General features: G+C 41.1%; 1 protein-coding gene across 2 annotated transcripts; it reads right to left on the bottom strand.

Moving 5' to 3' along the window:
* Positions 1-19482: 19482 nt before the first annotated feature.
* Positions 19483-68182, bottom strand: LOC119661290. Of its 2 annotated transcripts, XM_038070567.1 has the most exons (9): positions 67825-68182; positions 35116-35266; positions 34948-35046; positions 20863-20997; positions 20609-20799; positions 20410-20556; positions 20213-20315; positions 19709-20011; positions 19483-19649 (listed from the first exon to the last, which is right to left on the bottom strand). In XM_038070567.1, the coding sequence occupies exons 1-9, from the start codon at positions 68145-68147 to the stop codon at positions 19533-19535; spliced, it is 1569 nt and encodes a 522-aa protein (XP_037926495.1). In that variant the 5' UTR covers positions 68148-68182; the 3' UTR covers positions 19483-19532. The 2 variants fall into 2 exon arrangements, with proteins under 2 accessions (XP_037926495.1, XP_037926496.1); XM_038070568.1 differs by lacking the exon at positions 34948-35046.
* Between the last annotated feature and the right edge of the window lie 3907 nt (positions 68183-72089).

The raw sequence follows: 72089 nt of genomic DNA, 5'->3' as shown, positions 1-72089 counted from the left end.
TATTGGCCTATTCGTTAGGGTAAATTAGTATTAGAGACGTTTGACTGGGGTGGGTGAAATGTGAAGAGAAAATATTTTGATTCAATGATTGAAAATTTGCAGTCCAACGTGGACATGCATGTTGGCGTATTTGTGCTCGGGGGAGAGTGTGTTTATAGCACATTCTGTGCCAGATATGAGAGATAACATGAAGTGATAGACATTGTGGGGTACTTTTGACAGAATGTGTGGGTTTGGCTGAGCCTCTTGAAACCACGTGAAAGTTGAATAGTCCTCGTGCTATCAGCAGATTCTATGAAATGGAAACTCTCAGAAAACGTTGGCAACTAATATAGAAAATATTATGATTTTATTGGAAAATACAATCAATGGAAGAATCCAAATTCAAATTAGGTTATCGGTAATCTGACAATCGAAACATATATATATATGTATATACTTAGTTTTTCAGTTTTTTGGATTTGCGGCTTAGTAACAGGTCGTTTTATTTAATTAGGAACTAGTTTTTTTTTATTTGATTCCCTGCCCTATGCCACTGGCTCTTCCGATTTTGGAGATAACTTTAGAGCTACTTTTGGTTTAGCATTTTGTTCCTCATCGATTTAATTTCTATTTCTTCAATAGTGGCAAAATGTCGACGTTTTCTGATCTTCAGCGTTTGGTGGGGTTTTGACACCTTTGAAAAACGAATGCATCAAAAATATTTGAATATGAGAAAGAATAGAAAAGAGCTTTGCTACTTTGAATTCCAAAGCTCAGTCTGCAGAGATTTCATTCTGGCGCCGATACTATTCCTTCTCGTTAAAGATGATATCGTGTATTTTTTTTAAGGTTTTGTTTGCAAGTATTGCGTCGCGGGGCTTGATCAGCTTTTAACTGCGGCTCATTATGGTTCTCTCCCTTCCTTGTTTTCGTCGTAGTTCTTCCTGCCTAAGTTGTTGGTGAATAGCTTGTAGTTCCCTTACAATCTGATTCCAGGCATTCGTTGACTCCAGCATGAACTCCACAATGTTTTCGGGTGTTAAATGTCTGTCTGCGACCGCTTCCATTCTTGTTCGGTGCGCGTTGAACCTGTGGCAATCAAATATGACATGCTCCGCATGGTAATTCTTCGGGACCAAATCGATGTAAATAAGCACGATAACCTCCATGCCCACTTAAGAATTGTGTTACCTCGTGGCTTAATTCCCCATGGCTTGGTTCAAATCATCTCCGAATATCCGGAATGATGCGGTATGTCCAAAGATCAATTTATGACTCGTCCCATCGCTTTTGCCACCCTTCGATAGATTTCCATCGTGTCAGTTGCCATAGAAATGCGCTACACTCTCTAGCTGCATACGTTTTGTCGTAGAGTCGCCGGCCTTCAATCGCCAAGATGTCTTTGGGGAGCATCCCTGCTAGTACATATGCTACTTCTCCTGATGTAGTCTCCTGATGTTTTTCGCTTACTTTGATTTTCACAGTTGTGTTGTTTCTTCTCTTGCTAATGAGAACTATTTCTGTTTTATGTTCAGAAAGTGAAAGGCCAGAATTTCTCAACCAGGAATTGATTTCCCATAACGCTTCATTTGCATAGATCTCGATCTCGTCTTGGTGCTTTCCAACCACTGTTACTCCGATATCATCGGCGAAGCCAATAGTTGTCACGTTGTCCGGTAGGCTTAGGGTCAACACTCTATCATACATAACTAACCACAGCAAGGGCCCAGGACAGAACCCTGTGGCACTCCGCGAGTTGTCGGGAATATTTTTAGTCCATCGTCCGATTCGCAGTAAAGTCTTCTGCCAAGGAGAAACTCAGCCACAATGCGTACAATGTACTTCGGGGTCTGTATCTTGTCGAGTACTTCGATGATTTTTTCCATTTTGCACTATTGAACGCATTTTTTACGTCGAGGGTTATCACTGCGCAGCATTTTCCTTCTTCTATTACAGCCTAAGCCAAGCCCGTCAGCATGCTGATTGCGTCGACAGTTGATTTCGCCTTACGAAATCCGAATTGTTTGTCGGAAAGGCCTCCTTCCTTTTCCGCAACAGCGAGCAGTCTTTTATATATTACTCGTTCAAAAAGTTTGCCAATGGTATTGACCAGACATATCAGTCTATACGAGGAGGGGTCACCCAATGGTTTACCTACCTTCGGAATGAGTATTAGCTTTTGTAGCTTCTATTGCTCGGGGAATTCTCCTTTCCTAAGGCATGCCGTAAAAACTTGGGCAAACATACCTGGCGCTGTCCTGGCGGCTACTTTCAGGGCAATGTTAGGGATTCCATCCGGTCCTGCAGTCTTTTTTCAGTCAATATTTTTCCTCCGTCTAGAACCTCCTCATTTACCACTATCGGAACTTCGTCGGGGTTTAAATGTACTGCAGGCAGACTTGTACAATTCACATCCACTGGGAATAGAGTGTTCACTATATTCCGCAACAACTCTGGACAAGTAATCGGTGTCTGTCTCTCTGTCTGTCACAGGCACTTTTCTCAGAAGCGACTATACCGATTGACACGAAATCTGGTGAGAAAGTGGGAACTGTAGACCCCCAGACATGCAGTGATTGATATGCTTCTAAGTTGAGATTTAGGGGGGTCCTCATACATGTAAAAGCGGGGTGTAACATTTTTTTTACCAAATATAGTCATGTGGGGTATCAAATGAAAGGTCTTAATTAGTACTTTTCGAAACCCGCTCTAGTTTTGAGATTTGTTAAAAAGGCGGGGAGTGGGAGGGGTGCAAAGTGATGATTTCTTGAACAGACCCATACTCAGAAACTGCCGAACCGAAAAATCTGAAAAAAATCATGAAGCTACCTCTATATGGTGCCCAGGCCTCAAAATACTCTCCATATCGATATCTGTTCAAATTAAGTTAATAATAGCATATTACCATATTTTTGGGAAAATTGAGTAAAACCCCCTTAAGTTTATCTCGGAGTTAGAAAAGTTGGTAGTAGTATAAAATATAATATGAAACAACATATTATCTCCAAGTTTGATCAAAATCATACTATTAAACAAAATCATACTATTAGTAACAAAGTTACAGTAGCTCAAAGTTGTCTTTACCGTGTAAATTTACACCCCGAAGTACTAAATCTGACATGCTAGATGCATATTCTTAAGGGGCTACGTACAAATGGGATAGTCCTACACTCAAATATACTTACACAAGAAGCAAACAAAACCTTTCATACCTGAAGCGCGCAGCTTCCGGTTTCCCGACTTGTTTTATGATGATGCCAAAGCTCAGGGGATGCCCCTGATGCTATAAAGCTATAACACAGGATTAGCGAGTAGGAACGAAGTTGGGGTTGGGATTGGGAAGGGCTTGGGCGAGAAGGAAGCGGCGGTACACTAAACACCTGTATGTTGTAGTCAGACGGGAAAACAGAAGATGGTAGCCTGTTCCAAATTCGTATAGTTCGAGATAAGAAGGATTCGTGGTATGAATAAGATCAATGGCCGTTATAATAAAGATAGATGAGAGGAAGACAACCAATATTGCGTCTGTGCTCAAGGGGCACAATTTGTGATGTAATGCTCACATCACCGATGAGTTGAAAAACTCTTCGTTGAACTTTATCAAGAGCAGACTGTGCAGTTATACCTGCGTCCAACCAAATGTTAGAGTTGTATTCGAGTCTAGGCCTAATATGAGTCTTGTAGATTTTCGCTAGATCGAACAGTGCAAAATATGCAACGATTCAAAAACCCCGAACATTTCATCACATTTTTCGCAATGCCGAAGATATGGCCGGTCCAGCTGAGCTCACCAGAGATATTAATACCCATTATGCTGACAAGAATTAATTATAAGGAGGGGGAGCACATAGTTTATTCGAATTGAGACAGCATTGCGTTTAAAAGCATTAAACTGAACACGATTTGCTTTGCCCCAGCAATAATGGACGATATGTCCTCATTCAATGACTCAAACATGCTCTCCCGGTTGACACGCAATGTACTACCACGAGAGCCAGCCAGCGAATCAAACAAATTCGCGAAGTCAAGGGTGCTGTCATCAGCAAACCTGTGGATTGGATTAAAAGTGCTAATTAAGAGGTTATTAATAAAGATGAGAAAGAGGGTAGGTACCAGGACAGTATCTTGAGGTACCCCCGCATTTTGAGTATGAAGTTCTAATTCAACACCGTCCAATACAACTCGAATAGATCGGCCATTGAGAAAACTTTCAATCCATTTGACAAACTTGTCATCCAGACCAAATGCGCGAAGTTTGGCTAGGAGTGCAGGGTGCCATACTCTGTCAAAATCCTTCGAAATATCAAAGACAACAACTTTGGTCTCGCAATGATTATGAAGGCAGTAATTCCATTATTTCGTGAGAAGTGTCATCAAGTCACCGGTTCAGCGTATAGAAGGAAATCCGTATTGCTTGTAATCGATGAGTCAATATGAGTAGTTAATTTAAAGTTGATAAGTTTTTCACAAACTTTTGATAGAATTGTAGTTAATGCTATTGGTTGGTAGTTAGAGGGCTAGACATGATCAAATTTCCAATTCTATGGAAAGATACCCTGAGCGAGAAAAAGTTTGCGCTGAGGTCTAGCCAGAGAAGAGGCGCAGGTTTTTAGGTAGGTAGGTAGGTATCAGTAGCCGCTCCGTTTTGATGCTACAAACAAGACCGTGACTGCTGTTATTAGAGCAGGGAAGCAGAGCCTAGGCAGAGTCTAGCCAGCTTGGATCTTCAGCGCCAGCCCGTAGTATTCACGAAGGAAAGTAGCTCTTCCACCCTGCAGCTAGAAATCTCTCTAAGGTCCGCAAAGAATGGTTTACCCAGTGTCCGTAGCCTGACTCTAGCTAGGGCTGGACAATCGCAGTGAAAGTGCATCAGCACATGGTCTCCTATGGGCCAGTACCACCTTGTCCAAAACTGGAGTGATCGCCCCATGCAACATTTCCTAAGACTTAATCTGAACAAAACAGAGTATTTGACTAGCGACCCAAATGAATACTCTCAATACTCTGAATCATAGGGGGTGAAGGGGCAGATGACCCTGTATTAAATTTTGGATTTGAAAATTTCATTAGTTGAAAGCATGGATTTGCGATATTTAAATTGCTTAGCTTTGGGCAGGTTTCTGCCACTGACAACGATAGTGATTGTTTCATTGGGGTTGGTCGTCAAAGATTCTGTTTTATTCTTATTCAATCTCAGATTATCTTGTAAGAGGGGGCCGTTCGATTTTCGAACAAGCTACTCGGGATTAGCTTTACTATGAGACGATAGGAAAGCAATATCTACATAGGGCAGTGTATAGGGCGCTGGACGTTGGAAGACCCATTTGACAGTGTTCATAGCAAGAACAAAGAGAAGTGGTAAGAGGAAACTTCCTTGACAAACACCGACAGAGGTATGAAGCGGCTTTGATACACCAGCTGCAATTCGGACCTTACTTTGCTGATCGTTTTAGAACCATTTAACCCAGCGCATGAATTATGCTTGCCACAGAGCGTATAGAGCAGACGGTCAAACGAATTCTCCAGAGAGAGCGGAGAAATCTGTAGAAGGCATGGTCTCCGACTCAACGGGAAGCATACATTTAATACCTATGGCGAAGCTAGCCTGTGTTGGACAACGCTTTATCATGCCCTGGTACTCCACCAGGGCCTACATCCGCGCATCCGCGGTGATGTGCTGGGAGGAGGTCAAATTAGCCAGAGAAATCTCTGAGTGGGAGTTTCCTCCAAGGATGGCAAAATGTCTGAGCGACTAATTACCATCTTCCGAGAATGCTAGAAGCATGCATGCTGGAGCCTGGAATGAAGCCAAGATTTAACAATTAAGGTTCCTCCATTTGGAGTGTACTGATGAGGCTGCCTTAAAGTGACTCCAGCAGGTAATCCCGTTTTAATGTTCTGGCGGTCGGCCCAAGCTCACTACTGTGAGAACGGTTGTTACAAATGAAAAGAGGGTATGCTGCTATAATATTATTTGATACACTTCAAAGCATCTGGAATGGATGACATCTACCCAGCGCTGCTAAAGGAGGGTATAGAGACTTGGAACGATCGCTAAAAAATATTTTTCCAGCTTGTCTTGGTTTGGGCTCCGTGCCTACCCCTTGGCAGACGGTGAAGGTAGTCTTTATACCGAAGCTTTGCACAATTCTTGCTGAAAGATTTGGAGACACTGGCTGGGTGTCACATTCGTGTGAAGACGCTTACGTCGCACCCACTTAGTGAAACCAGCAGAAGGAAGGAATGCTCCAAAGGAGATGTGCTATCGCCACTTCTGTGATGTATACTGATTGACTCATTATAGTACGAATTGCAAAACTTGTCAATACACGCTGAAACTTACATATACTGATTACGTGGCTATGCTTGCTATTGATTGAAATGTTAGAATATCCAAAGTGCCGTTGATATGCCGTTTGTGCCTCAGGCATGGACTTTCAGTTAATCCAAATAAAACCACAATGATATCATTTACAAAAAGGAGAAAACTGAATGGACTTTGCTTCCCAGAGGCGAGGGATACAACCCTTCAACTCTCCGAAGAAGTAAAATATCTGAAAGTCGCTCTAGATAAAATGCTTCTTTGTAACAAACATGTAGAGGTAAGGTTGAAACGAGCTCTCACAGCCTATGCACTGTGCAGACGGACCATTGGGGTTTCAGGTCTCGTGTGATAATGTGGATATATGTTGTTATCATTAGGCCGATGTTCGCTTATGCATCCGTACTGTGGTAGTAGCTGCACTAAGAGGTTAAATATTATCTTCTATTTGTAGTCTAGCCTAAAATTGATAGACCAGTAACTTACTCTAAACTACAATTTTATTTTTCAGTGTAGATATCTATTATATTTCGGGAGCAACTTACCCCCTTAATCAGCACAGAGCTATTAAAATAGCCGCACTTCAAAGAACTGTGTATCTGGGTACTGCCTCTGGACAAAGGACATCGGACGTGAGGGGTACGAAGCATTGAAAGAGTTTTGGGAGTACTGTACTACTCCAGTTCTTACAATCCCTTCTGATTCCCGGGTTCCCATGCATCTGTTTGGCGGAAGATATGAAATTAGCCTCAAACGTGGAGAGAACTGGGAAGTCCCAATGGAATGAGTGGCGGGATATACAGAAGTCTTATACACAGATGTCTCAAAAACTGGAGAAACAATAAGTAGGGTTTTCCTTTGCGATAATATGCAACGGTCTTGAATGAAGTGCTCTAACACACTTCAAGGTCCTGATCCAATATGGATTGTTGCGCCAACGATTATTATTATTATTATTATAATATGCAACGGTTTTTCAAGCTGAAGTATATGCGATCCTTAGGGCGACAAACTGGGTGATTGACAAGCGGTTATAAGGCAGGCCAAACGCAATCTGCAATGACAGACAGGACGGGTAGACGGCGTTGAGTAATTCTTTGATCATCTCAAAAACCATTCTGGAATGTAGAAACCGTTCAAATCTATTTCTAGATTCAATACGGTGGAACTACTCTGGGTACGTGGTTACTGTGGTGTAAAAGGAAATGAAATCTCGGATGCTTTAACAAAAGTAGGTTGAATCTCCCGTTCTGTTTGGCCATAATTCACTGGCTGGACATATGATACGTTCAGAATAGGAATTATTCAAGATGATAAGTGTCGCTCTTGTAATGAGGATGCGCTATCCGGTATATTATCCTAGATGGGGGAGTCGAGTACTATGGGCACCAACGGTCTGAGTGCTCAGAAGCTATAGCTTTTCACCCACCACATGTGTTGTCTTTGAATTCCTTCACACATTTCAAATGGAGGCATTTTCAATTGAGCGAGGGGCGGGGCTACCAATACGTGGGAAAAGGTGCAAAATTTTTCTCTCAGGATATGGGGTACCAAATAAAAAGGCTCAATTAGTACTTTTTGAAACCGGTCCTATTTTTGATTTTACGTGAAACAGGGGAGTGAAGGCTCAAAATATGAACCCTAAAAAAGTCAAGTAGGTCTCAAAAAATCGCTTTAGAAATTTGTCCGAAAACCCTTCATAAATTCATTCTCGAAGTTCAAAAAGGAAATTCAACTATTATTAAAAATGTTATGGAAGGTGAATTTATTTATTTTCATATGAATTTATTGAACCCCATCATATCAATCAATTACTCGCGGCAGAATATGTATATGCTAATGAAATTTGTGGACCTTCCATAATTTAGATGGCTATCTATGAATATACGTTTTTACCAGCAACATGCAATTTACGTACAGATACTTCCGATTTACTTAGATGCGTCATATGTATATACATGAGCATGCACAACTGTACGTTAATGGGCAATTTTAAGCATAGAGGATAATATTTCGTATATACCTGCTAAATTTCATGAAAATCTGGTCATTAACGCCAAAGTTGTAGCAGTTCAAACTTAACAATTTCGTGCGAATTAACTGCTTCCTAAGCCATGCAAATAAGATGCTGACATCATGATTAACGGGCATATTTGACATTGGCATGGAATATCAGAGTCGAATTTATGAAGAATCTACTTCTCTGCGGCCCTTTTTAAGGTTTTGTGTAAAACACTTATATGAAATCTAATCCTCGAGAGATGTCCCATTCCGCTCAAATAAATTTACTATTAGGTTTTTACATATGAAATGGCGATTTGGCAATCAACTGAAGTTAGTTGCGATTTTGCTGTATCAAACTACCCCCAGTTGCCGGTGTTGGTGCCGGATAATAAAGTATAAATACTCCTACATTTCATCAAGGAGTCATTTCAGTTTTGACCATCCTTGTGATAACAGTGAATTCAAAGGAAAAAAGGATGGAAAGGAGTCAAGAACGTATAATTTTTCTGTATGAGTTCAAACTCGGTCATAAAGCAGCGGAGGTGACCAGGAACATTAACAGCGCATTTGGAGCTGATACGGTAAGCGAACGAACCACCGGCGGTGGTTTGAAAAATTCCGGTCAGGCAACGTAAACCTTCAAAGTGAGCCACGTAGACATCCAGGACCATCGATTTACGACGACACCCTGCATCGAATTCGACATACGTCAATCTGTGAAAGACATTGCAGAGAAACTGGGCGTACAGTATTCGACAGTTTCCCGGCACTTGCAACAACTTCAAAAGGTGAAAAAGCTCGACAAATGGGTTCCGCATGCACTTACGAAGCAAAGCATGGCACTTCGAGTGGAAATTTGCAGTTACTCTCCTGAAACAGAAGCGATCCGTTTTTGGGCAGAATAGTGACATGTGATGAAAACTGGATATTATACGACAATCGTCGCCGATCAGCACAATGGCTAGATGCTGATGAGCCACCGAAGCATATGCCGAAACCGAGCCTCCATTAGGCGAAGGTATTGGTGACTGTTCGGTGGTCTACAGCTGGAATTATCCACTATTCTTTTTTGGCACTTGGAGAAACAGTAAATGCACAGAAATACTGTGCCCAACTCGAGGAAATGCACCAAAAATTAAGTATTCAACGGCCGAGATTGGTCAACAGAGGTGGTGTGATACTCTTTCACGACAATGTACGACTTCATGTACCCAGAACAACGGTTTAAAAATTGAACGAATTGCAGTATGAGACTCTGTCTCATCCACCATATTCACTGGACCTTTCGCCCAACGATTACCACTTTTTTAAACATTTGGATAATTTTTTTGCGGAAAAACAATTTAGAAACGAAGAGGCTGTCAAAATTGCCTTCGACGAATTTATCAACACCCGACAGTTGGACTTCTACGAAACTGGCATACATGCTCTTGGATGTCGCTGGGAGAAGTGCTTTAAATCGACTGGCACCTATTTTGATTAAATAAATAAATTTTTGTAAGCTTTACAGTCGTTTCGAATTTTAGTACCAAAACGGACATTTCATTTGCAACAATCTAATAATAGTAGATTACCGCTTTCTAAGAAATAGAGGGCATGGAATTTTTAGCTATGTGACACGGAGTTGCCGTGCACTCGTCACTCCTCACATCTTCTTCTTTTTCTTTAGCCTTTGTCCCGTCCGCAATGGGTTTGATCGGTTTCGGCATTTTATTTTATCAAATGCCTGATCAGAATGTAATGGCGAGACCTTTAAATCACCATCCAGCGTATCAAGCCACCGTTGTTTCGGCCGGCTTTTTGGTTGCTATACCTGAAGCGTTAAGCTTCCGGTTTCCGGACTTGTTTTGTTCACAATGGGCATAATATTTATGTCTTAGTTATGCATATATGTACATCTGGGTGTCTGGAAATATATGAAGGAATATTTTGAAGTTTTTGATATATACGAATGAAAAAAGCGAATAGAAAGTTTCTCACATAAGATGAACACAAAACCTTTACACCCGAAGCATCCAGCTTAATCTTCATTATTTTATTTGGAAAGTACAGCAATGAACTAGGCTGTGAAACTGTAACTTGGATAAAGTAGCTTTGTCTCTTATCAGCGTATCAATGAACATCTCAAATACAAAATTCAATCACAGTGTCGTCCACTCTGTCCACTCTCTATGGTTCCCAACCCTGGCCGGCTACCAAAGGTGATGAAGGCCAGCTCACGAAATGAGGACGAAGACGTTGCGTTGGATCAGTGGCATAGCTTGCTATGATCAGAATCGAAATACGAACATCCGTGAACAATGGAGGGTTGCACCTATCTTACAAAAATGTGGAGAGCGGGGTCTTTGACAGTATGGGCATGTAATTCGCCTCCTTGTGGGAACTCGCTAGCTAACGTTGCCTGAAGATTGAAGCGAATGAAAAACGACTGAAAGCACGATCGATATAGCGATGGCTTAATGCGCTAGATGGTGGCTCCAGCCGGACTAAACATCTAACCGCGCAAAATGGCGATTCCGATCAAAACAAACAGACTCCCTTATGTCGTATAAACCTTAATGATCTCCAACGCCTAAGTCACTCGTAGAGAAAACATTCTCACTTGTTAAAGCTTTCTAAAAAAATTATAAGATGGATCATATACCGGATAATATATCTTCTGGGTTTCCAACACATATAATGCCTTCTCCATTTAGTTCAACAAGAATCTTTGGAGGTAAATTTTAATCCTATTGAGAGAGAATTTCTTGCAACGCTGACCCAACCATCTCGACTTCATTGAGATTAGCAGTAAATTGGTGAGTCCATCATGAGTGTACTACGGTATGTATATTAGTGCTTGTTGAATGACAGATGTCGGATCAATTCCGAGAAAATTGTATTTAATTAGACCTTGTTTATTGGGATGGTTCTACTTATAACACTTTTGTATCGATTTGAGTATATACTTAACGGCTCTAGCAGGTTGCAATTATAACATGCATATTCCATATAAATTACATCACTTTCATCCTTATTTTCCGTTAGTCTATCCGATTTGCAATCGAGTAGATTTGCACCCAACCCATGACTTTCATTTTCGAACTTGTTTATGGGGCAGAATATCAAAAATTGTTAATAACGTTAATAACGTTATCAACCTATCTTTTTTCTGATTTTCATAAGTACATAGAATTGCAGCAATAGAAACAATAACCAAATTGACTCATATTCGCCATATGGTGGATATATTGTCGTAAGCCGCGATAGTCCGAAAGCCAGGTGAAACTATAGCAGGAAATTATGAGAGGGTTAGTCTGCTGGTGTCAGCTACAACTTTTATTCAGTTTTCTGCTCATAACAATGTGATAAATTCAATAATGTTTTCCCTTTCGTGATAGAAGAGGGGGGGAGGGAGGCACCAGAGTGAATATATTTTTAGTTTTTTAGGAAGCTTTTTTTAGTTGCCACTAACACGAAATTTGTACATAATATTTACAATATAATTTACAGATATGGCATGGCCGATGTGAAACACCAATAAATATTGGTGTATAATCCAAGCTGGTGTCATTAGAAAACTGCAGGGCAACAGAAAATATGCACTTAACGATAATTCCCTGCCGAAAACAATAACATTTAATCAATAAATCAACACTATATACTCTCCGCGTAATGGTAGGAGTTGTCCCATGAGTTATCTTATCTGCCCAAAGCCGCCCAATTAAATTACTCCAAGTAATCAAGTAAAAGCGTGTTTAATTGGTGTTGATAGTAAAAATTATTTGTGGGATTACTTTCTTTTAATGATAATATTAATATCCCGATATGCTGGGGATGAAATTGATGGCTCTGATTATTGCCAGCAATTGAAGAGTAATTTACAGCAACTTGTGTTTTATTAGACAATAATTGATTGAGATGATGCTTGCTAGCTTCATGTATAGTTGAAACTATATGAGGAATTAAAAGCAAAAGTTTTGTCTGCACGAGTATTGTGATATCAGTAATATCAATTATGAACTTTTAACTTGGTTGTAATTGGACATAATATTTGCTGCTTTCTTTGTTAGTAAGCTGGGAGATGGCTCTCTGCCTCTGTCCACTCCTGCTTCCGAGCTGTTACTCTTTTATATTTCTAAGATATATCAGATGTTATAAGCACAAAATGTCGACAACGCATAAGAAAGGTTACGTCGAGGAAACTAATATTAACTATAGTCAAGTCAAAGGCAATATTCAGTAGTAGATAACTACAAGATCTATCCAATTATCTAGAGGTTAACTCCAAAAAACCATAGAGAAGCAAGCTATGTTATCGTAATCATTATCAAAAAATATAAATATGCCGTTTATTCGGAGAAACAGAGATTCATCCACTCTGTGATGATGTTCGATTGGCCGTCTTCCGATTCCGAGGATTTGGTATATTTCTAGTGCATTTTTAACGCCTCCTCGACAACGGAATGGTTCTCAACGTTGAAAGTGATGATTTCTCCTACAACAGGTGAAATTTCTAGGCTATTCCATCACCCCCTGACGGCGTACAACCCAAATCAGATATGGCGCAAGCAATAGTAAGTTTTCCGTTTCCTACTGCAGTTAAGGACCTTAGAAGGTTCCTAAGCACTACTACCGTCGTATTTTAGTATTCTCTTAGCGGAATGCACCCCTGGTCGCGTTCCTTGTTGTCTCAGACATCGCAGTAGGCGCTCGTCATCAGGTGGTAAATCAAAGCTGGCAACCGTTGCATTTGTCTTCAAAGCACTTGGATCCTGCTCAAAGAAATTTCAGTGTCTATGATTGTGAACTTTTAGTTGAGTATTTGAGCATTAAATACTTTCTTTTTTTCCTTGAAGGCAGGTCTTTCATCTTGCTCAAGGAACATAAGCCTTACGGCAGAAGGGTCCATTCGCCAAATTCGGCACCTAACTTTCATAAGCCAGTTTACTTCGGGCATTCAACGTGTGTCTGGTAAAAACAACTTAGTCGCCGACGCTGTATCACGGATTTGTTCCGGTCGGTCCACAATTTTGCTAACCTCTTTATTCGGACAACGAACCGGCTAGTAAGGCTCTAGTAACCAGTTCTGACTGTTCGCGAACAAGGACGTCAACTGTTGGACAAAATACTGCAATCTCATGTCAGAAGCGGAAGGCGCTTGACAAAATGCTTCCACTTCATACCTCTCGACATTGTAGACCCTTTGTAAAATTCGTACGCCTGTAAGAACTGACTCACGATCATTGATCAGTTTCCGTGGCGATCTGAGCCAATATCTCTCAAGGACATTAAAGCACAGTAATGCGCCTTGGCCACCTTCCGAGAGTGGATTCCGCACTTTGGTTGTAGTTGTAAGCGAGGGAATGTAGCTCGGAAAGCTGCTGGGCTTCGAACGTCAGCGAATAATTGCATAACATCTGCAGTCCAATTGGATGCTGGACCGTGAGTAGATATTGAAGTCGCTATTATCATCGGTCAAGGTCGTAGGTCTAGTCGTTTGTTTTGGTAGGTGAACTTATCGATCCATGGCGATCTACTCTTCGACAAGATAGTTGGCCTTGGTGAGGCCGAATTATGCGCCTGCGGGAGGCGGTGGTCAATTGGATCCACTTCCGCCAATTCGTCAAGCGCAGCCGGTGGCCACATCACTAGGGAGTTCAAAGTCTGCACCCACGTTCTGGTGAGGACTGATGCCACCCAAAAGTCGGGGCAGCCGCCATGCAAAGGTGCATATAAGGTCCACCAGCTTGGGGAGTACACGTCCAGTCAGAACGTCAAAGGAAAACCCTAGACAGTTTGTGTAGAAAAGCGTACGAGTGGCCAAAGGCTGGTGAAGAAGCAGAACACTGCTTTGTCAGAAGGAATAACTCGTGTAAGTATGTTGTTCCAGGCTCTCATTCCAGTAATTTTCAATTTATACAGTTTAAGTGGCGCCACACATTAAAATCAATGCGTCTGATAGAAGTTCACTCTTGAAAATTGTTCTGTGCACAGAAAAGTGTTGAGTTTCTAGTTCGGTTTGATTCAAACCGATATGATTATCGCTTCAGCATGGAAGCCCACTAATCACGTGCAAGTACCCTGCATAAGAGTCTAAATGAAATAGCCAATAGTTTTTCAAACTAACATGGACCGAAGCTGAATTGCAGATATGCAAATCGAGCACTTTCAACAGAGATTATAATGATCGAATAACACGGCAATTAGGATTAAGGTCAAAACTGGTACCCCGGCAAATTAACCAGCCGATAAAAGCAAATTGGCTTTTGGTACCTCAAAACCAAGGAATTCACACTGATGTGCCAGTATCTGACACCCGGTGATCGCACTAAAAAATTTTAATGAAAACTTGATCTCATCGAAGGCAGAGCAGCGGAATCGAGAGCACCTTTACTAGTACGGCAGATTTTAACTTTGCAGCAATTTTTTATGTCACCTTGGTTTATCCTCTGTTTACTCCTTGGTGAGGCATATGGTATCCGCATATTGGGGCTGTGCTTCAGAGGTATTATCATCATACTTAATGCTGTGCAGGCTTACTTAGACTGTTCAAAACTTAGTCTTATCTGCGTTCAATGCGGATGACGCTTTGCGAAAGTAGAATCAGGAGATGCCAGGGACTCGGTTATGGCTGAACCTTACCACAACGTTGAACGTATGCTTTTAATGAAGCGAGGCATACCGTTAGGGGTTGAGATAAATAAAATTTTCATTGATTGATAGCCATAATGATTAATACCAGGTTAAATTTCTAAATTGTTAGCATGCCAAGCAAGCTGATGGCAAATGTCGAGGATTCTGCGTACAGCGTCCGTAAGATTCATGTAGTAAATATAAATTCCATACTGTTCTATAGTAGTTAAACATAAAGTGATTCAATTCTAATGGCCGTGCAATATACATCCGCACATAGAGCAAGAAGGCTAAAAAACAAAAGTTTGAAGAATTCGGGAGTTTGAACCGTGAAAGGCGACCTTCCTGAGGTGAGAGAATGGCAGACCGATAGCATACACGACGCCTCAAGTCATCAATTTGAAAAAACTAGTTGAAAGAGATTTTGTGGTGGTGGATGATATTGTAATCATCAGGGATGATCTAATGTGCCACATCGCGAAAGAGTTTGCAAACAGTCGTGACTATGCAATACGCAGATCCTTCCAAGTGTAGAGATTGCTATCGAGGAAGATTACCATCAACGTGATACCAAAGGAAACCTGGTTTTTTTAGATAAGAACAATTCAGAATTGGACTTACTAAAGGGAAGCCCAAAAAATCGGAGAGGAACTAAAGGAAATAATGAGCAAATCTTGCAAAGTAATTATAATTTAAATCGGAAACTACTAAAAGGTATTCAGAGGCAGCACGAAACAGCAACCAAAGAAAGTTCGGGGCTATATCGATTTTGAATGCAGAAAGCTACATGGCTATCAAACAGAAATGGAAAATTGAAAAGAGTCCTTGACTAGATGTCATATTTATCTACGGAAAACTAACCACTGGTCAAGGGACATCCGCTAGAAAAATCAGAATACATAGCGTACAGAGGCTCAACATTCCTGCTCAGACGGATTGAAGAATAGCGGGCATTGCTTATGGGAAGCAGTGTCAGAAATGCTCTGGGTCAAGACGCAACGGTAAAGAATGTTTCTACAAACAATGAAAACATTGTGAAAAGGCCACCAGTGATCAGAATACTAGCACAGGTTGAGAGTGGTAGGGTCCAATGCAGTCGACACGATCATAAACCTTGCAAATAATGTTATCGAAGGGCCACGTTGAAGTTTGGAAATATTACACAGCCGTTCCCCTACATTAAAAATGCCTTTAATTCAACTAATTCGAGCATTTTCTTCTTTTTATTTAGCATTTGTCCCATTGATAAGCGGGCTCGGCTCGTCGTGATCTACTGCACCATTTAGTATTACTAAAGGCTTGATCTTGATGAAGTGGCGAGATTTTCAAACCACCCTCTAACGTATCAAGCCACCATTGCTTCGGCCAGCTTTTTTACCGTTTTCCATCGACTTCGATGTTCAGACCAAACATGGCGTGTGACTTCTCATTAGCATAAATTATATGACCATTCTATCAAAGACACCTGTCTTGTAGTTTTTCCACCATCGGGACAACGCCATATCCATCGCAGATAGCCTCATATCGGATGTGGTCAAAGTATGTCACGCCACTAGTCTAACGCAACATCTTCGTTTTCATTCCCGCGTTCATTGCTTTTTATATCAGCCAATACTCAGAACCATAAAGAGCAACATGGCGGGTGCCCAGTGGTAAATTTTAGATATGAAACGTTCGTTGATACATCGATAGCAAAGATCGCTCAATGTGGAATGCCAATCCATCCAGGTCACGCTAATGTTTAAGCAATTGGGCAACGCAGTCCTCATTGGCTGATAGCATTGACACGACTGACAGTGATGGCACCAAAATTCTGTTTTATTCTGATTCAATCTGAGACAGTGTTGCATGAGACGACCATTCCAAATCTGTAGAAATTGCTCGAGACCAGTTTTGCTATGAGAAACCAGAAAAACATCATCTGCTCAAAGCAGTGTATAGAGAGCTGGACGTTGCATATCTCGTGTGACGGTGTCGATAACAAGAACAAAGAGAAGTGGTGAGAGGGCGCTTCCTTGATGAACACCGACAGAGGCAGGATGGTGATTCGACATCCCTGCCACACTTCGCACTTTACTTTTCGAACCTTGGTGGAGTAATTTAACCCAGCGCATAAGCTCTTCTGGAACTGGGTTGACCTCCTGAACTGTGTTAAATACAACGAGACTTGCGTTTTCCAATTTAAATTGTTATCAGTCTTTCTAAGTTTTCCAATAGTTCCTCATTGGTTATTTTCCATGCACAGAGTATTCTAACAATAGCTTTCAAGCAGTTGTGGACGAACACCTCTAAATTTTTTCCATAATGGTCTTCTTAGTGAACCATGTTACACAATCTTGTGGCACCAGTCGCCCCGTCCTCTCTAGGCCTGGGTGTAAATTTGCCTTTCTGTATTGCTTTCCTTCCGATCTTGAATGATTCTAGGTATAGTTTCTGGCTTTGAAGGGCTGTTTCTCCTGCATGAAACTATTTATCTGGATATTCTATACTACTGGATCCAAAAGTCAAACTTACAATTTTATTAACGACTTAGGTACTTCAGAACATTAGTCTAGAGTAAGCTATCTTTAAACATCGTCCTGACCTTTACTGGCTATTACCTAGTGATACATATATGCGTTATGGACGAGCAGTCTGGTGTCAACATACCCCCACCATCGCAAAAAAATTCACAATTTGCTTTTAAATATTTGTTATTTCGGAGAATTTTCCGTCCCATGCAGAAAAAGGGAGATATAACGCAGTGCAGCAATTATGGAGGTATCACGTTTCTAAGTACCTTCTATAAGATATTCTCCACTATCTTGCCAGGCCAAATAGCCCCATATGCCCCGAACACCATCGGCCCATAGCAAAGAGGCTTCACTCCAGGCAATTCAGCGGCAGATGAGATTTTCTCTCCACGGCAAGCGAAGGAAAAACGTTTGATATAGAACCATCCGTTGCTCCATTTTCTCATCGACTCTAAGGCCACCTATGATAGCATAGCCAAGGTAAACTGTACACAGTCTTGACAGAATTCGGTATACCGACGGAATTGATAAGACTGATTAGACTGACCCTGGCCAATGTGCGAGACTAAACGAAAGCAGTAGGATCACTCCCGAGACCTTTCGACATGAACAACGGTTTAAGAAAAGGGGATGCCCCTTCATGCGTCCCCTAAAACCTGGCCCTAGAAAAAGTGGTCCGTGATGCAGATGTTAATGCATGAGGCACCACCCCCTTCAACTTCACCCTATTACTGGCCTATACTGACGATATTGACATTATGGGAAGAACAACCCAAGGTGTAAAGTCGACGTTCATCCAGATCTAGCAAGCGGCGCGAGATCTTGGGGTGCACATTAATGAAGGTAAGACAAAGTATGTGGTGGCAACCTCAGTGCCAAAACCAACAAAAATAGACAACATTGAATCGCTCTGATCAAACGAAAACAATAAAGACATGAGACTACAACTTTGAGATCGTTAAAAATTTCTCCTATCTATGGTCGATAATCACAACCGATATTAGCTATGATTATGATATCCGCGCGCGGTTGCCAACAAAGCCTATTTCAGCTTACAAAAACTTTTTCTCTCAAAATTCAAACCTCTTACTATACAAGACGAGTACTCATGTATTCCTCAGAGATATGGGTTCTTAACAAGAAAAATTGCGAAATCCTGGCCGCATTCGAGAGAAGATTCTTCCGAAGAATTTTTGGCCCCCTACATGAGGGGTTGTTCTGCGCTAAGTGTAATGTACAATCGACCATCATTCTAATAGAGCATGCGGAAATATCAGCATCAAAAACTAAAGAAGCAACACTGGTTAAATGACAGCAATAAGGATGGGAGACTACAACTTTGAGACCGTTGATAATTTCTCCCCTCTAGGATTTAAAATCACAACCGATAACAGCTACGACGATGAAATCCGCGAACGGTTGTTGCCAGCCAATAGAGCCTATTTCAAACAAAACAAAAACTATTCCGCTCGAAACTTCCCACCATCGGGTCAAAGGTCTTACTGTACAAGACAATGATCTTGCGAATCATCATGGATTCGTTCGAGAGTTTTTGATTTTTACAGGAAAAATTGCGAACTCTTGGCCGCGTTGAAGAGAAAAATCCTCTGAAGAAGTTTTGACCCCCTACACGAGGATGGACGATTCCACAGCCTTCATAACTACGAAATTTATGAGCGATACCCCGCGACCGTCTAGTTGTGGATGAAATCCGACTCATTAGGTTGGCGGGGGCGGCTCACTTAATCTGTATAGGTGAGGGTGATGCTGCCCGGAAAGTCTATAGCGGCAATATCTATGGTAGAAAAAGACCAAGAAACCGTGGCGGACCTTGCCTGAGATGAAGCGTCAGCATAGACCAAGATGCCAGACAGCCTTTCAGGATATCGAATTGGTGGACCTCGGCGCGAAATCAGGATATTTGAAGTTTTTATTAAGGTAGGCCTCGATTGGATACCGTTTCTTGTGCCATTAATGATGATGGTAATCTACAACGTATTTTTTGCAAAATTTCACTATATTTAACAGGTGTATTATGTAGCAACAAAAATTTATTAAAATATATGCGATTGTATATAATATGATATCATTGATTACTACTGCGATGCTACTGTAAGTGGAGTAACTGATCCTCCATCTATTACTGTCTCAACAACTTGATTAGAATCCTGAAGAATTATATCCTTGGCTATCCTGTACAGATCATGAACGTTCTGAAATTGTAGAAAAATAAAAGCATAACTGTTCTAAAATGCAATAGTTTCGTAATTACATCTGTGGCTTTTAACAAAGCTATCAGTGGATCTTCGTAATGCAATGCGTCAAATGCCTCCTTCGTCATTATCAAGTCATTCTTCACATCATTCTCCATTTTCTTCTGGAAGATGGCCTTGTAGTTGACATCCGTTTCATGTTGGCTATCTAATTCCTTCGCACTTAAATTCTCATTGCTTTGTAAACCGACATCACTTGGAAGGAACGCATCCCTTTCCTTCTCGTATGCAGCTACCGATAACGTCATTGCAGACTGCTTTGTTGCTGTCTCCAGAGCCTTTCGGGAAAGTGAACTGACGGGCTATGAGGGGTGATTTTGGAATATTTTATTTTCATATTACTGCTAAATGTTGATAAATTTTTATGGCAAGCTTTGTGACAGGAAAGTCGAGAATCTAGCTACACTTGATAATTAAGGAGAACTACAGTAAGTATCAGGAGCGGATGTACTTCTTTCTTTTCTCCAGGTGCCATGCAAATTCATTCGCAACAGAAAACTTACCTGCACCAAATGTGGTTTAGTAATCGAGCCATTAATGGTATTAGCTGCTAGTTGTTCTTCCAGGCGTTTACGTATTCTCTCTTCAGTTTCGCGGAATTTTTTCCTGAAGGAATAAAACGTTTCTCTCATTTCTCAGAAACACACCCTCTCCTATCTATTAACATTCTGAGACACACATCCATATCAAAACTGATTACCTTGCCTTTGCAACGTTTCGAACATCTTTCGGATCGCTGTTATATTGAACAGGCTTTCGTATGAATCGTTGCTTCATCAAAGCTTCTTCTGTTTCCAGGAATTTCTTCAAATCGAGCTCACATGGTTTCCATTTTTTATCGTGAATCCTACAAAGATACAGTTCCATTGCAGGGGGATGCTTTTGTCGGTTAACCATACCTCAGCAGATCCAATCCACGTAGAGCATCTTCACTTCGATACTGCTCCTCTAGCCCGGTTTGCTGAATCTTTCGTGCTTGGAGTTCTAGTTCTTTCTTTTTCTCGAGATCTTCAAACACGAGGCGATTGCGTTCCCATTTCATCCCTTGACGAATTAAACGCTCTGCATTTTTCTCCCGATTGGTTTTTAGCTAATTAAAGATTGATCTCATAAAAGTTACAGAAAAATTTAACAATTTTATAGATTATAATACCTTTGATCTCCTTTTAGCAATAATTTCGTTAGTCTTCTGGTTTATTTTGAAAACGGGATGATTTCGCATGTCTTCTGGAATTCTCGTTTCTTTCCCTTGCATCACTAATTTCCTTTCGCGTTCCATCTCTTGAGCCTACAATCAAAATACAATATTTTATTTTTGTTGTTCTTCTTTTCAGAATTTTCAAAAGACAAAAATTGGTCTGTAGGAACATTCATAATGCACCGAACATTTCTCCTTGTGAATATTTTTGTAACGAAAGACCTTTTGACCTATCTAAGGTAATGGCAGAGGAATTAATATCGCAGGTTGAATGTCGGATGTTAGTCGACTTAGGTTCGGATTATAGCCTTTCAGAAAAGTGATCAGTAGATTTTTTCAACATACTATAAGAGATAAATTTGACCATGTATGCTTTGCTAGATATGAGTCAAAATATGTCGATTTTGGTCAAAGAACTTTCCAAACCAATCTATAGTAATCGTAAGACAAACGGTTTCGTCCAGGGCAGAGGCAACTCTTCAGACGCTGCCTCAACCTCTGCCCTGGGAGCAGCGTGACCGTGAGTGGCATCGGATGGAAAACGCTCCATTTATATGTTAAGGAAAACACGCCAAGGGTGCGAATTATATCCAGTGGAAACCGATAGTTTGAGCCTGAGCTGGCTAAAGCTAAATTAATTGTTTAGGATAAGTGAGGGATCCTAAGTCCACAACCACTTGTTGTTGGACCGGACCAAATGGAGAGCAACTTACTCCCACGTTTATTTGGTCCGCGGATCCCTCGTTTGGGGCATGGCACCCAAGCATTAAAAATCCACTGGATCCAATTCCATTTCCACTGGATATAATTCGCACCCTTGGCGTGTTTTCCTTAACATATAAATGGAGCGTTTTCCATCCGATGCCACTCACGGTCACGCTGCTCCCAGGGCAGAGGTTGAGGCAGCGTCTGAAGAGTTGCCTCTGCCCTGGACGAAACCGTTTGTCTTACGATTTTTAATGCTTGGGTGCCATGCCCCAAACGAGGGATCCGCGGACCAAATAAACGTGGGAGTAAGTTGCTCTCCATTTGGTCCGGTCCAACAACAAGTGGTTGTGGACTTAGGATCCCTCACTTATCCTAAACAATCAATCTATAGTAGTCTAATAGACCCATTTTAGTTTTTCCCTGAAGGGAAAATGGTTTTCTGGTCAGGGAAAAATTAAAATAGGTGTCTTTTATTATTATTACTTCCAGAGTTATCACAATCTCGGCAGATGCCGGATTTTACCTAATATTAGCACTAAGTGCCAAGCATTTAGGCTCGGGCTCTCTCCTACCTACTTAAAAACTAAAAGGGGCACTGGTGGTGGTGGCCGGTGGTAGGTCAGTGGGAGAATCCGTCGAGTACTCCCCGCAACATCGAGCACGCATGCAGAATGGTGTACTTCTGCATGGTTTGAACCAGACTGTGCTTACTATTATTGTTTTCCAAAATATTTGAAAGCTTCTTTATTTTGCTTCATATCTAACAAGACATATTTGATAATCACCTACTTCCCCTTTCTCATTACATCGTCCACGAGTAGCAGGCTTGTGCGCCGAAGAAGTACTTTGTTCAAAATTGTATGACACGTCGCAGGCAAGTGTTCATCAAGGTTTGGAGCTTTCTATAATAATAACAGTGGTGTTCACTCATATGCTACTCTCATTATAGTAACAAAGAAAGAATATTAGCAAAGAACAGTCTCAGCTTGATGTCCGTGTTGGGACAACTGTATTTCTAGATTTGAGAAAAGGCATCGAAGGCGAATCTAGTGCGAACGATCTCGAGTTTGGTGCCACCGTTTGTAGATGTATAAATTGATGAACGCCTTCAATTCTCCGCCCATTAAAGCAGAGAGGAAAAGTGCCATGACCCGTTAGAGCGAGAACCTTAGTTTCGCTGTTGTTGGGAAGATGTCATGGTCTATTGAAGATTTCCATGTCCTTCGGACAAGACAAGAGTCAAGACGTTTGAGGCTGGATGTCATCGTCAATTGAAGTACTTCATGTCGTCTGGAGAAGGCGGTATAAAATCGTCACCGATAGCAATTTGGTAAATGATCAAAACGTCTACCAAATTAGCTTGGAATTAAGAGATTTCTTTGTGTAGTAATAAATGCAAAACTGGAAGTGGTAATCATTTGGAAAAGAACACTCAAATCATATTATATTGCACTACTGACACACGTCTAAAAACATTTCAAAGGATTTTATTTATTTGTACCGAAAGGTTTCAATAAAAAACTACTAATTATAATAACAACGTTAATCCAACAAAATTCGCATGTTTTTATTTCTGATATTTATATGGACGCCATGCAACTGAGCGCTTGTAATACAAACTTTGCAGAACTTCCACGAGCTTGTGATCCGTGCCGCGGTTGGATACAGAAGAGACCGACTTATTTCCATGCGGTCCTTACTGTCCCAACCAACGGCATTTTTTTTACCGCTGGTTCTCCACTCCCCTGGTGCGTTCTGAAAACGAGTGAGTGGAGAGTTTCTGAGTTCAGCGCCATCTACCCGTCCGCATCCGCAACATCCGAAATAAATTTCGAATGCTGCAGATCCTGCCGCGCCACAGCAACAAGAAATCGTATTGGTGACAAAGTGCAATCCTAAAGGATTTCGCTTTGGACCTCAATTTCTTCTGAGATTTAGCTCGATGCAGCATGTGATATTTTGTGCCATATATGGTTCTGATAATAGCATATTAGTTTCTGCAAAATGCCTCTTTTGCGTAGAGTATTCTAGATAAACTTCATTTTGGCGCTATCGAAAGCCTCGAAATTGGTGAAGAGCGGATGAGTAATCATTGCGAGAGAACTCAAAGCAGAAACCAGCCCAGCCTGCATCGATCAAGCTTTTCAGCTGTTTCTTGGTGAGTTCAAATGGTCAAAGGCTAGTACAGATCCCAGGGCGAAACGTGGATTGGTACCCACGATGCAGCATAAAACCTGGAAAACGCCTACTGGACCAACACCAACAGCTCTACTACCAACCCCTACCTCCACTTCCACGTGGTGATCGCTGGGAGTTCTTTCTTTATGAACAACTAGGGCTGATGTAACAGCGTTACAAGAGATGCGATGGGCAGGGATCGGTACCCTGGAGAAGAGCCGCTACATCATATATTATAACGGCCATCCAGTAAACCATGTGCTCGGAGTAGGTTCCTTAGTCAGCCAAAAAATAAAACCTGCTGTTATTGGCTTTGAAAATATAAGCGAAAGGCTATCCACTCTGCGTTTGCGAGGCAAGTTTAGAAATATAAGCCACAGAGGAGACTTCAGAGTCGGGGAAGGATACTTTCTACGATGCAGTTAAGCAGACCCTCGAAACCTGTCCCAAGTATTATATCAAAATTATAATTGGGGATTTTAACAGTCAAGTAGGGACGGACCCCGTATTCAGGCGATACGTCGGCTCCCATAGCTTACGTAGGGATACCAATAATTACGGACTGCAGATTATTCAGTTAGCAGTACCGCATGCAATGGTTGTTGGAAGTACCAGTGTGGAAAGCAGTCCATAAACAAATGTGCGCCTCTCAAGAAGGGAACACTTTCAAACAAATTGACCATGTGCTGATTGAACGCCGCCATTTCTCAGCCTTGATGAATGCCAGAACATATTGGGGGGCCACTATCTCGTTGGCATGGGGCTCCGAGCTCGAATTACGACATCACACACCACGACAATCCCCTCTAATAATCAGGTGAGAGTGAATACTGAAGCCATTCACAACACAGCCCCCCGCAACACATATACGAGGGAAATGGATGCCGTAGTTAACAGAGGTCCTGAAGATGAATCAACAACAAATGATCTTCACAACCACCTGAAGAACGTTATCATTGATACGGACACAAAGATACTTGGCCCCAGCCGGAAAAAAAGTCGGAACGGCTGGTTTGATGATGAATGTAAGCTAGCAACGGAACGGAAGAATGCTGCATATCGAATCCTCATGTATCCCTCAGAGACTTGGGCTCTTAGCAAGAAAAATTGCGAACTCTTGGCCGCGTTCGAGAGAAGAATCCTCCGAAGAATTTTTGGCCCCCTACATAAGGATGGACGATTTCGTAGCCTATATAACGACGAAATCTATGAGCGATACCATGACCGTCCAGTTGTGGATAAAATCCGGCTCAATAGGTTACGGTGGACGAATCACTTAATCTGTATGGATGAGGATGATCCCACCCGGAAAGTCTATAAGGACAATATTTATGGTAAAAAAAGAAGATGAGGGAGACCCTGCCTAAAACGGAACGATGACGTAGGTCAGGACGCCAGACAGCTTTTAGGGATATCGAATTGGTGGACCTCGGCACAAAACCGGGATGTCTGAAGTTCTTTATTAAGGCAGGCCTAGACCGGATACCGGTTGTTGTGCTGTTGATGGTGAGTTCTAGGATTACTTTAGCTTATGCCTCTGCAAAAGCAGAGAACAGGCGAATTCCCCTCAAAGTATCATACCCAAGACAAGCGCCCTTTTAACGACTATTCCCTTCTTCCACTGGGTATGGTCTCGGACTCCTAGAATTTCCGTATAAGTGGCAGTAGCAGAAACTGCAGGAGCAGCGATGAATAATTTTGGGGTACATATACGTTTCATCCACATTTGGCGGAACTTCATCAGGTGAAATGTTCTTTTACTTCTTCAGCTGCTCGCCGCCGTAAATGAGGAGTCGACGGTTGACGTTCCTCACTGGACCATCAAAGGATTTGCAAACTCATGAAAGTTTTTTATGATACGGTATACGATTCTGAAATCAGAGCTATGTTTGCCAGGCTCTACATCCTTGACCAGCGCACTAACAAATTGCCTTTTGTTATGGTACGCACCACGCAAACTTATCGCGATTTTGCAGTGTATTGAAGTTCCAGGGCGGCATGCTTGCCATCTTTAGCAGTGATCAGCAGAGAATTGAAATCCTTTCGTTCGTCGACCCGGATCCATAGTTCTCAGGTGAGCCAGATCTTGTGATGCCCCTTCCTGACGTAGTCGACCACTTGAGTAGCGAAGGTAAGTAAGGAATTTTTGATAGCCACTCAATGTTAATCAATATTTCCGGGCGAATTATTCAAGGTATCTACGATCCGATCAATAAGATAATTCTCCCACTGTTGAGTGACATCTAAACCATCTAAGCGGTCCATGTTCAACTCACCAACCCAAGCAAGCACAGGTAAATCACCATTAGATGATCTTCCCTTTCGAGATCGAAAGAAAGCTTCTGAATATACTGCTGATCAAAAAGTGATAAATGTCATTGCACGCAAGGAGTTGCTCAGGTGAAACTGCATTAACCTTATGGCCATATCTATGCTCAAACAGGATGCCAACAATGACCAGGCGGTGGAATGTGCCAACATCATGTCTCCTCATCATATGTCCGAGCAAGGTTTTGTCAGAACTCACCTTGGCAATCAGATCATGATTGCACAGCAGATTAACAATTCGAAGCCTGCGGGTTACTACGGTCGGGTCTGGCATTTTCATTGCGCACTTGTTTGCCTCTTTGCTGTCTATCTTCTTATTTGTTTGTCTGTCGGTTTGTCATACGCCTATTGACATGAAATTTGGTAGAAAGGTTGGAACTGCAAATACACGGGTGCAAATTGTTTTCAACGAATATGGTCATGTGGGATATCAAATCTTCTTTTTCTTCAGCCTTTGTCCCGTTCACAAGCCGGGTCGGCTCGTCGTGATCGGCTTCGCCATTTGGCTCTATCGAATGCCTGATCTGGGTGCAATCTCGAGGCTTTCAAATCCCCATCCAGCGTATCAAGCCACCGTTGCTTAGGTCGGCCTTTTGGTCGTTTACCATGGACTTCGATGTTCAGACCAATCTTTGCAAGTGAATTCTCGTTTGCACGAGTTGCGTGACCATACCATCGAAGACGCCTCTCTCGCAACTTTTCCACTATGCAACCCCATAACGATCGCGAATATCCTCATTTACATGTGATCTAAACGTGTGACGCCACTAGTCCAACGTAGCATCTTCGTCTCCATTACCGCGAGACGCCGTTCATTGTCTTTTATGGTCGGCCAACACTCAAAACCATAGAGAGCGACTGGACGGACGACATTGCGGTAAATTTTAGATTTGAGACGTTCGTTGATACGTCGATCACAAAGGACACCAGTTGTGGAACGCCACTTCATCCAGGTTGCGTTAATGCGTGAAGCAATTTGATAACGCAGCTCTCCATTGGCTGATAGCGTTGACCCGAGGTATTTAAATCGCTCAGTTCTGGTCAGATCACTGCCGCTGACAGTGATTGTGCCTGTTTCATGGGGATCGGTCGTCAAAAATTCAGTTTTGTTTAAATTAAATCTGAGACCGTGTTGCATGAGGCGATCATTCCATTTTTGAACAAGTTGCTCGAGATCATTTTTGCTATCAGATGCTAGGAAAACATCATCTGCATAAAGCAGTGTGTAGGGCGCTGGACGTTGGATATCCCGTGTGACGGTGTCCATAACAAGGACAAAGAGGAGTGGTGAGAGGGCACTTCCTTGATGAACTCCAACAGAGACACGAAGCGGTTTTGATACACCCACCATACTTCGAACTTTACTTTTTGGATCGTGGTTGAGCAATTGAACCCAGCGCATGAGTTCTTCTGGCACGAAGTGTTGTCATAAAGCATACCAGATGAGTTCGTGTGGTACACGGTCAAACGCTTTCTCTAGATCCAGAAAGGCAATGTAAAGAGGGCGATGCTTCTCACGGTGTTTCTCCATGAGTAACCGCGCAGCGTGTATTGCGTCAGTAGTTCCGCAGTTCTTGACAAATCCGGCTTGATTCACGGTTATTTCAACGATTTCGCGAATACGGTTGTCAAGAATGCGTTCAAAAATCTTCATGGTATGGGAAAGTAACCGGATCGGACGGTAATTTGAACATTCTGCTGGGCTACCTTTCTTTTTCCATATTGGAACAGTGGTACTTTCTTGCCAGTCAGATGGTGTTCTTCCTTCCTGAATAACCCGGTTAAAGAATTCACTGAGCCACAGTGTTGGATCTCAGCTCTTCGCTTTCCAGAGCTCAGATGCGATGTCGTCAGGTCCTGTTGCTTTCCCCAATTTCATTTGTTTTATTGCCTCCTCGACTTCAGTTGCGCTGACTGGTGGAACTGCTCCAAATGTCGCCAATGATTGTGGAAGTGGAGGATGAGCAAATTCTTCAGTTGAAATCTGCTCGAAGTATTCTCGCCATCAATCCGTTGCGGCTCGACGGTTGGTAAGCAAAGTACCGTTCTTGTCATTAACACAACAGAAGTGTTCGATATCCTGTGTGCGTTCGTCACGGCTTTTAGCAAGTCGATACAGGTCTCTCTCGCCATCCCGAGTGTCCAGTTTATCGTAAAGATTTTTGAAATGGTTCGCTCGGGTAACAGCGACCGCTTTCTTTGCTTCCCGGTTGGCATTCTTATATGTTTGCCAATTAGCAGGCGTTTTATCGTCGAGAAATTTGTGGTAGAGGCGTTTCTTTTCACGGACCTTCATTTCAACATCGTTATTCCAAAGCCAAGTGCTGCGGTTGATGTACCGATTACCCGGCTTGGTAACCCCGAGGGTTGCAGAGGCCGCTTTGTGGATCGTGTCTTTCATTTGGTTCCATGATTCTTCCACATTCGTAATGGTTGGCAATCGTATGAGTGAGACGGTTTCTTCCTTCTTCTCATCAAATCGCCACCATTTAATGCGCGGCGGGCCAGTGCGTTCCTCACGCTGTTTTATCGGTGGCTTAATTCGCAGGACAGCAATCAACGGCCGATGTTGAGGTGCGATGGTCTCATAGGGAACGACTTTGCAATCAGTGACAGTGGTAAAATGTTGACGTCTTATGAGAATATAGTCGATTTGCGTTTTATTGTTCCCACTATAAAATGTGGGAAGATGAGACAATCGTTTGATGAACCATGTATTCATAAGTACAAGGTCATGGGTGTCCGCAAAATCGATTATATGCTCGCCACCTTCATTGCGCGCTCCGAACCCCTTTCCCCCATGGCACCTGTTACCGTCTGCCTTTTCACCCACATGACCATTAAGGTCGCCGGCAATGATTATGTAATCGTCAGCAGGCACGTGACGAGTTTTTCATCGAGAAGTTGCCAGAAGGCATCTTTCTCGGCATCAGGTCGGCCTGTCTGTGGTGCATACGCGGTGAAGAAGTGAATAGTGCGATCAGCTGATGTAATGGTGAGCTTCATCAGCCGATCATCAAATCGTTCGACTTCTTTAATGGCATCACGGAAACCCTCTGAGATGGCAATGCCAACACCATATTGAGTGTGTGGGTTACCAAAATAGAGAAGTTTGTAACCATTTTTACCGCGTTCGCGTTCAATGTCGCAGCTTTTGGAACCAGACCATCGGATTTCTTGCAGAGCGCAGATGTCAATGCACCTTTTCCGAAGGGCTCTTGCGAGTTCCTCCGTCTTTCCAGTTAGGGTACCAACATTTAGCGTGCAGACACGTATTTGTTTTGTTCGTTGTGTGCGGACTAACTTGCTTACGTCCTGACGCCGTCCATGCGTCAAGAACCCTTGCCCATTTCACGACAGGACCGGGGCCCGTCCTGCCGCGTCGACTGAGGTGGACACCCTAGCATTTCTCCGAGGCCTGTGACTTAATCCGATCATCATGTTTGTAACGACATTCTATGCATTTTCTTGGTCGACCTGTCGCGGGGCCTGTCACCAAGAGAGATCAGGTAGGATTTAGCATAGTAGAATAACTCGAACTATACTCTATTTATCTCTTTCCCTGATCTCAGCATTTTATTTTTGTTTTACTGAGGATAGTACAGAGTACGTTGCCTCAAACCCTCCTCCTTTACCTGGGAGGAGCAATGGTATTAAAGAGGTGTCAATTACTTCAAAAACCAGTATCAGAAATTACTCATCTCAAAAATGTGTTGAAAATTAGGCTGGTCCCAGCACATAGTATCTAGGCCTCACTATACCCGACGCTACGATATCTGCTTAAACGAAGTTAATAATATAATAATAATATTCTCCCCCTTACGAGGACTTTACACAGTCAGCATGGGGGCATTGTTTCACAGAATGTGACCATGTAGGGAATTAAATGAAAGGACTAAATTAGTACTTTTCGAAACTGGTCTCATATTTGATATTGGGTGAAACGTAGGTTAGTTAGGGCTCAAAAGATGACCCTCAAAAAGTATAACAGGGCTCGTTTTCAGAAGCTATTCAACCGAAAAAAAATCACAGTTGTGTATCTAAACATCCCGTTCCTATATATGTACAAATAAAGTTAATAATTATATATTCGCATATTTTCGAAATTTTGGCAGACACTACTCTCAAGTTCATGCTTGAACTACAACACTTGCATAAGTGATAACATCAGGCATAACTTTAGGAAGTTTGAAGGAAATCCAATTATAATTACAAAGTTATAGAAGGATAAACTTTTACATTCTGTGTGAATTTCTTGCATTATAAAACGTGTATGGCGTCATCATAACACATCAATTCGTTAATACGACAACAAAGTGAGCTCACGTGAATGGGAGTTCCCAGGGAAACATTTCGTTTTAGTTTTTTAATAATTTATATATCAATATCAATTACTCCAGACAGACATATGTATGTAAGTGGGGAAGTGCCTAATTCCGATAGATATACTTATACATTGAACAAGCGGTATTCAATACACTTTATATCTATATGTGTAGCCTTTATGCACGAAGTCATCAAAAATAGATGTACGATCAATTTATATACATGCATATAGTATTCGGTAATAAGCAATATTTGCTTGTTTAAGGTGAACATAACATGTGCGTCAGTAATATTTACGTTTGTTTTTCTTGTAGCTTGAAAAAAATATGAAGACATATTTTGGGTTTTTAGCTATAATACGAATGGAAAAATGTGCGCAGAAAGTTTCGCACGTTTGGGATTGCTCAGCCATTTATTATCCGATTTGCCCAATTTTTCTTGTTTTATTCTTTAGGCTTGTTTTTAGGAAGCTGCGTTTAAGCTTAGTAAGATGGTTAATGGTTAAAATCACCGTCTGAAACTTTGAACGTGTTTATCTTGAAAACATGTTTTTCAACGTTTTTATTTTTCTAAGAAATACTGAATCGATAGTAATAATTTCTTTATTAAAATGATACCAACACTCGTCGTTATGGCCCGAACTAGAATTTCAAGAATCGTTGACATTAAGCACCTTTTTCGATACTTTGCACTAATTGCGCTCTGAGTGTGAAAATTGATTTTTCAGTGGGTGACTCCCCGTGAAGTCCATTTTGTGATTTTTTGGGAGTTTTTTTTAAGAACTGAAATGCAAAGTTCTCACCATATTTCTCCAGTTCACAAGCCGCCGTTTGGTTCTATTAAATGCCTGATCTGGATGCAATCGCGAGGCTTTCAAATCACCATCCAGCGTATCAAATCACCGTTGTTTCGGCCGGCCTTTTGGTCGTTTACCATCGACTTCGATGTTCAGATCAATCTGTGAAGTGAAGTGAATTCTCGTTAGCGCGAATTATGTAACCATACCATCCAAGACACCTCTCTTGTAGTTTTTTCACGATCGATGCAAATTCATATCGATCGCAGATATCCTCTTTCGGATGTGATCAAAACGTGTCACGTCACTAGTCCAACGCAACATCTTCGCCTCTATTACCGGAAGACGCTGTTCATTGTGTTTAATGATCGGCCAACGCTCAGAACCATAGAGAGCGACAAGACGGACGACATTGCGATAGATTTTAGATTTGAGACGTTCGTTAGCTTAGCTATTCCAGAATGTGATTCAGAAATTTCAAAGCGAAATTCATGTTTCTCTAAATTTTATGAATCTGGAACCAAGCGATTAGCCGGGACAGGCTCAGAGTATACCGCCCAGGAAGTAGTCGCTTTATGTCCTTACGAAATCTTGTTATGTAAATAATCCATTTATAAATATTTAGCGTCAGTCCCTTATACAAGTGCATTTGTATTTGTTGTAATTGCTTTTGTTTGTAATTAAAAGTGGTAATTGCCTTTTTTTTCGAAGGCATTTTTCTCAAAGTGACTTTTTTCTTAATTGCGGGAGTTCTAACCTAAAAAGTAATAAACCCATTATTATAAAATTAGGAGATATGATTCTTTACAAAATTATGAAGACCAACCCTTAGGACGATATCATATTTTGAAGAGCAGGTTTTTACGTACGTACGGGGGGGGGGGGGTTTCTAGTGAAATTCCCCCAAACATAGTAATATACTGAACTTAATTTGAGTGGATATATAACGAGAGGCCTGGAAACCGTTTATTAACATCTCCATGATTTTTTCCAATTTTTCGGTTGAGTATTTTCTGAGAATGGGTCCGTTAAAGAAATCAGCACTTTCGGCCTCCCGTCTATTGATATAGTCGTTTCTGAGAAAAGTGTGTGTGACAGACAGACAGGGACAGACAAAGTGGTTAAGACCTTCAGCGGAATAATGTCACGTTACTTGTTTATTTTTGGCTTCAATTCTTCCAATAAATTACTCGGAATATGGCTAATATAATCTCCAAATTTGATTGAATTCCAATTAATTTTTCACACTAAAAAATATCGAAAAACACGTGAAAATAATGTTGTTTCCCCCCTTAATACAATCGATGCACTTTCTTTTTATTCTGGCTTACTTTGAGTTCATAATATCTAGCACGTGTAAACAAATTAAACGAAACACATTTTGTTAATAAAGCGAAATAAAGTTATAACAAGTCAGGAAACCGAAAGCTTCAGGTATGAAAGGTTTGGTGTATTTCTTTTATAAAGAGATTTGAGTGTGCATGTGTCCCATTAGTATGTAGCACGTAATATATGCACATATTATGTGAAAAGATCCACTTTCAAGTGATATTGACATTCAAAGTCCTGAATTTGCACAGAAGCGACAGCTTTGACCTATTATAACTTTGTCAGTAACAGTACGATTTGATAGGATCATGCTCTCTATGATGCAACCTATATTGCTGCAAAATTTCGCGATTCTATTATAAACTTGAGGGGGGTTTCCTGCCAAATACTAAAAATTATAGTAATTTCCTATTATTAACTTTATTTGAACAGTTATTGGCGTGTATGGTATTTCGGAGCCTAGGCGCCAGACAATGGCAGCCTCCTGATTTTTTTTTAGATTTTTCGGTCGGGTAGTTTCTGAGAATGGGTCCTTTAAAAAATGGTCACTATCAACCCCCCGCACTACCCACCTTTCCAACAAATGTCAAAACTGACCGGCTTCGAAAAGTACTAATCGAGACCTTTAATTTGATACCCCACATTACTACATTTGTTGCACTCTCTTTTTCATGTATGGGGACCCCCCCCCCTTAAATTCAACGTAAAAGGATGTTACTCACTATATGCGTGACCGTTCACAATTACCACCTTTTTACCAAATTTGGAGTCAATCGCTATAACCGTCTCCGAGAAAAATGCGTGTGTCGGACAGACAGACAGTAAACCGATTTAAATAAGGTTTTGTGTTTATACAAGACCCGTCATCCCGTGTAAAGGCCGTCTTTTTTCGCTTTTTTTAGAAATTTTTTCTGAATAACTGGATAAAGATACAAATGCGAATTTTTCACCATAGATTCATTGATATGAGCGTGCATAGCAATTTTTCCAACCCGATCGCATAGTTCGTTATTGAAATACAGAGCAATTTATACACCCATCTCCAAAAAAAGGTATTTTTCTGCTGCCGCGCTAGAGGGCGCTACGATCATCTTAAAGAAAAACAGTAAACGGCATTTTAATGTGCAGACTTAACTACAGTCCGCAAACTAGGATTATTAAAAAATATTAAAAGTTAAATTTTTGGTGTTTTTTAAGGCTTCTTTATTGAATAAAAACAAACTACTAAATGAATCGCAATTATCCTAGTTTGCAGACCATAGAAATATGTTCTGAATAAGTCGTGAAAATTTCAAATAATTTGGTTGGATAGATTTTGGGCTATGGTGGCAGCCGATTTTCAATACACAGTTTCGAGAAAAACGCATTTAAAAAGTAGAATGCGATTTTTAGCCATAAAACCTTAACTGATCATTAATCTGCTATACCTAGTCCATAAACCTTAGGTTTCTTGAAGAAACACATGTACAGCATTGCCTTCAACTTTTTTCCTTTTAGCGAAGTAATTCGAATTCCATTCGGAGTGATAAATACGAGCTTTATTACGGGGATCGACATAGATCTGGCATGTGACTTATTACGTGTTTAACACTATAATTTCCGAACGACGCCGAATATCAAAAACTCACTTTGCCTATATATTCTACACTATATCTGACCCCCTTAAAAATGTGTGCAGACAGTGAAAGAAAGCTTTTTGCAGCTTTATTACATAAATTTATTTTATATTCACAGTTCTTAATTCTCTTTTTTTACTCCTTGGAAGGACGCAACAGCCGCCGATAATAATTATATTTCCTCTAAGGAATAGAAAACGAGTTGGTTGGGAACAAAATCATTATGAGCAAATATTTGCAAAGCCTATTCTGGATAAGGAATAGGATATGATAGGGAATTCGTCACAACCATACAAGCCTGTTAAGAGGGGTGGTTCCCTCTGAGGAAGAGAGAGAAGGGGTTCAGCATTAGTTTTTAAAAAAATTAGGCTGATTATGAAATTTCGAGGGGTCTGCAAAACGAGAAAATTGCATGATTGTCTTGTTATGCCAATTTCTTCTTCTTGAACAGATGTTGTAGCGACACAGACTCACTTTCTTTCCAATAACTAGTTCTTTAGGTAATTCAGTGACACTGTACTGTTATCTATATCCTCATTTCGAAAGTTAGAATACATTTTAATGATAACATATTGATTCAGTCAATAAGCTTCGTTGATGGGTTTTAAACTCAATTATTCAGTGTGGACCATTCAGCGGCTTTCTTTAGATAAAAGTGGCTATCTAAATACACAATTGCGAAATAATTTTAAATAAATTAACTTCGAAATACGAAAGGGCGGAAATTAAAAACCAAACAAATAACGAACACAATATTACCAGGGCCACACTATGTGCAAGCTTGAAAGAATGCGGACAATTTTCCGAACTGTAATTTCCTCGAAAAATTAAGAAATACTGTCTTTCTTTCTCTTGTTTCTGGAAATTAAATTGGAAATAATTGAAGCGAAAAAATCCGAATATTTTATTTAAAATATGAGCAATTACCTCTCTTTTGTCAATACGTTCTTGTAGTTTAGCCTGACAGTCGGCCTCGTGGCTTTTCCGCAATTGGTGCATGTAAGCTCTGTCAGTTAATCGAACAACATTGGTTCCCATCAAGCCTTCCAAGCGGGCCGTAATCCGAGGGATGTTATAGCTGGAATAAAAGATGGAAGTTCTAGTATTTTTGCTGAAGAAATTATATTCTTATATTATAAGAATATATGTAAGTTTGCCCATATACGCATCTACATATGTATGTACCTATGCATCGATATCACTGAAATTGCGCGAGTAGGTAAAAGGAAGATGGAAATCTTTTGATCTCTTGAATCAATCTGTTTGAACGCCGAACTTAAATAATGATTTCAAAAGTAGTACACTCTGAAAAGATATGAAGCCACAATGTAACTATTCAAATTCCTTAACATCATGCAAAACCTTGGTAACTTACAAATTTTCCTATTTATTAAAGAAAAGCGTTCACGGATACGATTATTGAATTATTTTCAATTTTAGATCTTTTATCTCACGAAAGACAAAATTGGCTGCTTACAGTTCGCTTGCGGTTTATTTAAGTATAACCAAATGGCGAAATTTAGATAAAAGTTTTCGTGTTTCTTATCAGATGCAATCCGTACAACTTCGAAAACAAAACTGTCTTATGAAAATAAATGGATTTGCTCCACAAACTTTCCGCTCCCCATATGTGAATACCAACACCAGTCATTGTAGATTCCGTTTGGTAAATAACTATTAATTTTCTTTGCTTCCAGGGTTTTAACGACTTCCCTGCCGACACAAGATTTCTACTAGGAATTTCAGTTACGTGAAATCGATTTTCTTGCACCTTGCCCATATTAGATACCTAGAATAGTTTGCAGATAGTTTCGGCCGTTGTTAAATAAATCTTAATAAAACTTTTGGCTCACTTCACAATAATTCCATAAAAACCAATTTAAAAAGAAGTTCAGTCTTAGATCCTAGAAATCAGGTGAAGCTTTTATCGCAGTAAAAGGGTTAGCTGTTAACTTTCCACAAACAGCACTTCACAACATGTTAAATCGTTGGGTGGTAGGTTAGAGTGAACACGATAGAAGCCCATAAAGCTGAGAACCGACCAAATGCAAGCCGATTTCACGTGACACGAAATGAATACCCTCACTATCTGTCACCATCCTATTTCGTCTTCCCTGGCACACATTCGTGACATGTTCAACAAAGCTGCCTGCAAACAGTCATGTACACAAACGTATAGATATAGGAACGAAACTCCTTGTAGTCATTCCTTTTGGGGACTGAAATTTACGTGAAAATTTGATATGAAATCAGTCACCGATTTTCAAGGGAATCCATTCGCCGTATTTGTCAATAGGTAATATTGGCTAAACAAGATTCAAATAAAGAAAATCGGTTTTGGGGATAGCGAAATGTGAATACTGTTCAGAGGTTTCTGATCCCAAAGTCAACATTGCCTGCTTCAGGAAGGGAAATTTTCGAACAATAAGATGACAATGATTGAATGAGATTATGGCCACTGGTGTTAGGGATAAGTGCACATAATAGAATAAATTTTAGCTCACCTTAGAAGGTTCTAGTCAGGAAAATGTTTGCTTTAGAGTAATTTTAATATTTTACAGCATTTTCGGATCGGAACCGTAAATGCTTACAATTATCAATAGTCGTTTGCGTATGATTTTTTTAGGTTAAAAATCTTTGCCTTCCTTTTTGTGGATTCGTATTTTACTCACTTTTTTATCCCAAATGCTTTCATAGCCAACAAATTTCAAATTTCAAAGTTAATGTAATTCTCCCGAAACCCTGGCGGTTACGTCATTTGTAAAATCTGCCTAACTCGCAGATTCATTGTTCCTAATTAGTTTATATTAGTGGAGAGTATACAAAGTTTATCTCTATGACTTTTTTTGTTGTTCACAAATGTTTCAATTGAGTTTGCGGTTGGTTGTTGCCAGCAATTACCCATGACGGTGTAAGTTGAGGGAAAAGTTTGACTGCGTTCGTTGACCTTATCTACTGACAGCGAAAAAACTAATATAAGTTGCAGCCACAAAGAGGTGGCGACCAGATAAATATGTTTGGGTAGGTGGTAGGTTAATTATAGTTGCTGTGATGATTTTTATTTCTCGTGAAATGGCAATCCAAAATGACTTGTCAGAATGAAAGGTTACTACATGATTACCAAAAAACAAAAACCTTTCACCCCCTCCAGCAGTAGTGCCGAGAATAGAAGGAACTTTAAGAGAATCGTGTTTGCCTATTAGTAAGTTTTGACAAAGATACTCGGCACAGCTCATGCAAAATTAGGTCAAATGTAAAAGATTGAAATTCCATTTTCAACGAAAATTGTTTCGTATGCATCACACTCATTTAGTCTAGGGTGAATGCATTTGATCAGATGCTGTTTCACTTCCCCCCCAGCTAAATTTTGAAAGTAGTTCCCTCGGACACAACCTTGATATAGTGGGGCAGCCTGTGGTAGTTTACTACTACACTAAGGGTGTACAAAAACACATGAAGATGGAAACAAAGGATTGTAATTTCCCAAGTGGTGAGAAGTCCCAGACTTCAAATCCGCTCGCGACTTTGAGTAATCAGGTCGTAGTCGAGACACGAAGAAATCTGCGGAAGACAGATGATCCACTTCAGTGGAAAACCTACACCCAGTGTCTTTGACGTGGTCAGCCGGAAAGGATAGTACAGTTGCTCCTTAATGAGAGAAACTGGAAACCTGACTACGGGCAGCCTGTCGGTGACACTGTTGCCTAACTCCTCTAAAAAAAAACGGGAGAGGAAGGCTTGGCAAAAGGAAACTTCTGCCGCAAAAGAGACGGGACTACAGGTTTGTTTTTAGAACCTTTTCGTCTTCCTCTACCAAGAAATGCCGAAAAAAGGGGAGCTGGTAGTGTTGACGCAACTCGTCTAATTTTTGTATGTGCAGACAGATCCATACATAAGAGTTAGTAAAACTAGTCTGCATTATGCCAAACCTTCTCCTACCTACTGGTAGCAAGGCTGGCGCAGTTGCAGAACTGTCCTTATATATTTCTGGTTCAAGGGCGAAGTCAAGGGGACTAGGAAATTCCTGGATGAAAGATCCTCGAGATGGATGCCGTGCGTTCAGATGTCAAAATTGTTAGAGGCAACCATGCTAAGACAATTCTTTTCCCAGGACCTTGTTCCCTTCAACTTTAAATACCTGGTTAGTTGTTAGGGGAGAAACATCATAGTCGCCTCTGCTTACTTACCCTATGATTCTTTGTGTCCTCCACCGACGCAAGAACTAGGGGATCTGGTAGTGTATGTAGAATTAAGTGGCTTTGAATTCTTAATAATTTGTGATGCGAACGTTCAGCATATTTGTTGGAGCAGTAGCAAATGCGTGTTCGGTATACCGTCGGATACCAGTCGACGCAGCTGTGAATGCGTACCAGAGTCAAATCAGGGTAATAATTTCGGGCGGGTGCATTACCTCCTACAGGGTACTGTAAACTTGTAGTGTACCGTTACGGTCTTAAATGAAGTGCTTTAACGTAGTTGAAGACCCTGATCCAATTGGATTGTTGTGTCAACGATTATTATTATTATTAATAGTAGCAAATGTAATCCTAGAGAAGAGAAGCTATTTGTTTTTATTACTTCAGCTGATCTGAAAACCGCGAACCTAGGGCACGCCGTGAGCCCAAGAAGATGTGAAGTAATTGAGCTAACAATCTGCATTTGAAAGTGATTAGGGTTGATTAGGGACTGACGACTGCTAGATGAAATCTTACTCTCAGATTAACGTTAGTTAGAATTTATAGTCTGGCTAGTGCAGGCGAACAGTCTGTAATACAAAGACGGAATTCTAGGAAAATTGTTTGAACAAAGTTCAATGAACTTTTTGGCAACAAAGCGGAGATCCTCAGGAGAGTAAGGACTCCTTTGTCGATAGAAGATAAATTGGAAACTCTGAATCGCACACTTTGAAGAGGCTTGTCCTATTTCTAGAGGAAACGCGGTTGAACGTTCTAGGGTACAACCGAGAACTGCAAAGGACTCAAGAAATCAATCAGACTTCAACTTCTAAATCGTGCTTGCAAAAGCAGTAAGGACGAAAACTGATTAAACTTCCGGAACTCACAACGTGAATATAAGAGGCTCGAAAAAACGTTCGAAACAAGACTATTTTAAAGCATAATGTGAGGAACTGGAAGTTGAAAGGTTTCCTTAATGAGAATGAGTCGGCCAAGTTGAACTCTTCTAGAAAACCCGATGGTACTTTCGCGGACTCTAGAGTTAAGTCTATGCAGACTCTCTTGGAAGTTGCCTACCCTCCATCCAGGAGAACGAAGTGGAACGAAGGGAATTGGTGGTTTCTGCAAACCTTTCAACACGAAGGTGTTGTAAGCTAAATTGGGATACGAGAGTGAATGTAATCATTGAAGAGATGAGAGCTGCTATACTATCATTTGAACACTTCAAAGCACCTGGCATGGATGTTGTCTAGCCAGCAATGCTAAGGAGGGTATAAAGCACTTCGAGCGACTTTTAAAAAATATTTTTCGAGGATGTCTTGCTCTGGGCTAGGTGCTTCCGGTATGAAAGGTTTCGTTTATTTCTTATCTAAGTATATTTGAGTCTGGAACTGTTTCACATGAATGTATCTCATAATGTTTATGTATTTTACCATGCCAAACTACTCACTTTAGTCGTATGTTGATATGTAGTATTTCGGGGTGTAGTAAGTTAACATGGAAAAGACAATTTTGAGCTGCTGTAACTTTATTAGCAGTGTACGATTTTAATCAAACTTGGGCATAGTACACTCTAGAGCTTCAGGAGAGCTTCCAATCAATTTTCTAAAAAAAAAGTAATATACTATTACAGTGGAATCCCGATAATTCGCACATCGATTATTAGTATTTCCAGATAATTGGTAATCTCGATGTTTCGTATCAAATTCTTAGTCCGTTGAACATTCGAGCTATCGAGATTTTACTGTATTAACTTAATTTGAGTTGATATCAATATGGGGAGTATTCGGAGATGTGGACACCGTATAGAGGCAGCTCGTGATTTTCAGATTTTTCGATTGAGTAGTTTATGAAAATGGGCCCTTAATGGGATCAATACTTTTGATCCGCCTTACTCCCCGCATTCCCTTTTTGTCAACACTAAGTCTAAACCTTAAAAAAGTACTAATCGAGACTTTTCAGTGTATGTGACCGACAGACAGAAATTAAACCGACTTAAATAAGGTTTTGTTTGACCAACAAACAAAAACCATAAAAATCAATAAAACCAACATACCTGCTGTCGGCTTCCGGTATTCGATTTAATTTGTTTTCTAGTTGGAAAGAATCTGAAACTACAGTATATCTACTACTTGGTCATGACTTCATCAATGCCTTTCCATTGTATAACAATCTCCTACTTTCTGGCCCGTTTTCGACCGTTTTGCCCGGAGACTTCTTCAACTCCACCATCAAATCTCCTTTTTGGGAGCGTCTGATTTAGTTGACGTTTTCTCCAAGGTCCATCAGCTCAGGAGCGGATTTGATCTTCCTGACTATATCGGCATAAGTCATATCACATCTCGAAAAACGAGATGATAATCAATTCGGATTGTAATCTTCTTTTATGTATCGCATTTCTCTTTCCGCCAACCTTGGTGATTTTTGGACATTTACCTACCTTGGTTCGATTGGAGCCAGCGCCGCTGTTTTCGCGTTTTAGGTCACTGTGTTTACCTTCTCCTTTGCTGGTGAGAGGCATTTTTGCTTTTTCGCTTGCTGCGAAGATCCTAAATAATCTTCCGAGCCCTCTCTTCTCCTCTTTTCAAGCTTACCGCCCTTTGTATTTTGAGGAGGGGTGACTTCTGTTGCCTGGGTAACGCTCGATTTCTTCGAGGTATTTTTTTCGTTCTTGGTACTATTACCTTACAAGAATGGTTCGGATCATGTTTTTGATGGCCTGGCGAACATTGTGTATTATCTTTCCTCCAAGTAGGGAAAACGATGATTCGTCCGTATTCTAGCACTGCTCTTCTGCTTGGTTTTCCCACTGGGAAATTCCGTATTTATTAGCCTTTCGGGAGCTTCCCTGATGTCTTTCCTTCACCAATGTTAACTCCGGAGGAAAACCGCAGGATCGTCAAGTTACTCCTAAATGAATCAAATACTAAGTCCAGCGACATCTCCCAGGTCTAGTCATCCCATTGTGGGCATGACCAGTTTGTGAGGCATCCTTTCGTGTTTTTGGAATAGGCGTTCTCGGGAGTGATGTACTCCTTTTAAATGCCTCTTTTTCCAGGCTACTTGTAGAATATTACATACACCGGTGGTCAAGTACTCCAGCACCGAGGCAATGCAGTCGAGGAATATCAACGGCCGGGGGCCGGTTGCCCACTCCTAAATGCCGCCAGTGCGGAGGTTGCGAGTCACTGCACCGTAAATTTTTCTGCCCTATCTCCTTCTATATTGGTTTCCAGTTCTGGGCGTCCTTTCCATAGCCATTTTTGACTACAGGTTTGTGGGGTTCTCCTACCTACCCGACTTGCGCATAAACATGTCCATTCATGCACACCTCCAAATGTGTACAAGTGCACAATGCTAGGCATCCGCCGAGCATTCTCTTATCCGCACGAAGAGACGCGCTTGATGGGAGATCTGGGAACTCTACACAGGTCTGTCTATCTGTCTGTCACACCCAATTTATTCAGAAATGGCTGGCCCGATTGTCAAAAAATTTGGTAAGAGCGTGTGGTCTGTGAATCCCTTTACATATAGGAAGTGAAATAAATTAAATAAGGAATGAATCAATATTAGTTGATAAGGATGGGTATTATCCTGGAACTCCTCTATGCCACAGAGCCCAGAGGGAGGAGAGGCTCCACTCTGTCTCTTCGATTTACGGGACCTTAAACGGAATTCCCTTTTATATTTCGTCCTCTCTCGTACGATATCAATATATAAGTACATATACCTATACAAATACGTACGAAATGTAGTGACAATATTAAGACCATGTAATTTTCACATAGAAATTACTGTTAAGTTGAAGTTTTAAGAAAGTCACTTCCTTAATAGTAGCCAAATTAGATTTCAACGACCATAAGGCATTCACCAAATTTTTACGTTTTCGTCGTTACAAGTTTTTACAAATGCTCAGCATTCATCAATCTTTCTTATAGTGGCGATAATGCTAAATGACACCGTCTTATAAACGTTGAAAGTGTGATACTCAAAAGATACCATTTCAAAAAAAGGGGATGCGAACAGAACTAATGATTATATACTGGGTTCATTAGCTAGTCTTTAATGGCCCGTTAGAAATGGTTATTCCTCTTTTTTAATGACTATTTGCAAAAAGTAAAAAAACGGAATTAATATTCTGTTTAAGGCTGCAATATACGAGTACTTTACATCAATTCGTTTATTTAGTATCCTAGGTGTGCAGTTGCATTTAAAAATGAAATGTGAAGATTGTAATTTAACCTCACTATGGTAAACAGATGTTGGATTCACCTGTCAGCATAGTTTAAACTAAAAATTAGAATGTAGCCAAAACTCAACCATGAATACCATGGAAGAAAAATTTTCAATGAAAACCCCCAGGAAGGGGATCTGGTTATGTGCTTATGAAAGTTTAAGTAGATTTTAATCATCCATTTTCATTTTCTACCCAAAAACTTAACCGAATATACAATTATCTTCCTACAAACTCCCAACCCCAATCCTTGATAATTTTCCATAAATACTCTTTGCTGGAGGCGTTATTCTAGTTGTGTTTATCTAAGTTGCACTTCATTTCAAGGGGGGATTCAAGAACTTCCTTCCGCCATTATGCATATTTGCCCGTGTAGGATTTCTCGTAATTTAATGAATACTCTCCCTAACTTTGCATTAGAAATCACCGTAGATAGTAATCCATGTACTATTAGCCCACTCCCTCAGCACAAACTACCCCAGATTCCTTGAACTTCTTTAGCTGCTTCCTTTGCCATTTAGTTTATTGTCTACTGCAGTAAACGTCGGGTTGATATTATGACTGCCATGAAAAGTTGTAACAATGGGAGCTATTGGAGAAATGAGAATTTTTACGATATAGTCTATAAAAGGGGAATAAGTGTGAAGTTATGGAAAATGTTTTTGCATCGCACGTGTGCAGTACACATACTTGCCTCATAGAAATTATTTAAATATATGTTTTGCAACATTGGACCACTACTGAAGTGGGTGAATTCAAATGAGTCTATTAGTAAGTGATTACATTAAGGAAGGTCTATTGAAAATTAACACCAACAGCTCTACCGCCAAACCATATCTCCCCTCACGTGGTGACCGCTAGCAGCTCTTCCTTAACGAAAAGCTGCAGACGGAGAAGGATGAAGGCGAATCTCCAGGGCCTAAAAACAGGACAAATTGTACTAACTGGTTTTTCAGGTTGAGGATTGGGTAGGGCTGACATCACTACACGGAAAATAATTTGTTACGAAGACACAAAAGGAGCCTCGGAGTGGAATGGCTGTACCACGACAATCTATTAACAATTTGCGCATTTTCTCATGGAACGTGCGCTCCCTGTACAGAGATGGAGCTGCCAAGCAGTTAGCCAATACCTTGTCCCAATATAGGACTGACGTAACAGCGGCGCATGAGAGAGGAGAGGGACCGGTTTACTGGAGAAGAGCCACTACGCCATATACAAGTCAGCCAAAAAAATGAATCCTGCTGTTATCGGCATTGAAAACATAAGCGAAAAGATACACACTTTGCGCTTGCGAGGCAAATTTAGAAATATAAGCCTCAACAACGTCCACCCCCCTACAGAGGAGACTGCAGAGATGGAGAAGCATATTTTCTACGAGGCAGTTGAATGAACTCTCCAAGCCTGTCTGAGGCTCCACACGTCCTTTCCACCAAATTCACCACGTGTTGATCGAACGTCGCAACTTCTCAGCCTTGATGAATGTCTCAACACAACATCGTTGGCATGGTGCTCCGGGCACGAATAATAACACCACCCAGAATCTCTGACAATCAGGTGAGAGTTAACACTTAAGCCATCCACTGCACAACCCTCTGTAAAACCTATAAAGGGGAAATGGATGCCACAATAACCGCAGTCAATACAGATCCAGGACATGAAGCACCAACAAATGATCTTCACAACCACCTGAAGAACGTTATCATAAATATGGGCACAAACATACTTGGCCCCAGCCACAGAAAGAGTCGGAACGACTGGTTCGACGATGAATTTAACCTAGCAACGGTTCAGAAGAATCCCGGTAGCAAACGCACCAGACGCGGAAATTTTACAAACAAGTCAGCAGGATGAAGCCTTATACATCTCGATGCTCGCCCTGCCGAGGCAAAGAGAGGAAATCTAATTTCCGACAGAATGGGCATATTGGAGCGTTGGGTTGAGTACTTTGATGAACTGCTTTACCGTCAGAACATCGGCGAGTTGGAGGTCCCACCAACTGAAGACAAAGGACAAATACTGCCACCATAAAGTATAGAAGAAACAGTCCGTGCAATCAATCCATCGGCTTAAAAATCATAAGTCGCCATATGCGCATCAGTTAGACCATCTTTTTATGGATTTTAAAGACGCCTATGACAGCATAGTCAGGGCAAAACTGTATGCAGCCATGAGACAATTCGGTGTCCCGACGAAATTAATACGACAAACTAGGCGGACACTGATCAATGCGCGAGGCCATATAAAAGCAACAAGTCCACTCTCGAGACAATTCAACATCGTTCTAGGACAAGGGGATGCTCTATCAAGCGTCCTCACTAACCTGGGCCTGGAAAAAGTTGCCTATGCTGACGATATCGACATCATGGGAAGAACCACCCGAGACGTACAAACTGCCTCCATGCAGATCGAGCAGGCGGCAATCGAGGCGAGATCTTGGGCTGTACATCAATGAAGGCAAGACAAAGTATATGGTGGCAACGTCAGCACCAAAAACCAACCAACTAACAACATCAAACCGCACTGGTCAAACGAGAAGACTAAAGATAGGAGACTACAACTTTAAGACTGTTGATAATTTCTCCTATCTAGGGTCGAAAACCACAACCGATAACAGCTAGACCCTACTTCAGCTTACAAAAACTGTTCTGCTCGAAACGTCTCACCATAGGGTTCAAGCTGTTACTGTACAAGACAATGATCTTGCCCAGTCCTTATGTATTCCTCGGCGATTTGGGTTCTTAGCAAGCCGCGTTCGAGAGAAGAAGCCTCCGAAGAATCTTTGGCCCACTACATGTGAATGGACGGTTCCGTAGTCCACATAAGGACGAAATCTATGAGCGATACTATGACTCTCCCGTTGTGGATAAAATCCGGCTCAATAGGTTGCGGTGGGCGGGTTACTTAATCCGTATGGATGAGGATGATCCAGCGCGGAAAGTCTTTAAGGATAATATCTATGGCAGAAAAAGAAGACGAGGCAGACCCTGCCTGAGATGGAACGATGGCGTAGGTCAAGCCGCCAGACAGCTTTTAGGGATATGGAATTGGTGGATCTCGGCGCAAAACCGGGATGTCTGGAGTTCCTTATTAAGGCAGACCTAGACCGGATACCGGTTGTTGCGCCATTGACGATGATGAATGCAAAATCGTCTTCGTCAATTTGCTCAGAATCTGCTCTATTCCGAGATATTAACGATATTAACACAATCCGCGCATCTCCATTTTTGCATAGGGTTCGCGACTGCTGCTGTTTTTTGAGCCAATAAATGTATTAGTTTGGCTAATCATTAAAAAACACTTTACTTTTGATGCGTAATCTGCCCTTTATTTGTTGTCCAACAATGTCTCGGACCGCACAACAGAAGGCAAAGTTTCTTTTTTTCAGTGGGAAGCAGTTCTGGGCGAAGCACTACTGGACCTCATGGACGTCTCTCCGGACGGTGTGATGAACCGGTTAATGCTATAATGGAATTCAAAGAATATTATGATTTGCAACAACCACATAGCATAAGTAGCTTCTCCCGAACAAATACGTCAAATTTCCTTCTCAGCACCATTTCTCCATCCCACTTCCTTTTTCGAGGTATATTATGATATTTCTTTGACTTAATCTGCCAGTTATCTGCATTTACTTCAACGGTTAATCCTTAAGTAATATCAACTTTAGAAAGAAAAAGTTTTCATGATTGGCTTGACACAGATGCAATGACAAACCACCGTAAAATGCTGATAGGGACTGGTGCTCCAAAATGTGAAATTATCTTTGCCGGCCTTGACAGTCTCGCTGTGGAACATTTCTAAGCAGCCTTCGCAGTCTCTGCAGAGCTGATGATGCCATTCATTTTCAAATCTTCAAAATCTGAAATACTTCCTCCTCCCTCTGGAAGGGAAGTTGAGGATCGTTATCATTCCGTAGAAGGAGGAAGGACATTTCCATGAATAGTCCTGGAATCCTAAGACTGCATCCACAATGTCAGACTGGACCAAATTGGAGAAACTGACTCCCACTCTTTTGATCCACGGATCACTTTTACAGGCTTAGTACCCAACTGATCAAAAGCAAATCGAGATGACGGCTTATTCTTTCGTACCATTGCAGCGGGAACTTACTACCATTTGTTCAATCTTAATCCTTAAGCTCCGACCAAGCTTTCATCTGAAGTAAGGTCAATATAATTTGTACTCACGATGACTTTTGGTTCGTTCAGGCTGCTCTCAGGACAGAGGTGAAACAGCGTCCTATTAGTTGCCTCTATACAGTTACGAAACTGTAACCGTTCATCAGAGAATTCCTCATAAGCTTGGTTGGCAGAGCAGTCTAATTTCCGCTCTCGATCTCCCGCACCAGATTATTATGGAGCACTGCACACAATTTAGATCATCGTTTTACCTATTTTTTATTGACTTGGATAAAATGTTCGTCAGCATGAACAAGGAGTATAAGTGGAATGCTATTGCATAGGAGGACATTCTTTCATGCTGAAAGAAGGACGTAGAGATGGTTCAATGAATGATGTTATATTTCTTTTAACAACTCATCTATGCTGATAATATCCATTTGCTTCCTTACTGCCCCCTGGACCTTAGCTAAATAGCTTTGGTTTTGGAAAATGAGGCTCAATGGGGACAACATCCAGGGTGTCAAATCCTTTATCCATCTTGGAAGCATTGCTTGCCGCGAATTGAGAAAGGGACAACTCAGTTAAGGCCGAGTATTCGAATGAATACTTCGATAGGGGAGTATATGTTTAAATTTGTGCCAGGTAGGGACGAGACAGTCAGTCATGTCGAGTGTTCCGCGCCATGATTGCACCGCGAAGTAGGAGGAGTAGATTGGAAAACTTCGCAAGCGCTATTGTAATATGCTCATACCTCCATTATTTATGGAAATTGAACAGAATATTGTCAGTGGAATTAAACGAATATGGACAAGACGGTGGCTATTGAGAAGACATATGAAGGGAGGAACTGCAATTGTTTTGAGTTAATTTGAAATCGAAGACCTTAAAGAATACGGATTCTTTATGAGGGTGAAAAACCAGCAGTTTGATAGTTTGCTTGACGTGATTACTCCTAAATTTGAAAAAAACAGACACCGTCATGGAAGTTGCTTTCCGGAGCTAGCCACCGCTTGTTGAAATCTTCTTTCCGTCTCTGAACCAGCTATAAGCAAATTTATTCTTGATTTGTTGAATGAAATTAATGAAAAATTGGAGGCCTGTTCTTGTCCCTATAAGCAGCCGATCTGAAATCCCACAAACACGTGTGTGTTGTATTGTTCAATGAGCTTCAGGGTTACCAAATATCACTTGTCCATTTCGACATTTTGAAATCGAGAAACAAAACAAATCGTACAAAGGAAACAACTGAATTGATTAAGTGAAGGATGATCAGAAGAAAGCGCGAAAGATCGGCGCACTCTCCCGTCATTTCACTAACCGAGCGGATATCAAGCGAGTGGATAAGTAGGGGAGATCACAACTCGGGAATACACGTCAAGAATTGAGAGAGATGAAGCGCATACATTGTTGGCACGCTAGGCCCCGCCTCAGAGTGCATAGTTATCATATATGTGTGTATGTGTAACAATTTGGCAAACTAGAATTTGGATGCTTCATGTATGAGAGGTTTTGTGTGTTTCTCATATAAAAACACTGTCCCATTAGCGAAAATTGCGACCTATTATAACTTTGTTAATAATAGTGCGATTTCCTCCAAATTGTACGATCATGCTTTATATTGTAGTCTATATCACTGTGGAATTTTATGATTCTAGGATCAATTTAAGAGGGTTTTGCAGTTAATTACTAAAAATTATAGTATTATATTATTGTTAACTTTATTTGAATAGATATCAGTATGGATGGTATTTCGAAGCCTAGACACCATATAGTGCCATCTTTATGATTTTTTTCGTTCGTTCGCAATTACCAACTTCCCATAAAATTTAATAAGGTTTTGTTTCACACAGAACCAGAAAAAGAGAAATAAGTTAAAAGTCGGAAGCTTTCACATAAAGGTAAGGAAAAACCCTCCTCCGAAGGTCGGAAGGCAACATATACGGAACAATGATAAGAAACTATCCAAACGAAGTTGCGAGCCGAAAGAGGCCACTGATTCACGTATCCGAACCAATGTTGGGCCATGAAACTAGGAAACGTTGCGCCCCACATTGCGCCCCATTTGTAATGACTTCTATGCGATTTGTGAGCCTGAGTGCCCGCTGAGGATGGCAAAATTGTAAAGGTCCGCCCGCAAATACTGAAGCGACATCAAAGTGTTTCATCGGCACGAAGTTGTTTGCCTCTTTGCTGGCCAGGGTGGGGAATGTGTGGGAAGAGGGACCTAATTAACATGAATATGAATAACACAAATAATAACGGAAGAAACAATAGCCGCGAACTGATACTGGCAAAAGAGAAAAATTCTTTCGAGTGGAATTTTAAAATTTCAAGATCACCAAAAGCAAGCTCATAACAGAAAGTTAGCGAATACGAATCCAAAATGCCACTGAACGTGGATATGGAAATAGACTTAGTCATGGAATGAAGCAACTTTCATAAGCTTGGTAAGCAAATTGGTCAAGATGCTGGACGCAAGAAACGTTTCATTCATCAACCAATGATGGATGCTATTGAGAGTATTAGAGATCTCTATAAACTGACAGAGATAATTCGAAAGAGTAACTCCTCGCAGACAACTCCCGGATTGAACGTCTCCGTGTTAAAGAGGAAGGGTATACTCCCCCGAGAGATGGCGATGAGGGTTAAAGGAGAACTGCGCAGCAGTCATGTTGGGTGTGAAGAATGCTTTTAACTCAGTAAACTAGCAAGGCTACCAAAACGTCCCCCATCCGAATGAACACTCCACGCTATCTGAGGAACATAGTGTCCTACTATCATACTTTACAGAGAGGGTTCCTTTATCGCTTCCATACTCTAAGTAAGAACGGTATTACTACCGTGTCTCGGCTGGAATCCCTCAGTGGTCGGTACTGAGTCTATTCTTGTAAAACATCATGTATGATGGAGTCTTCCGCCTACATTTACCAGAAGGAGTAAAAGTAATAGGTTTCGCCGACGATATTATTGTGGTTGTAGTTAAGTTTAGATTAGTACTTTCCAAAATCGGTTCCAAAACCACTTGTTGGAAAGGTGGGGAGTGCGGGGGGCCGAAAATGATCATCTCCTCAACGGACCCATTCTCTGAAACCACCAAATTCATGTTCCCCCACGGAGAAATCTGTGGAAGACAGGCTCTCCACTTCAATGGAAAGCCTACACGCGGTGTCTACGGCGCGATCAGCCAAAAAGGATAGTACAGCAACTTTCTTAATGAGAGGTACTGGAAACCTGATTACGGCCGGCCAGTCGATGACACTGTTGCCCAACTCTTCTAAAATACGGGAGGGAAACGCTTGGCAGAAGGAAACTTCACCTGGAAAAACAGAAGAAAGAGAAGCTGGTAATGTGGACGCAACTGGTATAACGCCGGTATGTGGAAATAGATCCATGCAGTTCGCACTCAGTGAAGCTGGGAGGGCTTCCAGCCAACGATAACGGAAGGCACTGCGAAAGAGCCTGAAGTTTCTTGGAAATGAGGACATGGACTTTGCTACACCACCAAGTATGGCGATATCCAGAGAAATCGAACGAAAGAAAGCGGAACTTTCAGTGGAAATTGAGGACAAGTTGATTACCTCGGTGAGATCCTCACTGAATGCAGCAGACTCTCCAGTTAGCGGAGGTTTTCATGTTAGACTGCACTTATGGCTACAAACATTAGAGTTAGTCAAATCAACCTGCAGCATGCCAAAGCTTCTTCGCACCTACTGGCAACAAAGCTGGAAAAGTTGGAGCATATTTATTCGGGCAGTAGCAAATATAATCCCAGAGGAGAGAAACAGTTTGATTTTATCACTTCAGCTGGTGTGATGACCGCGAACGTAGGGTGCGCCCCTATATTCGTGGAGCCAAGAAAAAGTGAAGTAATTGATCATTGCCGATCGTTCAAAGTTCTTAGAGTTAATTAGAAACTGACTAGTACTAAATGAAGTCTCACTTGCAGATCACCGTTACTTACAACTTAGTCTGACTATTGCAGGCGAACAGCCTGTAATACAAAGACGGAATCTTAGGAAAACGGATTGGACAAGGCTACTAAGGGTACCTTTGGCGATAGAAGATCAATTGAAAACTCTAAATCGCACACTTTTAGAGTGATTTCAAGAGGATTGCCCTATTTCCCGAGACCAACGTGGTAAAACGGTTCCATGGTGGAACCGAGACCCGCAAAGGTCCAAGAAATCAACCAGACGACTTCTAAATCGTGCTTTCGATAGCAATAAAGATAAAGACTGGCTAAGCTTCCAGAACTCACAGCGTGAATATAAGAGACGCGAAAAACGTTCGAAACAAGAATCTTTTAGAGCATACTGTAAGGAATTAGAAGGTGAAAGGGAGACTTCCAGGCTGTGAAGAGTCCTTAATAAGGATGAGTCGGCCAAGTTGGACTCTCTTAGAAAACCGGATGGTACTTTCACGGACTCCAGAGTTGAGTCTTTACAGACTCTCTTGAAAGTACACCACCCGGGAGAACAGGTCTCAGAAGTGGGAAGAAGAGAATTGGCGGTTTCAACCACCCTACAACACAACGGTTTTGCAAGGGGAATTGGGTCACTGCAAGAGTGGTTGTTACCAATCAAAAGGTGAGAGCTGCCATACTATCATTTGAACACTTCAAAGCATCTGGCATGGATGGCATCTGCCCAGAGATGCTGAAGGAAGGTAGAGAGCAACTTCTGAGAAATATTTTTTGAGGATGCCTTGTTCTGGGTTACTTGCCTCCCACTTGGCTGAAGGTGAAAATAGTCATCATACTAAAGCCTGGCAAAGATGACTATTCAAATGCAAAGAACTTCAGGAAAATCATCTTAACATCATTTTCGCCGAAATGTCTGGAGAGAACGGTTGAGCATCACATTCGCAAGAAGGCGCTAAGGTCGCACCCACTAAATCAAAACCAACATGCTTACCAAGGCGGAAAGTCCTGCCAGTCTGCTCCTCATTCTTTGGTTGCAAAAATGGGAGTGTTCGTGGACATTGAAGGGGCCTTTTACTGTGCGTCCTTCCAAAGGCTATGTGATGCCGCCAGAGAGCATGGTGTTGACGAAACTCTAATAAAGTGGATCTACACTATATTAACGCAGAGATTGGTCTGTGCTGAAGCGGGTGTTGATCGCTACCTAATAATGGAAGTGACGAAAGGCTGCCGCCAAGGAGGTGTGTTATCGCCACTTCTGCGGAGTATTTTGATCAACTCACTACTATGCGAACTGCAAAATCTACCAATACACGTTTAAGCTTATGCGGATGACGTGGCTGTGCCGGTTGTTGGTTGTGATCGGAATGGTGTGTAGAAATACACAGTGCGCCACTGACTTGATTGACAGTTGGTGTTTTAGTCAGGGACTTTCAGTAAATCCAAATAAAACCACAATGATATTATTTACAAAAAGGAGGAAATTGAATGGTCTTTGCCTCCCAGAGATGCGGGGTGCAACCCTTCAACTCTCCGAAGAAATGAAATATCTGGGAGTTATTCTAGACAAGAAGCTTCTTTGGAAGAAACACGAAGAGGTAAAGATGAAACCAGTTCTCATAGCTTATGGGCTATGTAGTCGGACCTTTGACCCGACATGGGGACTTAGGCCTCAGGTGGATATATGTTGCTATCATAAGGCCGATGTTCGCTTATGTATTCGTAGTATGGTAAGTTAAGGTGAAACAAACGGGTTTTCGCTGTAAACTAGTCACACTACAAAGAACTGTGTGTCTGGGTATCACCGGCGCAATGAGCACCACATCCAGCGCAGCTCTGAATGCATTACTCAATTTGTAGTCCTTGGATTTGTTTATTCAGAGCACTGCAATGAGAGCAGCTTATAGACTAATTTGATTAAATCTATGGCGAAATAATGGACGTGGGGGCAACAGAACATTGGAAGAGTCATTGGGAGAACTGAATCTAGTCTTCGCAACGCCTTCCGATTCTCGGATTTCCACACATCTGTTTGGTGGAAGATAGGATAATATCTTCAAACGAAGGGAAAACTGTGACGAACCAGAAGAATGCGTGTCAAGATATATTGACGTCTTCTACACCAATGGCTCGAAAACGGAAGCAGGAGTCTACCTTTCGAATAAAAACGAGAAGTGGGTTTTTCCCTTACATGCAATCGGCAACCTGGATGATTGACGACCGGTTGAAGGGCAGGCGCGCATCGCAATCTGCAACGATAGTCAAGCTACATTGACGGCGTTGAGTAGTGCTTTGTTTACTTCAATCGTTCAGGAATGTAGAAATCGATTGAACTCTGTTTTTAGATTCAATACGTTGGAATTACTCTGTACATTTGGTCATTGTGGTATAGAGGGAAGTGAAATCTCGGATGCCTTAGCAAAAGAGGCTTCAACTTCCTCAATGCTGGACCGGAATCAACAATTGAGGTGTCAGTATCATTGGTTGATGCTACTATCAAAAACTGGGAACAAGCTTCCCATATTGACAGGTGGCTGAGCCTTAATGCTGCTAGACACACCAAACTTTTTCTGTTAGAGCCAAACAAACATACTGCAAAGTTTATTCTTTCGAAAAGCAGGAGGACTTGCGGAAGTATTGTGGGCATTCTGACTGGCTATAATTCACTAGCTGGGCATATGTTCAGAATAGGAATTATCCAAGATGGTACGTGTCCTTGCTTTAATGAGGAAGTGGAATCAACGGAACATTTTCTATGTGAGTGCCCCGCCTATGGACGCATCACACATCAGACTTTTGATGCTGATGTACTTCAACTGCAGCGGGTAGCATCACATCAACTAATGGAAATCCTGCGATACATAAATAAGTCCGGGATATTTACACCGGCGAATGGAGTACAATGGACCACTAGGGTCTGAGCGCTCAGAGGCTTTGCCAATTCGAAAACTTTAAGATTCGATATTTCGAAAACGGAAATTTTTATGTTTCGTTTTAGTCTTATTTTGAGCCGTCATCAAATCGGAGGCCACAGGAATCGTAATGCCCTTGAGTCGGAAGACAAATGGCAGGAATTAGTGACGTTCGTAACTAATGTGCAAAAAGAGCCCCATATTGCGGAAAGGGAAAGGTAAGCGACAGCCATTCAGGAATCACAGCATAATTGTTAACCGGTCCCGTGATTTAGTACGTGGGCGCGGATTTACGTCCACGAATCGTGCAAGTCAGCGGTTTCTGATGATGTTTTTTGAAAATTTCACATCGTAACAAAACAAAATATTTCCTCATTTTTTTCTCAAAGGGAGCATAACAGGAAAGATGGTTTCTACCATCTTCACACGACTGGATCTTTATGCATGCAAATGGAGGTGATAAATACTCTGTTTTTATCTAATGTATCATAATGTGTCCTTTACTTAATGGCTATATTAGTGGAAATCGCTCTGCAAAAATACACAATCAAATTCCGCATGCAAAGATGTCTGTTGTCGTAGCGCATTGGATTTTGTGCAGATATTTTCCTGAAACTCAACGTGATGTTGCTTAGCTTCTCACCATACCTTCTTCTGGTGAAATTCCAAACGATGGATGAGACGATTACAAATCTAATAATGAAAGCCGCCTAATCGACAGTATTATTTCGCCAGGCTAAAGGAATTTCCAAACGATGGGTGCTGATCCGTTTCAAATTTATATGTAGGTGTATACATAGAATTCCCAAAGATGCTATCATTTGGGACATACCTGTAGGCTAGGAGCAGGATGCCCATATTCGGCTTTTGCCAGCAATATCAGTTTAATACAATGATGAAGTAAAAGATTATCATCTCCCATGTCGCTTTCAATTCGCAGGTGTTTCTTGATGGAACGATTCATCTCGGAGGGATTGATTTATAGAAGCCGGAAGATATTAGCTAAATTTGATAAGCCACGGAATTCTAGACATGGGCATTTAGCTTCTAACTCAATTTGCTCAGAAGCTGCTTCATTCATGGAAAGTAAAGTATATTTCAGCAATGGAGGTGGATCATATACTCGTAAAAGTGCCAGTTAATCTGGTTTTTATGCTCCTTGAGAGGAATCATTTAACACGGTTGAGATATTTCCTAATTCAAACGAAAAAATTAATGTGTGTTGTAAACATGACGCGTGGATGTTTAGTTTAATTACTATTGCTCAGATGAGTTGTTGCATTGATGATTATTATTGTTATTAGGAGCAAGTGAAACATCAAATAACCCACGCAATTATGAAGTAAGCAGTCTTTGGGCCAATAATGTGAGGACTTCCCACAACATCCCATGTGTTGGCGGAGGAGTTGAAGCTGAACTAAATGCAAAAAAGCTTTACCTATTGTTCACAGTAAAAGTGCATTCAACGAAATCTAGTTTGAAATCGTCTTTACTGGAAGTAGATTGGCGTCTTCGGGATCTTCTTTTCCTTTTCTTTGGCATGATACGAACCGGCAAACGTACTTCTCTTTAAAGTAATTCGTTTCGCGGCACCACGATAAATTCTTTTAACAGCACACTAAGTATCAAATTTATAGCACAATTCTGGAATATCACGCGTACACACGTACGTAGGTATTTACGAAGTTATTCACTACAAAAAGCACCAAAAAGTGGAAAAGTTGGAGAAAATAGAAAATTGTTTATTTCGGGTAGACACTGAACGAAAGAGTGACTAAACGGCACTCAGGAGAAGAGCATGCTTTTGAATTGGAGTTTTCATGCGATATTAGGCATTAGAAGGTTTGGACGAAATACTGAACATATATTTAGCATACGTGCTAGGAAATGCCATACCAGATACAAGGCAAGAACTCCCTAGTGAACTTTTGTGAGCAGTGGAGTAGAAAGGATAATCATTGACAGGAATATTCGGGGAACTCTGTTATTTACACACTAATAACGGAGTAAATGATGTGCAAACGTATATGCCACAGTAGGGGTTGTAAATTATCTAACTAGGCCACCTGAATGCAAAACCAACGCATCTTATTTTTAAATTCGTAACCTATAAAGATAAAATTGGTTGACTTACAGAGTTAAAATTCATCTCCCACGTGCTACGAAAAATATGAAATTTTAGCGGAGGAAATAAAATATCAGACAAGCATCGGGAATAACGACTCCTTTTATCCAGCAAAGGATTTCACGGCGCCACTGAAAGGTTAACTGCATGAAATATCGCATTGTCAATATCAATGAATATGTTTGAGTTGAAATGCGTGTCATCATGTTAAAGCGACATTTTATCGTATGACTGCCACAACACAGAATGATGTCCTTTATTGTTTGGTGTTTAGTAGCAATGAGTTGGAAACCGCCTCATGTGGAGAATGATGTCGCGATAGAGTACAGCTATGCATATGGCAGTAAAAAAAATTGTATAAATTTAGTCAACATGATATGTTCCTGATTGCAGGAATTTTTGTTGGGAATATTCGTGGAAAGTTGCATGAATCTCTCGATGTCGAGGTACAATGGGATTCGTATGCAAATATATTTCGAATTTGTCTTATAATATGTATTTATAGTACCTACATGCTTTTCCAAGAGAAAAAGGATATATATACATGCAATCGCTTCTTGGATTATCTTATTCGAAATTTACTTAGAGAAAAGTGAGGCCGTGCTAATCACCTACAAAAACTTACTCCGAACAAGAAAGTTGGGAACCTCTCCCGTTCCAGCTCCTTAGTGGGATATGCGCGCCAACCAGGTCTACGTGCCATCGTTCGTAGTTCGCTGAAATACGCTTCAACTCCTTCTAGAATTCCTCCTTCACTATACCAGCAACCTAAATGGATTTTGAGTAATAGTGGAAACACAGAAAGAACGTTTGTACAGAATAGCCTCAACTTGATCTTGATGTTGAGATAACTGCATTTCCAGATTTGAGGTAACGCAGCGAAGGCAGATCTAACGCTCTTAAAGCGTCGTGTGGCATCCAGTTTTGTACTACCCTCGCACATAGGTCGATTTAAAGGATTTAGTCGGCCTAAAGTCAAATTTCAAAAGTACACTCCTTAATTGTTGAAAATTGACCATCCTACAAGGTACCCGTTTTGTTGCCGGCGCTCTTAGTATGAAAATTAAAACAAAGTGAAATTCTGAGTTCCCAAATTAAGTCATTGGGATAGACTTCGATAATTTAGGTAAGAATCAAAGTTTCTTGATATATTTGAATAATATTTAAGGGTTTTTAATAAAAATTATAATAATAATTCGCGCAATAATCTACATCGGGCCAGGGCCTTCTAGTGTTTTAGACCACTTCATTCAAGACCGTAACAATACACTACAGTACACTGTAGGAAGCAATGTGGTCATCATTGCGTTCGCCCGGGATTACGCTGATTTATTTCAGGTATTCACTCTCAAGACAATTCAACACTAACAACGGTCTACAATAAGGAGATGCCCTATCATGCGTCCTCTTTAACCTGGCCCTCGAGAAAGTGAGCTGTGACGCTGAAGTAAATGCAAGAGGTACGATTCTCTTGAAGTTCACCCAACTACTGGTCTATGCTGACGATATCGACATCATGGGAAGAACCACCCGGGACGTATAAACTGCCTTCATCTAGATCGAGCAGGCGGCGATTGGCGCGAGATCTTGGGCTGCACATCAATGAAGGTAAGACAAAATATATGGTGGCAACGTCAGCACCGAAAACTAACCAACCAACAAAATCAAACCGCACTGGTCAAATGGGAAGAATAAAGATAGAAGAATACAACTTTGAGACCGTTGACAATTTCTCCTATCTTGGGTCGAAAATCACAACCGATAACAACTACGATGATGAAATCCGCGCACGGTCGTTACCAGCCAACAGAGCCCATTTCAGCTTACAAAAACTATTTCGCTTGAAACGTCTCACCATAGGGTTAAAGCTCTTACTGTACAACACAATGATCTTGCCAGTCCTCATGTATTCCTCGGAGACTTGGGTTCTTAGCAAGAAGAATTGCGAACTCAGGCCGCGCTCGAGAGAAGAATCCTCCGAAGAATTTTTGGCCCCCTATATGAGTATGGACGATTCCATAGCCTACATAACGGCGAAATCTATGACTGATATCATGACCGTCAGCTTCTGGATAAAATCCGGCTTGATAGGTTACGGTGGGCGGGTCGCTTAATCCGTATGGATAAAGATGATCCCCCGGAAAGTCTATAAGAGCAATATCTATGGTAGCAAAAGAAGACGAGGCAGACCCTGCCTAAGATGGAGCGATGGCGTAGGCCAGGATGCCAGACAGCTTTTAGGGATATCGAATTGGTGGACCTCGGCGCAAAACCCGGATATCTGGAGTTCCTTATTAAGGCAGGCCTAGATCGGATACCGGTTGTTGCGCCGTTGATTATGATGATGACTCATTCACAGCTGAGTTGACTGGTATTCGACATCCAGTCACGATAACAAATCCCTCTGCCACCGTAGAAATTTCAAACGCGACCTTCCGCTATGACAGCCAGGCGCTCTAATTACTTGAGCCATCTGGACATTCCCAAAAATTTAAAAATTAGCCGTTTTGTAAAAAACTTTTAATTTTATTTTCACACGATCTTGTGATTTTATTGCCTCCGATCCCACAGTGTTGCTTGTTGTATTGTATAGCTCACATACCTCATGACGTAAAAATTGCCTGCGGATAGCTGCGGATGGCAAAGCTGTAGGATTCTTTTGTATAAGGTCACAGAAGAAAAAATAATCGAAGTTTATTCCAAACCCAATAAAGTGTGGTTTCCTTTGTTTCAAGTATACTTTGTTTTCTAGTTTAACAATTGTGATTCATAGATATCATCACAATCGAATGTAGGTGCCAGATTTGAATATCTGGGAAACCACTTGCTATCCTATTACTGTGATCATCATCATAAACGGCGGAACAGTCGGTATTGCGGTTTTGCGCCGAAGTCCACCAATTCGATATCCCTAAAAGTCACGTCTTCTTTTTCTATTATAGATACTGCCCTTATTGGCTTTCCGGGGTGGATCATCCTCACCCATACGGATTAAGTAGTCCGCCTCCCGCAACCTGTTGAGCCGAATTTTATCCACAACCAGATGCTCGTTGTATCCATCGTAAATTTCATCATTATAGAGGCTACGAAATCGTCCATCGTCATGTAGGTGGCCAAAAATTCTTCGGGGGATTCTTCTCTCGAACGCGATCAACAGTTCGCAATTTTTCTACCTAACAACGCAGGTCTCTAACAACCCGAGGAATACATTAGCACTGGCAAAGTCATTGTCTTGTACATTAAGAGCTTTGGCTCCATGGTGAGACGAGCGAAACAGTTTTTGTAAGCTGAAATAGGATTTGCTGACAGCCAACAACCGTGCGCGGATTCCAACATCATGGCAGTTATCGGTTGTGATTATGGATCACTTTTTCCAGGGCCAGGTTAAAAAGGACTCATGATAGGGCATCCGCTTTTCTTAAAACGTTGTTGATGTTAAGTGGTTTTAAGAGGGATCCTGGTGCTTTTATCTTGCTTCGCACATTGGTCAGGGTCAGCCTAGTCAGTCGGGATATTGAATTCACTCATGCCCGTATACGGTAAGCCTGGCTATGCATCATAGGCTTAGAGTCGATGGAAAGGTGGGGCAATTAATGGCCAATAGTTTGTCCATCGCTGACCGCACCGAGAAAATCTGATCTGTGGCTGATTTGCCTGGCCTCTTTGGTATCCGACCTAGCAAGATAGCGAAGAATATCTTATAGATATTTAACCAATTCAGCTCCATGAGATTTAAGCCGATGTACTGATTGCACGGACGGAGATACTTGGTAATGGTAGTATTTGTCCGTCGTCTTCAGTTGGTGGGACCTCCAACTCCCCGATGTTCCGGTTGTTCATCAGTTCATCAAGTGCTGAACCCATCGCTCCAATATGCCCTTTCTGCTGGAAATCAGATTTCCCTCTTTGTCTCGGCGGGATGAGCACCCTGCTGACTTGTTGGTAAAACTTCCGCGCCTGGTGCGGTTGCTCCCTGTACTTTTCGAGTTCACAGACTTGTTGGTTTTCCCAGGCTTCCTTTTGCCGTCTATGAAGTCAGAAAGGACTCGCCGGATTTCGTGATAACTGCCACTTATGTGAAAGGTTTAGGTTTGTTAACTAACTTGGGTGCTTTGTGATATCTGCTTTTAAGCTTCCATATCTTGTCTTAGAGGACTTCCAGTTTCGATGATGTGGGAATTTTCCTCATAGCAAAGCGCTCGCTGCGGTGGTTCCCAATATTTCCACCTGTACTCTGTTCAATTTGAATGTTTAACTGCCACTCAGATCTCAGGTAAAGATTATATTTTCTTCTAGTGAAGGTTCATTCGTTCAACCAAATTTACAAATTTGACACTTTTTCGTCACAGTACCGGCGAGCCTCCGTACAGACATGATTCTGGATAAAATGTTAATACCTTGCTACGCTACAGGGGAATCGGTTGGTTGGTTTCCAAAAGCACCCTGACACTGAAGACGGCAAAGAAAGGACAACCATAATAGGGACTATAATGTTGGTTAAGTGAAAAAGTCAAGAAAAAACCTGGTTGTCGGTCATGGGAAAATACATAAAATACATATATATGCATACATCTAAGGATTTTCATAGGAGAAAATTATTTCTTTAACGCTAATAATTTGTCCTGTAGATTCAAGTTTTGAAATGGCTACTAAAAATGGCTCTGCGGAAAACATGTCATACGAAAAAGCCATCGCCAACACACGTATCAATTTTAAAGACATTCTGAAATTCTCCTTTTGGAACTATTTAAAAACTTGGGAAAAACGCTGTGAAAAGTTTATCGAGAAGAAAGAAAATTATACTGAAAACTATAATATAAAAAAATGTACATAAAATAAATAATTTGTTCATCTCTTTTTGAAGGTCTCCTTTATGAGCCCCGCTCATACGAAAACTTGCTAAGAATGAAAATAAAGGAATACAAACATTTATAGATACATATGTATGAATACATATATCATTTACAACAGGGACGAATCTACCACTAGCTGAACCATTTGAGCTAGTGGGTAGTAATAGTGAATATACATTTTTGCTCCAAAACCATTCTATTCATCCCCCAGAAACTTATGTTCAACTTTAAGATTTACCTTTTCTATTATACTATGTTTATATGTATATTTACACCCTACTTTGGCTAACGATTGATAAACTTCCTTGGAGATTATCACCAATAAATCTTAAGCGGTTTCCGAATTATCACTAATTCTTCTCAATCTTATGTGATATAGATACCGCACACTTCTTGGAATAGTGCTTAACCTGTTATAAGCCCCAAGGTGCCTCACTCATAGTAAAGCTGAATTGTGTAGTAGGAGCAGCAATCTCTTAGTAACTTACTTCTATTCACAATGGGAAACTTTACCTGGAAAGCCGCTACGTAACTAAATTGGAAAGCATAGCAAATACATAACCCAGGAAAAGCTTAAGAAAGCGTGGTAAGCAATTTGTGTTTTACAGTCATCGGAATAATGTCTAACTCACTTTCCTACTCCGTACTTTTCGTATTTTTGATAGACTTTCATATTAAGAGTTGCCTTTTGGAGGTGTTTGCATGGTTTTATTTGCGTTTGTGGGGCAAATTATTGAAAATTATATTATGTATGTGTATATTATTATATTGAACTATCAATAACCAGAAAATTTTAACACTTGACGACAGCCTGCAGAACGACGTACGAGAAGCATTTAACACAGTGAAACAGGTGAGGATAGGTTTTAAACTGCGAACCACCCTCTGTAGCGATCAGAAAGGCAATATCGTCTACGTCGTGACTCAAATAAAAGCAAAATGGGCTCAATATTTTTAAGACCTCCTGAACGCAAGGACGATATCCACCATCCCCTTTGTCATACCGGATGACCTAAACGGGGAGCAAGTGCCACACTCGCGACTTTGTACGAAGTCGAGGTAGGTTTGTTTAAATTAAAATCACATGGAACTCCCGGAATCGATGGCATCCCAGCTGAGCTCTTAAAAGAAGGGGAGCGGAGCTCACCAGTCCAATCTATGAATTAATCAGCAGAATCTATATAATCAAACAAATACCTCAAGACAGGAGAAAAAGTGTAATTCGTCTAGTGTACAAAAAAGGTGATATATATTATGAATATAATCAAACGATGACTGAGAGAATAAACAGATAACTTCATCGGGGAATACCAAGGTGGGTTCAAATTTGGACGATCGACAACGGACCAGATATTCACGGTTAATCTGGTTCTTGACAGGTGCTGGGAATATGACAATATGTGCACCAACTGTTCGTTGACTTTTGTCAGGCATACGATTGTAAAGTATAATGCTTTCCACAGAATAATGATCAAGCTAAATATGTTATTCCACCAAAGTTATTCCGGCCAGTTAAAGCCACAATGGTTAACAACGAGGGCCATGTAAAAATCTTAAATGCGCTGACGCAAAACTTTCTTATAGTGCCAGGACTTAAGCAAGTAGATGGTTTCGCTTTCACTCTGTTGATACATCGATCGCAAAGAACACTATCTGTGGAACGCTCCTTTATCCAGGTTGCATTAATGCGTGAAGTAATTTCATAACGCAGTTCTCCATTGGCTGATAGCGTTGACCCGAAGTATTTAAAACGCTAAGTTCTGGGCAGGTCACTGCCGCTGACCGTGATTGTCCTTGTTTCATTTACTCCAGGTCTCTCATACATAACGTCTACAGTAGAATCTTAATCCTTGGCTATTCTGGCTCCCAACTTATTTTGTTTCATACCGGACGAAGTAAAATTCAAGATGGAAACTTCCAATTGATCCACTGGTTGACATCGATAGATATCAACAATTACTGCAAGACCTTGAAACAATGCTCAATATCCCAGCAACTCGACATGATCCTTTCAGTCCGTATGTATCCAACGAGCTCCAGTAGATTCGGAATTTTATTCAAAATTTAAAACCGAGAAGAATCTGAACATCCGGCTGTTAGATTTTCTTGGTACCGCATGGAAGTAGATTGCTGGCAATCCCGAAGATGAGGACTTCGTGACCATAAGAGAAAGTGAACTATGTATTGGAGAACAACAATAAGCAGGTCATTACCAGCAGATTTACCAGCGAAATACAACAGCTTTTTGAAGAAGAAAACAGCACGAACATGATCGAAATTATGAGTATACAATTTAAATTAAATTTAATAAAAAAAAAACTTAAAGGGGTCATCCCGTGTGTTGGATCCAAGGAATCGACCATTTTTTCCAATTGTATCTAGATATAGTGTAGAATATTTGAGCAACGTGTTTTTTTTATATTTTGAGTCCCTCCCAAATTACAATGTTAAACAGGTAAAGTGTCGTATGTCAGGTTTAGGTTGATCACCGTAATGAAGTGCGAATTTGCCGGTCCGAACGACGTTCGAATCATCATCATCATCAACGGCCCAAGAACCGATATTCGGTCTAGGCCTGCCTTAATAAGGAACTCCAGACATCCGGGTTTTGCGCCGAGGTCCACCAATTCGATATCCCTAAAAGCTGTCTGGCATCCTGACCTACGACTTCACTCCATCTCCTCTTTCTACCATAGATATTGCCCTGATAGACTTTCCGGGCTGGATCATCCTAATCCATGCGGATTAAGTGACCCGCCCACCGTAACCTATTGAGTTGGATTTTATCCAGAACCTGGCGGCCATGTAGGCTACGGAATCGTTTATCCTCATGTAAGGGGCCTAAAATGTTTCGGGGAGGATTCTTTTCCCAAAAGGCGGCCAAGAGTTTGCAATTCTTTTTGTCAAGAACCCAAGTCCCGGAGGAATATATGAGGACTGGCATGATCATTGTCTTGTACAGTAAGCTTTGACCCTATGGTGAGACGTTTCATGCGGAACAGTTTAGCTGTTGTCGATTGCGATTTTCGACTCTAGAGAGGAGAAATTATCAACGGTCTCAAAGTTGTAGTCTCCTAACTTTATTTTTCTGTTTGACCAGTTCGGTTTGATGTTGTTGGTTGGTTGGTTTTTGGTGCTGATGTTGCCACCATATAATTTGTCTTCCCTTCATTGATGTGCAGCCCAAGATCTCGCACCCATTTCCGCCTGCTCGATCTGGATGAAGGCAGTTTGTACGTCTTGGGTCGTTCTTCCCATGATGTGGATATCGTCAGCATATGCTAGTAGTTGGGTGGACTTAAAGAGGATCGTACCTCTTGGATTTATCTCAGCATCATTTCTCCAGGGCTAGGTTAAAGAGGACACATGATAGGGTATCCTTTTGTCGTAGACCGTTGTTGATGTCGAATGGTCTTGAGAGTGATCCTGCTGCTTGTATCTGGTCTCGCACATTAGTCAAGGTCAGTCTAGTCAGTCTTATCAATTTCGTTATGATATCGAATTCTCTCATGGTCTTGTACAGTTTTACGTTGGTTATGCTATCAGAGGCGGCTTTAAAGTTGATGAAAAGATAGTGCAACTGGTATCATATTCCAACAGTTTTTCAATCACTTGCCGCAGAGAGAAAATCTGATCTGTTGCTGATTTGCATGGAGTGAAGCCTCTTTGGTATGGGTTAATGATGTTCTGGGCGTATGGTGCTATCCGGCCTAGCAAGATAGCGGAGAATATCTTATAGATGGTACTCAGCAATGTGATACCTCTATAATTGCTGCACTGTGTGATATCTCCCTTTTAATGTATGGGATCAATAATGCCTCGTTGCGAGTCGTCAGGCATTGACTCGCTGTCCCATACTGTGAGCATCAGTTGATAAACCACTTGGTGTAACTGGTTGCCTCCATATTTAACCAATTTTGCTGTAATTCCATCGGCTCCTGGCGACTTATAATTTTTTAGCCGATGAATTGTACGGACTGTTTCTTCTATACTTGGTGGTGGCAGTATTTGTCCGTCGTCTTCAGTTGGCGGGACCTCCAACTCGCCGATGTTCTGGTTGTTCAGTAGTTCATCAAAGTACTCAACCCATTGCGCTAATATGCCCATTCTGACGGAGATCCGATTTCCCTCTTTGTCTCGGCAGGATGAACATCGAGGTGTATAAGGTTTCATCCTGCTGAGTTGTTGGTAAAACTTCCGCGCCTGGTGCGATTGCTCCCTGCACTTTTCTAGTTCACAGAATTGTTGGTTCTCCCTGGCTTCCTCTTTCCGTCTGTGAAGTCGCTTCACCGCTCATCGGAGTTCGTGATAAGTCTCTGCGCGTGCCCGCGTCCTTTGAGAATGAAACATTACTCGGTATGCAGCATTCTACCGTTCCGTTGCTAGCTTACATTCATCATCAAACCAGCCGTTCTGACTCTTTTTGGGGCTGGGGCCAAGTGTCTTTGTGGCCGTATTTATGATAACGTTCTTTAGTTGATTGTGAGAATCATTCGTTGATACTTCATCTCCAGTATTTCTGTCGACTGTGGTTATTGCAGCATTCATTTCCCACTTATATCTGTTGCGGATGGCTGTGTTGTATTTTCCTCGAAACTGTATGTTGAAAATCAGCTGCCACCATAGCCCAAAATCTATCCAACGAAATTCTTTGAAATTTTCATGACTTATTCAGAATGGTTCGCAAGCTAGAATAATTGCAATTTATTGGGCCCTTTTTTTATTCATTAAATAATAATAATAATAATCGTTGGCGCAACAATCCATATTGGATCAGGGCCTTGAAGTGTGTTAGAGCACTTCATTCAAGACCGTAACGGTACACTAGGAGGCAATGTGGTCAGCATTGCGGTCGCCCGAGATTATTACCCTGATTTTACTCAGGTACTCATTTACAGCTGAGTCGACTGGTATCCGACGTCAAATCACGATTCAAATTCCACTGCCACCAGTGAGATTTGAACCGCGACCTTCCGTACGACAGCCTTGCGCTCTAACCACTCGGCTATCCGGACCCGTTAAAAGGACCAAAATTTATAAATTTTGGTGTTTGACAAGGCGTTTGCGAACCGTGGTTATGCCCGCACGTTAAAATGCCGTTTATTTTTTCCTTTAAGATGAGCACAGCGCCATCTAGCGTGCCAGCATAAAATCACCTTCTTTGAAGATGGGTGTATAACTTGCTCTATACTTCAGTAGTGAATTATGCTGTCGGGCCGGAAAATTATTACAGATGCTCAAGATATTAGTAAATATATGGTGAGCGACACTAAGGATGAAATTCGTTCACTATTCCTGCTAATTTGGCAACATTAGGAATTGAATAAATAAGTTTCAACTGGAAACGGGGTCTACCGAATAACATGCAGCGATTGTAATAAGATATTCATAGGACAGACTAAACGCATGATAACTACTAGCTTTAATGAACACATCAAGGAAGCGGTAAGTAGTGTTTGGAGACAAAAGTCGTGCATAAGATCATCAATAGCAGCGCATATACCCGAAGAAGATCATACCATACAACGGGAAAATCTTGAGACCTTGCGTCATGCAAACCGAACGAGACGGTTATTAAACACAGATTCAGGTAACTGCCCCTCGAAATTTGTAAGGCTTCTCGTGGTAGTTAGCAGATAATTAGGTTGATTTTTAAAAAAAAAATGTTAAAAGTAATTTAAGTAATTAGTGAATAGGTATAAAAGGACCATATAATCGCAATTGTTTTTAATAGCTTTGTACTGATGAAGGGGGTAAATCGCTCCGGAAATATATATTTACATTTAAAACTAAAAATTGTAGTTCGGAGGAAGCTACCCCTGGTCTATCAATTTCAGCCTAGACTACAAGGATGACTCCCATACCAATATTGAGCACGCCATCCACTGGGCGAGATTAGGTAATACCGACAAGGAGTTTCTACCATGTTCAACCGTTGAAAGGCTTTAGATTTTACTGAGGTCAAAATTATAACTAGTAGTTACTCATTTCTTTATGTTATCAAAATTCCAATTACAACAAAACAAATGAATGAGGCATTAACGACAATAAATAACCTAGTGAATAATCAGGACAGTTGAAGAAATCTCAAATGGAATCCTACTATTTAACCAATTTTCCGGCGATTTTATTTTAGAAAACGTAACTCATAGTCTAAACGGTACCATTGTTGTAAAATTCGAAAACTCTACAATATCCATCAACGTTCATTTCTTGTGAAATTTCTGCAGTTCAGGTGCTTCCACTATACTACAATTGCTCCAAAGCGAATTTCATGAGAAACCTTTATTAGAAATGATGGAAGAACTCAACATGAATAATACTAAATAAATTCAACTCTTCCAATCCGATCCCAATATTCACGGATTTACTTCTTACAGTGCTTTATCACTTGTAGCTTTAATCCTTTTTGGTCTAATCTTTCTAAATTCCCGTAAGAAGAGCAAACTGGAAAGCGAAATTTGCATTCAAACTTCATCCCTCCCAAAGGAGAAAGAATTGGAAAAGGCTACTCCTTCAACTGAAATATGCTGCGCTCGCAAAGAGGACTCGGAATCAATTACCCCCAAGACTGCAATGCCTTGCCCCATAAACATGTGCCCCATGTGGATAAAATCCGGCTCAATAGGTTACGTATGGATGAGGATGGTCCAGCCCGGAAAGCCTATAAGGGCAATATCTATGGTAGAAAAAGAAGGGGCAGGGGAAGCTCCTAGCTTCCGATATTCCGACTTATTTATAACCGTTACTGATTTCAATAATACGGGAAAGGAGAAAAAAAAATTTTGTGAGTAAAGTATATTGAAAAAATTGTATATTATAAAACAATTAATTTATCGGAAGCTTAATCCATGATGACCGAACGAATGAATTGGTTCATCTATAAGAGAACTGGCATCCAACAAGGATTTCAAATCTAATGTGAACAATTTACTTTCTAAAGAGAGATAATGTACTAATGGTGTGTAATAGCGCATGAGCACAGTGAGAAGTTTTGAGCCGTGAAAACCATCGCAGATTATATTAAAAGTTCACTAACTTTGAATTATTTCCAACTTTCTCCATTAATAGTTTATGGCAATAAAAACTTGGGTTGATTCTGATTCTGATGAGAAAATACAAAATGCGTGTTCTCGATCGCATGCTTTACATGATTAATAATTTCTAACACGTAAAGTGTGCTCCTAATACAATTTTCCGAATATGTGCGTGATGTCAATTAATTAGAAGCGCATAGATTCCTTTACATTCCAATAGAAATCAGTTAGAAATTTGGTATAATTACAATACGAACCTACACTCCACAATACCATCATATTCTGTTGAAAGTTTCTCGGGAGGACATTTCTTCCTTTTCTTTCGAGTAGTACTTTTCTTCCTCCTTCTACCAGAGTCCTTTTTTGAGTTAGTCACTGCATTCCCATCCTTCACTGTCGAAGACTTCCTGGCACTGTCTGCACTTTGATTTGTTTCACTTTTTATCCATTGGCTCTTAACAATTGAATCTAATAGGTCTTTCTTCGAAAAACTCCTGAACCAATTCACTTGGAAACTATCATTGATTCGGTTCAAATTGTTACCCGCCAAGGAGTCTAACGTTTGCCAGACAGCACACATTTTTACTTTTTAACCTCAGGCCGACAGGAAAACTTTCTCATGAGACAGTCCAAAGTGCACTAGCGCAAATTGCAATTAAATCCAAGTTGGAAGATGGTACGCTTTGTGTTTGCTCACATTCGAAAATTTCCCCGACACTTCAATCAAGAAATATGTATGTCTGCCGGGATTTCCACACCCGGCATAGTTTCCTTTATTATATTCATTTTCAATCAGAATTGGTTTTTAATCCCTGATAAGTAGCAATGAGTTTTGTGTTGATTTAAGGTGTCCTATGATTTCTTAGCTTTGGGATTTGTTAAATTATTTGCCTTAAAATGATACTATCTGCAGCATGGTACAACAACGGTATGAACATTGCTTCCTTCTTTAAATCTTGCTATAATTAGGCGAGCATCGAATTCACCGTGCTTATTTAGACATCGGTAGAACTTCAGATAGATGAATTAGGAGTACCAAAACAAGGTTAAATCTTCAACAGCTACCAGCTTTAACAAACTTTTGTTTGAATACCACAGGAGTCGAGAGCGCTAAAAGACTGATTGAGAGTAGGGGAGGAGTTGAAAGCAGGAATACATTTTCACGCTATGATAGACACCTCGTAAGTAATAGGTTCCATCGTGGCTATTATCTCGTCATAATCGCAAGGAGTACCGGCTTCTGATATGTCCTCATAGTAGAGGCGATAGCTTGTTACCATGAGCTCTTTCCAGAGAGCCGTAAACACGAACATGTCTTCCGTTGATTCTTTGAACAGTCTTTTAATGAATTCCTGTATTCTTAGGTACTTGCGTGTGTACTCGGAACTTATTGCATTCTGAACCGAATTATGGGGATTTATGGAAATTCGATTCTTTGGGTATCAGTAAATCACACATGCTATATAGGATGTAATGCATATGTATGTGAAATCCATAAATGATGGGAAGCTATGAATACTTCATAAGAAAAAAGTAGAAATACATAATCCTTGACTGATTAAATTAAAAGCAGAGCATAGTTACCTTTGGCACGTATTCTTGCATTCATTTATTCCCCGCATGTCCTGGACTGCGGTGGAATTTTTAAAGGTATCGGTGATAAGCTACTCTGAGAGTTTGTGGAATGCCATTAAAGAACTTAACTGACGATGACCGTTTGGTAAAAATCACAATTCGCTCTCTGCCTACAACTCGAAAAAAATTGCGATGATTGGTTGCTTTAGCGATAGTAAAGGTTCCAGTGCAGATAACAGGACAACAAATGTATTGTCATATCTTGTTCAATAGTTACTATTACGACAACAATAAGATAAAGGCCTCCAATATTTTCACCAGATTTCGCTATGCTTTGGATATTATGAACAGAAATTACATATGCGATTGCCGAGTATCACACACACACACTCAACTTGGAGTTATCAAGCCAGACATGTGCTGCCTCAACTTCTTCTAAAATAGACGCTAAAGAAGGGGAGAGCAAAGTCATGAATTTATCGGAAAACGTACGTCAAGCTAAATGGGAAAAACCGATGTTGCAAGTCAATGTGGTGCGCCCTTTGTGGTCCCCTCCCTACCTGAGTGTCTTGTAATTGAAAACGCCCCTTTACTAATTCCACGAATTGCACAAAGGGTTGGAGAGGGATAGGACTCTCGATTAACAAAATTCGTTTTGAAAAAATCCATATATAAAACCTGGGAAACACCTGCTGTACCAAACCATATCTCCACCTCCACATGGTGCCCGCTGGGAGCTCTTTCTTAACGAAAACCTGTAGACGAGAAGGATGAAGGCGAGTCTTCTGCGCCTAAAAACGGGAAGAATTGTAGCAACTGGTCCTTCAGGTGGGGGTTGAGTAGGGCTGCAGCCCTGCACGGAAAACAACTTGTTACGAAGCTATAACAGGAGCTTCGACATGGATGGATGGTTACAACGACGAAGCGGGCAACGAAGACGGAGTCGGTTTCTTAGTCAGCCAAAAAATGAAACCTGCTGTGGTCGGATTTGAAAACATAAGCGAACGGCTATCCACTCTGCGCTCGCGAGGCAAATGTAGAAATATAAGCCCCATTAACGTTCATGCCCCTACCGAGGAGACTGCAGAGTCAGAGAAGGATACCTTCTACGAGGCAGTAGAACGAACCCTCGAAAACTATCCCAGATATGGTATCAAAGTCATACTTGGAGATTTTAACAGCCAAGTAGGGACGGAGCCCGTATTCAGGCGATACGTTGACTCCCATAACTTACATCAAAAACAAATGATAACGGACTGCGGATTATTCAGTTAGCAGCATCACATGAAATGGTTGTTGGAAATACCTGGTTTGCGTGAAAAGCGGGCCGCAAACATACGTGGGCCTCTCCAGATGGGACCACTTTCAAACAAATTGACCACGTGTTGATCCAACGCTGCAACCTCTCAGCCTTAATGAATGTCACAACATATAGGGGGGCAATATAGACTCGGATCACTGTTTCATTGGCATGGCGCTCCGAGCTCGAATAACAACACAACTCAGAATCCCCTCTGACAAATGATCTTCACAATCTCCTAAAGAACGTTATCATAAATACCGCCACGATGAATGTAAGCTAGCAACGGGACGGAAGAATGCTGCATACCGAGTAATGTTGCATTCTCAAAGAACACGGGCACGCGCTGAGACTTATCATGAACTCCGGCGAGCGAAGAAGCGACTTCACACGGTTTCAGGTCGGGATGCTCCACAAAGATCCAGCTTTTTACCGTTAAACTAATCCTGCAAAAGTGCCGGGAATATAACATTGGCGTGTATCTTTGTCCACTTCAAGCAGGCACACGACAATATAGGTCGTGGAGTAATGTGCATCATAATGCTATAACTACGACTAATGAAGATGGCTAAGACCAACTCCATTTCACAGATCAGGATCCAGAAAAGGATGACTTATCCATTTGAACCGTGTACTGTTTTGAAGCAGGGCGACAGACAGGTGCCGGCGTTCTTTAACCTACCACTCGAATACGCTATCCGAGCAATGGATACCAACACCTGAGGGACGCTACTCATTAAGTCGACAAAATTGCTATCGTACGCAGATGACTTCAATATCATATCCCGAAAACTGATCGACGCAAGGAAAGTTCTGCATACTCTTGACACTGCTGCGAAAAAAGTTGGACTACGCATGAGGACAAAATGAAAATAATGATGCAATCAAGAAGGAGGACGTCAGCTCATTCGATCATCAACTTAAGGGGCCTCAGCATCGAATTCGTAGACAGCTTCATATATTAAGGTGGCATTCTGTCAAAAGACGCCAATGATACCAACGAGGTCAAGCAACGGATACAGCTGGCGAATAAGATTTTCTTCTCGGTCCTTTCCATAATGAAACCGAAGCATGTGCACAGAAACACGAAGTTCCGCATATACAAAACCATCATGTGATGCTATGTTATGAGTACGAAACCTGGACCTTTATCCAAGCCTTGCAATTTGCTAAACACATTCGAAAGGGAAGTCGTTCGGCGAATTTTTGGAGCAGTTCGCAACTGTGAAGAATGGCGCATCTGGTAGAATCATGAGTTGTATGAACTGTACGATGAGTTATAAGTCTCGAAATTCGTTAAACCTCAACGCTTTCAGTGGGCAGGACATGTCCAACGAATGAGCGACGATCGTATGCCTAAAAAGGTTATGAACGGATGACGTGTCGACGGAGCGTGACTACGAGGAAGACCAATAGTACGGTAGGAGAGCACAATATATACAGAAGCCAAGCAACTACGGGAATTCCAAAATTGGAGGAGGTGGTCACGTGACCCAGATAATTGGAGGACAACAATGACGGGAGCGCTAAAACTTGATGGAATTCGGGTAAGAATTTTGAAGCGGAGTTAATTTGGTTGTTTGAAATAAGTATTTTAGGGATATTAACTTTAAATATTACGGAAATTGAATAAAGGACGATAAATAT

This window comes from Hermetia illucens, chromosome 1 (assembly GCF_905115235.1).
Source record: "Hermetia illucens chromosome 1, iHerIll2.2.curated.20191125, whole genome shotgun sequence".
Taxonomy (NCBI): Eukaryota; Metazoa; Arthropoda; class Insecta; order Diptera; family Stratiomyidae; genus Hermetia; species Hermetia illucens.
This window is presented reverse-complemented; position numbering and strand designations above follow the sequence as displayed.

Excerpts from the sequence above, each read along its gene's own strand:
- LOC119661290 (XM_038070567.1), bottom strand. The coding sequence starts at position 68,147 with ATGTGTGCTGTCTGGCAAACGTTAGACTCCTTGGCGGGTAACAATTTG. Across the intron at positions 35,267-67,824 it reads GATGGTATTGTGGAGTGTAG|CTATAACATCCCTCGGATTA; the intron begins GTTCGTATTGTA and ends CTTTTATTCCAG. Across the intron at positions 20,800-20,862 it reads TTGCTAAAAGGAGATCAAAG|CTAAAAACCAATCGGGAGAA; the intron begins GTATTATAATCT and ends ATCTTTAATTAG.